This window comes from Furipterus horrens, unplaced genomic scaffold (assembly GCF_987537825.1).
Source record: "Furipterus horrens unplaced genomic scaffold, mFurHor1.1.pri manual_scaffold_5, whole genome shotgun sequence".
Lineage (NCBI taxonomy): Eukaryota > Metazoa > Chordata > Mammalia > Chiroptera > Furipteridae > Furipterus > Furipterus horrens.
Window position 1 is genome coordinate 15,768,323 of NW_028327175.1, and position 72,089 is coordinate 15,840,411.

Here is a 72,089-nt window from a genome sequence, read left to right on the forward strand (position 1 = left end):
GGTGATTTGGGTTTTGTTTTGTAAAACTTAAAAGAACTGCTTTCTCCAATCCCTAGGAAGGATTAAAAGATTTTTGTGGCCCATGCTTGTATTGACACTGAAAATGAAAATGTCTTTTTAAATATCAGAATTTAAAAAAGGCTGTCTGTTCTCTGACAACCCCATTACAAGTTTTTTTGTAAAATATAATGGTTGTGGTGGTGAGGGTAATAACTGCTGTCTGAATGATAGGAACTTTCTATCTTTCATTGGACAACTGTGATATGTTGCTATCTTCTGTATATCAAAATGGTCATTATTTACATTTGCTGAATTCTTCAACCATTTGATACTTGCAGGTATCTTGTGAAGTAGACAATATGTTTTATAGTCTAGAAACCCATTGAAATGACTTTTCTATGGTCTTAAAACTGGCAAGAGGAAGAATTTGAATATTGACTGTATGACCTTCCTCCGTCTCTTTTTATTATGAAGTAAAAGAATATATGTATAAGTACTTTGAGACCTGTAAGTATACAAATATAAGAATTACTATTCACCCAGTTGGATTCCCATTTCCAATCCAGTAGCAAATTCTGTAGGCGCTACTTGCAAAATATGTCCTGAATCAGACCAATTTCCCCATCTCTGAAAACGTTGTTCAGTTCCGTCATTTGTTGCCTTGGCCTACTATATTTAAAAATAAGGATCATGTCACACACACACACACACCCCCAGCCCAGAACTTTACAAAGGTTCTCCATCATATTTAGAATAAAATCTTCACCCCCTGCCCCCAAGGTCCTGCCTCTGAGATTATATCCTGCATTTCTCTCCTTGTGTTGCTCCACTTCAACCACACTGTTGCTTTACTGTATGCTGTACAATGGAACCTCGTTTGTTGTAGTCACAGGGCTTTCCTTCTGTTCACTGTATTGCATTGCTTTGTCATATTATTTAGTTCTTGACTCACATGTCATGTTCTCTTGAAAGGTTTATCTTAAGGTTCCTAAAACAGTTTCTCTCTCCCCCCACCCTAGTGTATCTTCATCTTCATATTCCCCTCTCTTTTGTCTAGTACTTATCACTACTCCAAGTTATATTATTTACTTGTTATCTTTACTTCTACTAAAGCTCCATGAAGGCCAGGACTCTAATGATTTGGGCATTGCTCCAATGGCCAGAACACATAGTAGGCACTGATAATATTGATCGAATGAATGGATGTGCTTCAGTTTCTTCGGAAGAAAGTTTTAGGGAAGTTATTTTACATCATAATTTGACGTTGTTCCTGCTTAGTAGATTTTGTCTAAACTGATCACTGAGCTAAAAGTTAGTCTCTTAATTCTACCCCTAAATTCATTAATAAACAAAACAAAACAAATCAATCTTTTGTTTTGTTGCTTAGGGAGTGCATAGAGCACAACATTTGAAAGGTTCTAAAGGGTACGTAGAGGAAAATCTCTTATCTATACTTTAGCATTCCAGTTCTCCTACCCAGACAACCACTGTTCTTACTGTGTATACTTTCAGAAAGACCAGAGAGACTTAGTGGAACCTTGTGACTAGACCTTAATGTAATTAATTGCTTATTGATAACTTGCAGATTGTTCCCAAAATTTTGCTATACAAACAGTGCTGCAATGAATAGTCTTATATATAGTGGTCTTTTGCACATGTGCGAATTAATACTGAGTCTTGGCATCTGTGATCATCTAGAAGTTGTAGAATTTTCTATTTTCTTTTCTCCAGGGCCAAAGTCTGTTTAGTCCCTAAAAGTAACTGAGCAATTAAAGCTTAAAGTCTTATAATTAAAGGGTACTTTTGTCTTCTCAAAATTAATCATGAAAACAGAATATAACCTTAGGAAACTAGTTCAGTTACTCAAGGAGTTGACTGACTTGATTAAAACCTAGCAAACTAATCTGAGATTAGAATTTCATCAGTTTTTCCTAAAATTTTTCTGTTGTGAGGTTTAGTTTCAAGTTCTTAAATACCTGATATGATCCAACTTTGCATTGCGACTTGAGTTCTGTTTATTTTTACTTTGATAATTTTGATTTTAAAAATAGCATTTTTTTTTTTTTTCCTATCATTATTTAAAAGCTACTCATTTAATACCCTGGCTGGTTTGGCTCAGTGGATTGAGCGTCAGCCTGCAAGCTAAGTGTCGCTGGTTCGATCTTCCAGTCAGGGCACATGAGAGAAGGAAAACTCTGACTCCAAAAAACCTCCGCTGCCTTGCGGCATACCTCTTCAGGGGAAAGGCTAAGGGAGTAAACCCCGACAGAAAATCCGGAGCCGGAGTCCCTAAGGCGGTTTGATGTTGTAGTCAATACCGGCAACTCCTGCGGCGCACCTGAAGCCAAGCTGTATTGGCTCCGTCTGTCCCTTGGACCCTTCAGCTGCGAAGAGAGGGGGGGTCTGCTGCATGGGCAACAGCAGACCCTCCATATCACCCTGCCCAGGCTCTGTAGCTTCAGCTTCACTGGAGAGGACACTCCAGCGTCATCGCAAGATGTCGATTCAACACGGGAGGAGACAGATACCGTGTCACTCCCGAGTTGGACTGCACAGCCATTCTCGGCGGTGCAGATAGACTCTTGGGAAGCTACACCATCGTCTCTCGAGACGGACGGCTGCCGACGACGACGATATATATGTTTTGCTTGACTTACAGTTAAGTATTATTTCATTTGATACCTATGTTTTAATTATATTCCTATCTTTACATATCAATATCAACATCTATTTTATTTTCAAATTATGTAGAATCATGATTGTTTTTTGTGTATTGTTTTTATTTCAAGTGCCCTTGTTAAGTGAACTCCTTAGGTCTAGAAGTTTGTCTTAAAGAATTTTTAACAATTTCCATATGACTAGCTATATGCTATCTTATAACCAGCGGGTATCAGGGAAATGTTTTACAAAGTTTATTTAGGTTGAACATTTCCATAACCTAAGTGCACTACTTCAGCTTCTGTGTATATATTTTAGAGAAAATGTTTAGAATACCCAGGAGATTCAGACTAGATTATTTATCACACTAATGTTTATAATAGCAGAGATTAGGACAACCTGAATTTCAGAATTGAACTATATTCATACAATCAATTATTATGTACCATTAAATAAGAAGCTATACAGAACATACCAGTGAAGCTCATGATCACCTATTTGGGCAAACAAGCACGTTTTAGGAATTTTACTTGCAGGATGAGAACATATAAAACATAAAACATGTGATACTGTAGCATACATTATTTAAAGACATATTTATGTAAAGTAAAAAAAAAAAAAGATGCTTGGAAGTAAACCCTAAATTAAACATGATCACTTATGTACAATAGAGAGAAGATGGAAGCAAACTGAGAGTGTGTTATAAAGCAAAAAGTGGCTTATAATTTGCATAATGAATTATTTTTAAGCTATGTAATAAGTAATAGTTGTTCCTCACATTAAAAAATAATTCTAAAAAGTTATAACTATCATGCCTGTAATTCTGAATTCTATAAGACATCTATTAAAACCAAGCAAAGCTATTCAACTTCACCCATGTCAGATGACTTACTCAGATATTTTCCACTTTTGCTCCTTCAGCATTATTAGCACTTCATCAATGAATAACAGCCAATGGGAAAAAAATCCTCATCGATAAAGAAGCACAAAGAACAGCTATTTCTCTAACATAGAAAGCCCAAATACCACTATTTAGCTCTTTCAGATGAGCCATATTTCAGAGCAGATAGCAGCAATATTTATGAATTGTGGCTAAAAAGATGGTTGAAGCAGTTCTCCTGAACAGGAAAGAAGAAGAAATGGTTTCAGAATTGATTAATGTATCACATAAAACACCATCAGTGACAGCCTGTATAACTGCCAATTGTCAGTGATCAACAGATTTATTGAGAGAAAGTATCTCGATAACAGGGGAAAAAAAAAAAACAATAACCCACCAACATCGAGTCATGGGCACTTATGAGGAAACAAAGATCTGTTTGGAAGGGCACCGGGTCGTAGAGTTTCTTCTCAAAAAGTTAGACTGTTTGATCTAAGTGTTTGCTGTATACCTGAAAACTATTAAGGCTAAGTGAATTGGTATTTTGCGATCTTATTCATACAATATAAATAATATAATCTAGATCTTTAAGAAAGATAAAGTGCTTATATGAATCATTTCTAAAATTTATGCTCATTATGCCATGGAACTCAGAGAATTTAGGGAGACTTTATAGCAGTGGTGATATTTAACTTTAAGAGTATAGTGGCAAAAAAAAAAAAAAAAGTGTAGTGGCAAGACTCCTGTCATTGGGCATAAAGGATACCACCTCAGGATATTTGCATGCTTATGAGGATAGTGATATTAGAAAAAACTATTGGAGAATAAAGCATAAAATAAGCAAGGACTTTAAAGACAAACCAACTATTTGAAATTTTCCTAGATCGTGATTAGCATCTGTTATCTTCAATACTGTCTTTGTGCATACACCTTTTGGTCTGCTTAATGTCATTATCTATACAGAAGAAATGCAATATCTTATGGTATAGTTACCTGAGTGCATAATCCCACTTGCTGCCATTTAAGCAAGTAGCTGAATCAGTGATGAACTAAAATCTATATTACAATAGCTATAGACTTATCAATATGTAAAGACTGTATCTATTTACCTATCTATCTTTCCATCTAGCCATCTATCTATATATGCATAGCAGCAGATAATACACTCTTTGTTAAGTGGGAGTCAGAAATACTCTTACCTTACTATTTTTATCTATTGTTTCCTGTGTTTATACTTATGGTTCAATTAAAGATACACTAGCAAAAGAAATTAAGTAACTTTTCCTAGATAAAAGTCTCTGGGAAAATGGGTAGAATACAAGTTTATATCTAAGATCCATATTTATATTATATTTAGAATCCATATATATAACCCCAATATCTACAGTATATGAAGAAGAAACATTTTCTAGGGAGTGAAATAGTCTGCACTTTATTACAAGGACATTTTTAAAGTCTTTTTGCATGGTGACGGGAATCCTTTCAACTTTTTCCAAGAATTCTCTTTAAAAACCAAGTAGGTAAATAATAGTGTCATTATAAAATTAGAATAACATATTAAGGGGTGGATTTTTCCCTGAGACAACTCACATGCAGATAGTAACACGTTGCAGGAGGAAAAGTAAAATAAATTCTAAGTTGTCTCTTCTTTAGTCTTTAGTGGGGAGGGGATTAAGGGATTGAGGGGTTGGCATGAAAGGAAAGGGACCTTCCCTTTCAAAGGTGATTTCAGTTTTGGGACAAGCCAGAAGTTACAGGGTGCCGAAACTGGACTGTAGGGGCTCTGAGTGATCTGGGTGATCTGATGTTTCACCAAAAAACTGCATGAGATATGATGCATGAGTGACTGCGCTGTCGTAATGAAGCTGCCAATCACCAGATGCCCATAGCTTCAGCTTCTGAATCATCCATATGGTTTCTGTGGAGGAATGTTCAAGCTTAACTCAAACTGTGACGCAGATTCATTGCTCTACTTGCTCAGTCATTTTGAATGCAATGGTCACACAGTACACATGCTCACTCAACAGCATCTACTGCCCTCACTGACTAGTACAGTGAAGTCATCATTGTTCACACACATGCATCCCAGTCCACTCTCCTTGGCTGCCAGGTTACGTCAATGTAGCGCTAACCATTCTCGTTATATTAACAATGGCTGGACTTTTGTTTCCAACAAACCTTAGATTCAATGTCTTTTTCTTCACACTCACTTGCTTCAACCATCTTGCATTTGCCTCTCAGTTTATCTTGATTACTGTGATAGCCTCCTAAGAGGCTTTATCAAAAACTGGTGCCTCCCTACCTTCAATCCATGGTTTTCTACCTCTGCACTATTGACATTTGTACTTGTGGGTGTCTGTTCTGTGCATTGTAAAGTGTTTAGTAGCATCTCTGGCTTCTAGACATGAGATACTTTTGACACCTCCGCCATCACAATCATAATATAGATAATTTCTATTACACTCAAACACCCTCTTATCTTTTTCTAATCAATAATCCACTCTGTTCCCCAGTATAAAGTAACTCTTTTTTCTTAGCAATTCAAATTTGGAAACATAAAGTAATATAAACTTTATATGTATATAATGACACATATATAGAGTTTATAAACATACATATATAAATATATGGATGTGTGTGTGTGTGTATGCACAATCAGGTATTTAAATTTAAAAAAATTAAATTTGACTCTCATACTTTAAGAGAATTCAAACTGAAAAAGCATAAATTATCCAACTGTGCTTCTAAAACAATGGAAGAATATTCTTAGTTTTTGTTCTGTGGTTGGAAGGAAACTGAAGAGAAAGAGAATTTTTCATTCTGTTTTCTTCATAATTAATGATATATAAGGCAGAATTGAAAATTTTTATCTGATACTTGAACTTTGTGTTTTACATTGGCATATTATGGATTTTCTAGTCTGTATTGTATAATGTCTATGGCACATCTATGCATGTTATTATACATGGGAACGAACTTTAAGGGCAACTGCAATAAAATATTGATAGCAATGGAAAAAAGTTCCCTAGTAATGCCCAAAGCTGGAAACTAATAAATCAACAAGTAACTGACACAATTTTTCTATCTTGAGGGTCTTAATTCCAATACTTGCTCTACGAAATTGCTGTGTTTTTGTAATATCTGTTATACTTTTGTTTAAAAAGATGCTAATTTTTAGATGTTCTCAAAATTAAGTAATTATATCTGATGCCATTAAGATTTTAGGAAGTGTACACTGTAATAAAATTATTTGACAGATTGATATAAACACATTATATTTTAACACAAAATGCAGTCATCTATGTATTTATTTTTTAAATATGACATGAACTTATTTGTGGTCTATGTATGTACACATATATATCTGTGTTGTGTATGTATACATGTATGTGCATGTGTATAAATACATGCATATAACCCAAATGCATGTATATACATATAATTAGGAAAGATGCATATATATGTACATAAAACGCGCGTGTGTGTGTGTGTGTGTGTGTGTGTGTGTATTGCTGGTGGAAAGAGGGGTTCTTGTGGTGCCATGAGATAAAGCATTTTCAGGGACCCACAAAAATGTATAAGGTCAGGTAGCAAGATTTATTTGGGAAGCAAAATGAAAAGAATGCCCCTCCAATGTCCTACCTCTGTGCATCTTGCCATGGAAAATCAGAGCCAGATATAGAGTCAATGTCCAGAAATCCTGGCCACACTGAAGCTTAGTCCAATCCAGCATCCAGCTAGCTTAGCTTTTGTTCCCAGCTTCAATCCATTGCTGGCCTGTGGTATTCAGTCTCCCTCCCGGAGCCTGTGTGTAGAGTCTGCGTAGCCATCAGCCAGGCAGCTGCTAAGACCACATGGCTATGGAGAGAGGACACATGAGTGCAGGGGGTGAATGTGTGTCACAAGCGAGAGAAAGAGACAGACAGACAGACAGACAGATTCTCTGTTCCCCTGGGATTGTATTCGCTTGGGTTTAGGATAGATCAGATGCTTTTTCAAAGTAATCAATAAACTTCCCAAGCCTCTGTAGGCTTTTGATAGGTCCACACTCTGATTAGACTGACAGGTATCTATTGTCAAGCAAGTCCCCGTGCCACCCCCAACAATCTGGTACCAGATGGAGGAAGGGAGGAGTGTTAATTCCCTTCGTGGAGAAATGCTGTAATCCCCTGGGATGTGACTCTGTATCTTCCTGGCTAAGGAAATAAGCTTATGAACCCAGCTTATTAAAATCAATGTTTAATTATCTTTGTTCTCTCTTTTATTAATAACTAGTTAACTACCTATGGTTTTGTATATGTATTTATGTTAAAGAATGTTAAAATAGCTACCTGGACATCTACATTTATTAACTACAAACAAAAAAAAAATGTGTTTGAAAATCTTCTTCATACATTACCATCAATCAAATAAAACTTAATTAAAAAATTTAAAAAATTTATTAACACTAATAAATTTTTGTTTCCTCTGGTTCTTGTTTTCTCTCAAATACATTATTGACCATTTTTATAAAGTACATTTCTTTGTTTTTCAAGTTCTTTAGTAAAGTATCAGATCATATTTTAAACATTTTATAAAGATTTTCAATAAATGTGTTACTGTTCTAATTTATACAAACAGTATACAAGGTCTATCCAGAAGGATCCAGATGTGTGCTATGAAAAAAAAGACATTTATTTAAGAAGATACAGTAAACATTGTATATAGGATAATGATACCTCAGTTCCTTTCAAAGCAGGCACCTTGGGACCTCGCACAGTTCTCCCAATTGCCAGCAGCCGCCCCTTCATATTTTTTTGCATCTCATGGATGGTCTAAAATCTCTCCTCTTTCAAAGGTGATTTCAGTTTTGAAAAAAGCCAGAAGTCACAGGGTGCCAAATCTGGGCTGTAGTGGGCTGAGCCACTTGGGTGATTTGATGTTTCACCAAAAACTCTGCATGAGATGACATGATGCATAAGTGGGCATGTTGTCATGATGAAGCTGCCAATCACCAGTTGCTCATAGCTGTGGCCTTCTAAGTCATCTGATAGTTTCTGTGGAGAAATGTTCAGGTTTAACACAAAATTTGATGCAAATCCATTGCTGTACTCACTCAGTCATTTTGAAAGTGACAGACACACAGCACACAGGCTCACTCAATGGCATCTACTGCCCCCACTGACTAGTACAGTGAAGTTGTTCTTACATGTGTATTCCAGTCCACTCTCCTTGGCTACCAGGCTACACTAATGTCACGCAAACCATTCTCATTATAGTAACAATAAGGCTGGACTTTTTCTGGAGAGACCTTGTGTATCTTTAACAAAGTGCACTTACTAAATCACTCAGGAAACTATTTTTCAGTGTACCTAGTTATCGAATGTACATATAAATCAAGTTTAGTAAAACATCATCATTTTGCCATCTCAGTCAGGGAAGTAAAAATTCTTCTTGATTAAACCTCCTAATTTCAGTATATTTGGAAACCCTTGCCTTTAGATCTATATAATTTCTAATAAGACCTTCATGACTCTTAAAATATTAGAAGGGTAGTATATTAATCTGTGATAATCTGTTCTTACAACAGTGATTAATTTGAGTAACATCCTTTAACCCATTCTTAAACAAATAAAATGATTAAAGAAGGGACTTTGATACGTTGAGAGGATGAGGACCTTTTCTGGGCATAGGCCTTATTAGAGCCTGAGAAATTATTTGGGGCAGTTAAAAAAGTAGAGCTGGTATTGAGAACAGTACAAAAAGAGGGGAAAAAGAAAAAAAGAAATTACTTATACAGCCATTTGCAACAGATTTAATACCTACTGCCTGAAGAATTAATTATGAAATGTGGGTTTCCTGACTCTAAAGTGTATATTTAGACTACAATGCAAAATAGGTATTATCAAATATCTGTTGGAAATTTATAAAATATATCATTGAATAAATATATCTAAAAATATATTCACTTGTACCTGTACCTATTTTTGCTGATGTTCTTTGTGCTTTCAATCTCAGGCCTCCTTATATTTCATAAACTGCATTGCATTTTATGATCAGTACATTTTACTAGATAATTCCACCAAACATACTTTAGTATCTCTCATTTTAACATATGTGCACACACATACATAAACACACCCCTACACAAACATCCACAAACACGCAAGCGAAGTTTATATTTTTTCTTGATTTCTATCATTCATAGCTATTAATCATATCTTGAGCTTCTTCACCGATAAATATCTGAGGAGTGTGCTGAACAGTCACAGATCAACCCATTTCAATGCAAATTTCACCCTTTCTGGGTCATTCACTTAATTTCTATGTCACAAAAGACCTCCAAAGGATAGTTTCTTTTCAATTTGCAATCAGATTGTCTCAATCTGCTATGTGAAACCTTTTTCTGACTGGCCTTCTCTGTCCTAAAGTGATATCTAAGCTCTTCATTAGAAGCAAGTAGGGGTCATGGTTTGGATATTACCCACTTCACATCATACTTTATCACTTCCTGTCACATGCTCACTGAGAGCCACCACAGGGACACCCATTGTTTGCCTCAGAATCCTAGAATCAGGAAATTGAAAAAAAAAAGTATTCACATTACCAAGGGTGGAATGGTTTTCATTTCATTTTCACTTTATTTTTTCATCTAATTATCTAAGCCTAGAACATCTTGGAATGATTATTCTATCTTCCAATTGCTGATTACAGTTTTAACCTTAGAGGGATGCCATAGGCATTTTATAGCAATTTGTTTCACATTTGCAAATGGGAAAGAGCCAAACTAATTTCATGAAAAATAATTGTGCTAGTGAGATTTTTAACTAGAACTGAACTGTTTCAAATTTGCCAAAATTTAGAGAACATGTATTGTTTAAAAAAAAGAAACATTATTTCCTATAAGTGACACTTAAAGATAGAAAACCTGATGGTAATAATGGTGATGATGATGTTATTTATATTCTGACTCTTCCAGTGTGGAGTAACAATTTATGAGTAATAGAATATTTCTATTACCTCTGTGAAAGACAGTGAGGTCTCTGATGTTTTGAGGTCTGAAGTTTCTATTAATGATTGGATTTTGATGTGAGGTGACCTAGCAATTAACAGCCTACAGTAAATATAACCCCCAGAGAAGAACATTCATAAAAAAATTTCTTTCCCTAATGAGGGGTCTAGCCACACAATCTTATACAACTATTTTATTCTTCTAGGTGGGAGGATTTAATGGAAAGATTGATGCTATTGGATCTTGTAAGTGTCTATTTTGGCCCTGACTCAGCCAACTTTTAGCTATGCTTTGTGATTTTGGTCAACACCTCTCTGATGCTTTCTCTACAAAAACTAGAAAATTAATTCAAACCTTAAGCCTCTCAGCTGATTAATCAAAAGATCATACAAACATCAGCAAACTTACCAGTAGTATAGCATTATATAAAAGTAAGTGTTCTTTGTTCTTACAGGTTCTACAATATTTCACATGGTAGGTACCATGTTTGGCTCAGTGAGGTGATGATGATATCAAATATTTCCAAGAATTTTGGTGTGGAGACTGAGAATGTAGGCACTGAGATACTTCTCCTTGGCTGTTGAGCTGGGAGAGCTGAAGCTGGTGCACTACATTAAGAATATATGGATTATGACCTGCTGGTTGAGGATACACAAGCCACCCCTGTCTCACAAAGTCAACAAGTAGCTCTCTCAGCACCCGAGCCCCAACTTTGAGGAAATAAAAAGGCCAGCGTCATTTTAATTAAAGGTATAATTTCAATACACTCATACGAAGGAGATTCTGTCACCAAGTTTATTAGTTGCAGATCCCAGAAACAGTGTGGGAGGGGAGCAATGAACCATAGTAAGGGCGACCCTCAGTCCCAGGTCATGAGCAAGCAGGTAATACCGCCGAGAATGGCTGTGCAGTCCGATTCGAGAGTGACAATCCCAAAGGACGGCATATAAAGTGTCTCTTACTTATAAGGTGGTCAAGGCAGAGACCACCAACTTGTCTCTGGCTCAACTCTAAGTGGTTATGTCAAAAGGTTCTTAGGGAAAAGCAAGGTGAGAACTTGTGATAGGATCCTGAACTCAGGCCAAACTGTGAAATGACTAAGCAGCAACTCAGAATAGCTATCACTCTCCTCATAACTTTGCTATCAAATCTAAGACAATCCTGGACATGCAAATGGCCCATAGACATATGAAAAATCATTAGAGAGATGAAAAATCAAATCATTAGAGAGATTCAAATAAAAACAACAATGAGATATCACCCCACACATGTCAGAATGGCTACCATCAATAAATCAACGAACAAATGATGGTGAGGATGTGGAGAAAAGGAACCTTAATGCACTCTTGGTAAAAATGTAGTCTGGTGCAGACACTGTGGAGAAAAACATGTAGTATCCTCAAAACCATTAAAAATGGAATTTCCTTTTTTGATTCCACTTCTGGAAATGTATCATAAGAATCATAAAACACCATTACAAAAAAAATATAGTCACCCCTATATTCATAGCAAGGCTATTTACAGTAGCCAAGATCTGGAAACAGCCTAAGTGCTCATAAGTACGTGAGTGGATAAAAAAAGCTGTGATACATTTACACAATGGAATACTTACAGAACAGCAAAAAAAGAAAAAGAAAAAAGAAAAGAAAAGAAAAGAGAGAGAAAGATTCTTACTCTTTACATGAGCATGGATTGGCCTGGAGGATACCATGTTAAGTGAAATAAACCAGTCAGGAAAAGACAAAGACCATGTGACCTCACTTATATGTGGAATCTAAGGAACATGATGCACTAACAAACAAAATAGAAACAGAAGCATAGATACATGGAACGGACAGCTGACAGAGGGAAAAGGTGTACTGAGTAAAAGATGGTGAAGGGACGAACCAAAGGACATTTATGCATGACCCATGGTCACTGACAATGATATAGGGATTGACTGAGGGAGGGGAGAGGGTGAGGCTTGGTGAAGGTGAGCAAAGGGAAAAAAAGGTGGAACAACTATAATAGCATAAACAATTTTTAGAAAGAAAGAAAGAAAAGGTGTACTTAAGATCAAGATCTCCTTTATTATTTGGGAAGATATATGGTTTCCAGATAGCTCTCATTTTCTATCTATGTATCATTGGTACACAAAGTTATATTGTTATAATGCTTTCAGGTGCACAATATAGTGATTCAACAGCTCTATATCCTACAATGTGATCACTTCACTTATTCTAGTAAACATCCTTCGCCATGAAAGCTTATCACAATATTATTGACTATATTGCTTTTACCTTTTCACATAGCCCCATATCCTTACCCACCCTGGTCTTTATTTAAGTTTATATATTTATATTTGTTTTGTTTGTTCATTTGTTATTGTTTTTTAAGTATATTTTATCAATTATGCTGTTACAGTTGTCCCCCAGTTTTTCCATTTGCTCACCTCTGCTCAGTACCCTCCTTCTCTCCTGCAGTCCCACCCCCTTTAGTTCATGTCCACGGCTCATGAATGTATGTTCTTTGGCTTCCCCCTTTCTTATACTATACTTAACATACCCCTGTCTATTTTGTTCCTACCAGTTATGCTTCTTGATCCCTGCACCATTTCCCCATTTCCCGCCATTTCCATTCTTAGCTGATAACCCTACAAATGTTCCTCATACTTATGACTCTGTTCCTGTTCCAGTTGTTTACTTAGTTTTTTTTTTTTTTTTTTTTTTTTAACATTCTGCTGTTGATAGTTGTGGGTTTGTTGTCATTTTAGTGTTCATGATTTTGATCCTCTTTTTCATAAATAAGTCCCTTTAACATTTCATATAATAAGAGCTTGGTGATAATGAATTCCTTTAGCTTTATCTTGTCTGGGAACCACTTTATCTGCCTTTCCATTCTAAGTGATAGCTTTGCTGGATAGAGCAGTCTTAGTTTTTAGTCCTTGCTATTCATCACTTTGAATACTTCTTGCCAGTTCCTTCTTGCTTACAAAGTTTCTTTTGAGAAACCAGCTGATAGTCTTATAAGAACCCCTTTGTACACAACTCTCTTCTTTTCTCTTGCTGCTTTTAAGATAATCTCTTTATCTTTCATCTTTGGCATTTTAATTATGATGTGTCTTGGTGTGGTCCTCTTTAGGTCTAGTTTGTTTGAGACTTTCTGTGCTTCCTGGAGTTGTATGTCTATTTCCTTCACCAAATCAGGAAAATTTTTCTTCATCATTTTTTTCATATAAGTTTTCAATTTCATGCTCCTCTTCTTCTCCTTCTGGCACCACTATGACTTGGATATTGGCAGGTTAAAATGTTCCCAGAGGTTCCTAAAATTTTCCTCATATTTTCCAGTTATTGTTTCTTCATTCTGTACTGGTTTACTGTTTATTTCTTACTTATGTTCCAAATAATTGATTTGAACCCTGGCTTACTTCCCTTCACCATTGGTTTTTGTGTAGATTTTCCTTTGTTTCACTTAGAATAGGCTTCACTTCTTCCCTTATGTGTTTGCCATACTTAATCTTGTCTGTCAAGTCTGTGAACATCATTATCACCAATGTTTTGAACTCTGTATCTTTTAGGTTGACTATCTCCTCATTGCTTGGTTCTCCCTCTGGAGCCTTGACCTGCTCCCTCTTTTCAGCCATTTTCAGCCATACTTCTCTTATTTCTCAACTTGATGTTTCCTGTGTTTGCCTGTGTCTTAGGTAAAGCTGTCACACCCGTTACATTATAAGGGACAGAGCCTTAGGTATTCATCAGTATGGGGTGACCTGTTTCACCATGTTGTGGTGCTATATGTGGGGGAGGGGTCTGAGAAGAAACAATGCCACTTACTCAGCACTCAACCCATTTCCACGCACTTCTTCCTCTTCTTGTATGGGACTGGCACCTCTCTAGCCCTTGCCCTGGTTGTGGTTCCCAAAGTGGGTGAGTCTGTGGATGTTCTAGGACCATGGGGGCTCTCTAAAAAAGTAGACTTTGCTGAGAGACCAGCATTTTCTTTCTCCACTCCAACCCCCACTGGTTTTCACAGTCAGAAGCAATGATGTTTTATTTTACCCAGCTCTGGCACCATGAGCTGTGTGGTCTGGTTTGGGGCTGGGATGACTCCCCAGATGTCCCTCCCAACTTTTATAATGTGTGGCTGCTCTTGTCACTGGCCAGCCACAGCCACTGCCTTGCTGCTACCGCTACCACTACTACCATCACATTGCATCCCCTCCTCACTGTCTCCACCCTTCCTATAAGTCTGAATGAGTATTGCTTCTTTATATTTTTGTTTCTTTGGACTGCTATGAAGTTCAGTTTTTTGGTAGTTCTGGTTGATTTAGTTTTCAGATAGTAGTAATTTCTTCTTATTGTTGTGGAAGGTGGCAAAACGTGTCTCCCTGTGCCTCCATCTTTTGTTTTGTTCTTTTATATCTCACATATAAGTGAAACCACATAGTATTTGTCTGACTTGTTTAACTTAGCATAATACCCTCTAAACACATTCATGTTGTCACATATCCATTTATCTATCAATGGGTACTTGGATTCTTTCTATTTCTTGGCTATTATTAATAATGCAGCGATGAATATAGGAATACATAAATCTTTTTGAATTAGTGACTTTTGTTTTTGTTTTTGTTTGGATAAATACACAGAAGTGGAATTCCTGAGTCATATGGTAGATCTCTTTTTAGCTTTTTTGAGAAATTTCCCTACTGTTCTCCATTGTGATTGCACCAATTCACACTCACACCAGCATGCACAAGGGTTCCCTTTTCTACACACCCTCATCAACACTTTATCAAATAACTCTCTTGAAGGTTGGGAGAGTCCTGAATTTTAGACCTTTATGCCATTTTAAGTTGGTAAGAAGTCCAAATGTGCATTCAGATTTTACCTTATGACTATAAATAAATTACTTTCCTGTGTCATAGTTACATAACTGACTTTCCTATGAACTTCATTTTGATTCAACCAGCCAAGACATAACCTAACATGTAGTAAATAAAACAGAAAAGCACAAAATTGCACTCTTTCTAAATAAAATAATAAATATTATGATCTTAGTTTCCTGTCCCAGATATATCAATCTGAGTAAAAAACATTGCACCGTCATATAATTTGATTATTTTGTTTTATTTTTCTATGCAATTCGTTGTGAAGTGCTATTGTATATATCACTAACATGTATGGATAAACTACATTGTCTCCATCTCTGTTGTCTTGATTTCTTCCCAAACTACCATCATCTCTCATCTAGTCTATTACAGGAGTGGATGAGACTAATATTAGCCCAACCAGTCTAACTATATGTTTTCTTGTCTCTGTATAATCTATTATCCATTAATAGCCAGAATTAAATGTTATTTATTCTCCTTATACCCCCATTATCCCCATAATTGCCACCCTGTTGTCCATGTCCATGAGTCTTTCTTTCCTTTTTTCTCAATTTTCCCACCTCTAATCCCCCAATAGCTGTCATCCTGCTTTCTCTCTCTATCTATAATTCTGTCTCTATTTTGCTTTTAGTTCAGTTTGTTCATTATATTCCACATATGAGTGAAATCATATGGCATTTACCTTTCTCTTACTAGATTATTTCACTTAGCATAATTTTTTCCAGGTCCATCCAAGCTGTCAAAAAGCATAAAATTTGCTTATTTTTTGCAGCTGAGTAGTATTACATTGTGTAAGTGTCCCTTAGTTGTTTTATCCACTCATCTACTGATGAAAAATTGGCCTGTTTCCATATCTTGGTGACTGTAAATGATGCTGCAGTAAATATAGGTGTGTTTATATTCATTCAAATTAGTGTTTTGGGTTTATTTGAATATACTCCAGAAGTAGGATCCCTGGGTCAAAAGGAAGATCCATTCTTAATTTTTTGAGGTAACTTTATACTGCTTTCCGGAGTGACTGCACCAATCTGCATTCCCATCAACAGTGCAAAATGGTTTCCCCTTTCCTACATCTTTGCCAGCACTTGTTTGTTGACTTTTTTGGTAATAGCCATTCTCACCAGTGGTAGGTGATCTCTTATTGTGGTTTCAATTTCTATTTCTCTGATGATTAGTGACATTCAGCATCTTTTCATGTCTATTGGTCATCTGTATGTCCTCTTTGGAGTGTTTATTCAGGTCCTTAGACCATTTTTATAATTAGATTTTTTTTTTTTTTTGGTATTGAGTTTTATAACCTTTTTATACATTTTGGATAGTAACCCCTTATCAGATGTGTATACGTAATCACTTTAAAAATGAATGAATGTTGAAAATTTAGCCGTTATTCCATGGTATTTCTGTCTTGGCATACATCTTGTTTGGATAAGCAACATATGTGGCCCTTGATCCAACATTAGCTTCTTCGTGTCCCAGATAACAGCCCTCAGAGTCACAGCAAATGTGAGTTTCTGGTAGGCTTTCCTCAACCCCCCTGTGATAAGCATTCCCCTTGCCTCCCACAGCCTTCCCTTTGGTACCCCTTGGGTAACACATCCAGTAGCTTACCAAAACCCTGCTTGTTTGGTTTGAATTGACCAATCGAGCATATGACAAAAGAGAATGCATTTGTACTTAATTTATGATTGTTAGTTTTTTTTTTTTTAATTAAGAACTTTGTTCTTTAAGATTGTGGTTAAATTATAGAATAGAATAAAACTTAGGAAACCTGCAGTTGTGTCTTTCTTAAAATTACTATTAGTATTTTTGTCAGTTAATCTTGAGAACTATCAATGTATAAGAGCCCCTCTTGTGAAGTGTCAGACCCAGCTAAATGTTTCTTGGATACAGGGTTTCATTACTACAATTGGGGGCAAAAGGGAAAAAAATAATGAATCCTACATATATGCATCTTGATGTTTCCTAAGAGATAAAGAATTTAATTATTCTGATCTAATTATTCCCAAATCTAGTTTGTCTGATTTGATTACAACAGGATTTAGCTTTTGTGTAAGGTTACTGCTGAATTGGGACTACTCTGATTCCTGCCAAATCTAGTTTCCTTGTCTTTTCATGACCAAAGTTATCTAGCTTATAGCTACAACAAAATTAACATTTTGTTACACAGGGTATTTATCTGCATAATTTCTCTACTGCAAAAGCAAGAAAATATAATTAAACACTTAAAGGGATGATTGGAATGAGCAGGAATTGTTCTGGATTTATAGAGAAAAAAATAAGAATTTGCATCTTTTACATGTGTGGATAAAGTATTCACTATTTCAAATATAACTAATGTCTTAATAACATTGTGTGCATTTATACTTTCATAGATAGACCCAAAAAACCTTTACATTTGGAGAAAAGTTAAACTGTTAGTACAAACAAGTGATGGCATACTGGGGAAGATAAACACAGTGATTTGCAAAGTAGGCGTAATTTTTCCAGATCCTTAGAATTTAGGATTAGCCTGGGAATATAGAGGCACAACTAGAGAATCTAAACTCACAGTTTCTTGAGTTGCTGTCTACTTTCTCTTGGGAGAAGGTAAAAGCAAGGAAAAACATCTCCGGATTGTAAATGTTCAGAAGGAAACAATTACTGGGGTTTATTTGAGAAGGCCCTGGGAAATCCTTGGCATATATTTGTGTCACTTAAGCTGTCAGGAAGTGGCAAGAAAGATGGGTTGAGCAGGTTCAGTTTCTGGTTCCAGACAATCACTGATGTAGAATGAGATATGGTGGCCACCTGCTATTACAGGGGACAAATTGTTGGTTAAAAAGGGCAGAAAGCAAGGAACAAAGATAGGAAAGAACAAACAAAAGAAAAGAAAAGGAAAGAAATGAAAGACAGAAAGAAAGAAAGAAAGAAAGAAAGAAAGAAAGAAAGAAAGAAATAGAAAATTATTTTAATATAGAACAAAAGTCACATATTGTTTATTTTATCATAAATATAAATTGATGTTATAAGGAAAATTCCCCAAATTCCAAGTAACTCTGCTTATTAAACAGCTCAATTATGCTCAAGAATATAAGTATAATTTTGGTATAATTAGTCATTTTATTTGACAAGCAAACTGCAAATAACACGTTGGAAAAGCAGTTGAGAACAGAAGAAAAATACTACATGGAATTTTCTCTCAACTAGGTGAGGACTTACCTCTCATCCTCAGGAAAAGAAGGAGCAAACAACTGTGAACAAATAATTCAGTCTACCATAGCACCCGTCTGATGGTGACAGAAGTTGACAAAGCCACTTGACATTTCTCTGGACATTTTAATATAACTTCTGCCCTTGAAACATTGGATCATAAGTTTTTCTAAAAAAGCAGTAATTTAATGACCTCAGGAGAACATGACATTCATGCAGCTTAGCAAGTTTGGAGCCAGGCAAACTAAAATAGTTTAAAGATATTTTTTAAAGTCATCCAAAATAAAAACTTATTAAAGAGCATTCAGAATAAATGTAGTATGTTGCATCTATTAAAATATATATGTGTGTGTGTGTGTGTGTGTGTATTCTTTGACTTTAAATGTGTCTAGAGTTGAGCTTCATTGTTCAGGTGTTATTTTTAGGTCTTTAATAAATAGAAAGCCAAAGGTATTTTTGGAGCCATTTCTTTTACATAACATTTTTAAGGTATTGCTATTTATAGAAAAAGATAAGAATAGTTTATTTTAACTTTTTTTTTACATGAAAGCATACTGCTAAATCCTTTACTTTCACTATGAAATTTAATCCTCACAGTAATTCTGTGAGGCAGAACTATCTCCTGTGCAGGCATGTGAAACAGGAAATTTGCTGCAGAGAGGCTGCATGGCTGACCCACAGTGAATCTGTTTGAATCTAAATTTCCTGTTTTTAAACACTGCATTATTTTGTATTGTTAGTATATATAAAAGTCTTAGAAAATGTGAAGTGCATTGCTTAAAATAGTAAAGCTGGTTTTAATAAAAAGCTAAGAGATAAAATAAAATTTATAAAGGGAAATCTTGAGGAACCGGAAAACCCTTGGAAGTTCCCTAAGGTGATTTTATGATATAATTTGTAAAATGGTGACACACAAATGGTAAAAGCAAAATTAAGGCCAATATAAACAGAACCCACTTTTAAATCAAATCTGCTGATATCAAAGTGCCTCTCATGGTGAAAGCAAGAGACCATACAATTTTGAGACTATCTCCCTGTTTGAGTGATTCTGGACAAACAGGTGCTGCAAAGGTACAAAGGCAGCGGTCAACATGCAGGTTTTAATGGAGAGCGTTGTGTCCACACCAAAGGCCAGTTAGGACTGACATTGGTTATATTCTCTCTGGGCCATCAGAACCTTGCTTTGGAAGACTATGGGTGAAGTTGGGATGCACAGTGACAGTGCTTTGTTCATGCTCTAAGAAATCATTGTTATGTGAATTTTCAATTAAATTGTGACACAAAATTTTCCACTTCTTAATATAATCCATGAATTTTTGTAAAAATAGTTGTGGAGCAGACAGACTTTTCAATGTAAATATTGGTTTGCATGCTTTGTTTGCCAATATAGATTTCAAGGATACATGTAAATGTGACATTCAAAGCTTTTTTTTTTTCCAGACTGAGAACAGTATTTCTCTATAAAACTGCATTGAAAACTATTAAAATGCTTATACCAGCAGTCTTGCATTTTATGAAATTATGTAATCTTTTTTGCAAAACACTTTTAAATATTCAAGGCAATATCAGTTGCAGCCACAAATGGGATAAACTGTTAATTTTTCAATAATAAAATTGCTATACATCATTACTAATAGCTATATTGTTTGTATATATAATTAATATAATTAATAATGTATTAAGACCAGGGGTTTATAAATTTATAAATTTGGAAGGCTTGTGGGAATCTTTATATTGAGCATACTTCTGGGAATATGTCCACTACATTTTCATTTACAGAACTGTTCTTTTATGTAAAGAATAATTTTCTTGATGGGGTCCTTAGTCTGCAGATTGTGTACATACACAGCTATTTCCTATTTTACTGTCTTCAGATTTAGTACTTGTAAATACACACATTAAGGCAAGATTAAACTTATTATTATTATTATTTTTTGCTAAAGCTCACAAAAAAAAAGAAAGCAATTTCCTTGAAAACATTTAATGAACAAAAGAAAAAGTGATGTTTTGAAATTCACAAATCAGGTGAAAATGCTTTTCTCTTAGGTAATACTTTCCTTTGCTATTTTCTATTGTTTGGTTATATTCTGTTAGTAAGGATTCGAGTTATAATTATTTGATAAATCCTCAAGATGAGAGGATTATGTCACCACTCAAACAAGAAAAGAATCTGTTAACACAGTAGGTGTCTGGAGTACTCTCATTGAAGTAATTTTTGCTTTACATGCTTCTAGTTTACTTTCATATACAAGATCTGGTTGTATTAGACAGAATTTGATATCTTTTCAATGGCAAAAGGAGTTTCCGTTCTTACAGGTTTTACATAAACATTTCAAGTGATTTCTTCCTGAGAAAGCCTGGGAATTAAAGAGAATGTTTGGTGCAAAAGAATAAGAAGATCATAAAGAATTACGTTACAACTTGTAGCATTATTATATTTCTATTTTTGGTATTTCTCCCCAAAAGGACCAATTCTTTCTAAATCAATGTTCTATAAAATTATAAGGAAAATCATATATAATCATATGTATATAATCCTCATTCTTCTCTAATTCTTCTTTGGTTACTTTTAAGAAACTTATTTTTAAAAATCAAAAGGAGTAGAAGCAAAAAGAAAGAAAAATTCTAACTTATCAAACTTGTTGAGAATACTTTAACCAGCTTCTAAAAACAAAATTTCCATGCTCAATACATGGCCAACATTGTCTAGACTTTTGAATTCTAAAGAACATTGTATTTAGGAGCCTCAAAATGAATTTTGTCAATTTGTTAGGTAGGTTTAATAACCTACCTAAAACTGTAAGTAGGTTATTGAATTGAATAAAAAACACTTAGACATGAATATGTTTAAATAATACAGGAACTTCTATATGACAGAAAAGTAATAGTAAATCATTTAAACATGTCATAGCATTTTCTTCAATCCTAAATTCATACATTTAAAAAAATCTGAGAATATTTTTAAAACCCAACAAAAAAGCAATTTTAGATGTAAACATAAACATTAAATTTGAGATGCACTTGTGAGATTTTTTCCCTTAATTACATTTCTGATGGTTCATCAAACTAAGTTTGTTAAGAAATGAAACACTAGGAATATAATTTATATTTGAGTAAGATTCTACTTTTGAAATAACAATTCTATCTCATACTCAATTTCATATTCAACAGCTAGAGCTTCTTTCATTTATTTCTTAGGAAAGGTCTAATGCAACAGGACCTGAAAGAAACAGCTGCTTGTTCTAGTCAGGGTTTGTATGTTGCAATCTTGAGAATTTGATCTTTTTCAGAAAACTTCAGTCTTTGCTTTCAAGCTTTTCAGCTTAGCGCACAAGGGCCATCCACAGTAACGGGGGGCAATCTGCCTTATTCAATGTCTACTGATTTAAATGTTGATCACATCTAGGAAATATCTTCACAGCAGCATTTTTGCTAGTGTTCGATCAAACAGTTGGGTGCCATATCTCAACTAAGTTGATGCAGGAAAGTAACCATTACACTGACTAATGGGTAGTAGAGGGTAACATGAATAGTTATACTCAGCAAGACCCCAAAACTTAGATTTGTCATGAACTATTGAAAGTGCTGCCCATTAATTGAGTTCCTATTAACAGATGATGTCCATAGCATTTCTCCATCCCAATATTACAATAACATTTTGTGTTTTTTACACTAACTTTTCACATCTCTTTATGTGATATTTTTAAAATGTATTTTGTTGTCTACTCATGACCTGATCTTTCTAAATTCATAAAGTGGGACAGATAGCTCTAATGTTATAAAGTTTTAAGACACTAAAATACTGAGGCAATGTTTTTTCAAAATGTACAAACAATTTTCATTATTTATTCATTCAATGGTATAAATATATCTGGAATGTGTCTAGTGTCAAGTTCCATGCTCAAAGCTACTATTCAAAAGTAATGATGCAGAATTGATAGGTAAACTACAATATCAAAGAACAATATTTTGAGGCCCTGAGATGGGAACAATATTGAAAGCAATTATGTAATGTAAAAAAAAATTTTAAATTTATACACAAATACGACTATCACCATTGCATCTCTAAACACACAAATTGATTCATATGAGCCACTATGGTCCAAAGAAAGTTCGTAGACTGAAATATAATTAAAACCATGTCAGTATGTATTTTGGCCAACAAAAATTACATAAAACTTATCTCAGTAAGCCTAGTGATAGCTTGATAGATTATACTTCTTTAACTTCATTAGGTATAGATTTTGACAATAAAATCTATTTAAGAAATAATTTTAAATATTGGCATGTGAATGAGTGTTTTCACACAAAAAAAGGGTTATTGTATTTCTAACATCCAATTTTGATATGAGAAAGTCACTGACAAGTGATGTTTGTTAGAAATAGTGATTTTCTACAGCTATGGAAGAGTCTTTGATTGATCCATATGTGATAGATGCAGCTTGGGTGTGAGTAATTTAGGGGAGTTAGGCCATTTGTATCTCAACATGCCATTTTTTTACATCCCTGGGTGCCTAGTTTTGCACTTCTCAAAATTGCTCTATCATCTTGGCTTCCAATGTGGAGAGCCAGCCACAGAGAAGCAACATCCCCCCGTTTACAAAGATAGTCTCTTGGACCCTTTTCTCAGTAAAGCACACTTTGCTTCTTGCCTATAATTTTCTCTATTTTATGCAGTAATCTTGGCTCTGGCAGTGAAGAGTATAAGCTAATATGTAATATGATTTAAAATATTTTTATCATTTAAAGTCTTTCATCATTTAATATTTTTAAAATTTTAAACTTTTCATCATTTAATAATATTTAAATATAACCCGTATTTTATTATTAAGGCAAAGATTGTTAATAATTGAAATTAAAGGTGTCTTCCAAGAGTTGGTTTTATTTTTTATTTTTTTTAATTAAAAATCAACTGGCATTGGCATTTCTAGTTCAGGTAAATCCTTAAATTGTTGTCAACACAAAGTATAGCAGAATTGCTGACTTGGGTATTATAACAGGGATTCTATATCAGTTAAATTAAAAATTAAAAAAAACAAAAAGAACAAATAAAAACGATATGACGTTATGCCTTAATATGTACTAACAGAAATATACAAGTCACAATAGTACTTCTAGAAGTCTCTGTGGCATTATAAATAAATTCATAAAGACAACCCACATTTACTTAGGAGAATAGATGTTGAAGCACTTCATAGAAGCAATGACAAGTATTCACTGCTACTACTCAAAATGAAATTCCTGATATGACACTTCCAGGTTACCTACCTGAAGACTGCCTAAAAAAATAAATAAACTCCATACATAATAACGCCCATGTTAAGCAGTGTAAATATCACTCCTAACAAATTCAGCTCCTATAAGTCAAAGTCTTAAAACTGATCTTTAAAAGCTCAGAGATCCAAAGGGATAAAATAGTTAATCAATAGTTTTATTTACAAAGTGTTATAATGCGTATAACTGTATACCTCTTTTAAATATGCACCTTGGATTAGAATATTCATCTCTATGTGCAAAATAAAAATAAATTAATGTTGAAATGAATAAAACTACAATAGAAATATAGTTGGTATGTATCCAATGACAGAACATAAATAAACATTATTACTCTTTGGAAACAGAAGAATCTCTTAGTGTAAACACATGTGTTACATAATTTTGAAAAAGTACTCCAATGTCCTGGCCAGTACTAGGTAATTCTGCTTATTCCTCACTTTTGATCCTCATCACATCTCTTTAAGGCCACTTTTTTATTTGGGAAGAATTCACCAATGTTCAAGGAGAAACTCCCAGAATTGTGGTTCTTCTTGCCCATGCAGTGAAGAATTACAGATCAGCAAGTCTATTAGTGGGCAAGCAGGGCTTATTGGTGATCCGCTCTCATGGAAGAGAACAGGCCTAGCTAAGGTGGGGGTGAGAGGCACAGGCGAAGCAGGGTAAGGGCGGCCAAAGGCCGGAGGCTGGGCAGCCAGAGAGAGAGAGAGTCCTTTGTTCTGAGGACTTACATAGTTGGTGGATTGGGGGTGAAGAAGTTACATAGTGATTGATGGTTAAAGGTGGTGCCAGCTTTCCCAGGAGAATGTGACTACCCAAGCATAGGTATGGGTAGGGGTTTGTGAGCCTGAATCCTTATCTTGATCCAGACTCCATTTGTTCATCCTGTAAAACAGATACGTGACAATAGGCAGTTAATTAAAGTTGGGGCAGTTGCTCAAAGTTATTTATAGATCATTTCTATAAGCATTAGGGATTCCCTCCTAAAACAGATAGTGAGCAGAGGTAGGCAATTAACCAAAGTTGCTTTACGGGCTTCCTTTGGGCACTGTGGACCCTTTCCCATATTTTAGGACTTGGTACGAAAGCACAGTTTCAAAGGGTTTCTTTCCCAGATAGTTGAGATGATACATAGAATCTCAAGGCCCGCCCTCCCGTGTTAGCATGGTGTTTCCTCTGATGTTGGAACACCTGGCAATACTATCAGATCAGGCTCAGGGCTGCTGAGTTAGTGGGTGAGACTTGTCTCCCACCTCCTCCCTGCCTTGATTTGCTATCTATCCTTCCAAACTAAGATTCTTTCTCCCCATTTGCTCTAAAAAGCAAGTCTCAGATACTAGAATAGGCTCCAGAAAGACTTCGCTAGCTGCAGTTGAGAAACACGTGAAAGCACTACAAAGATGAAGGGGCTTTTCAAAGTCAACTGTGACAGCAATTTATGCAGTTGTGGATTGCATTCTGGAGTTTTTGCAATGTTGTCTGGCCCAACTGTTAATTCTAAAAGATTATTTGTTTTTGTGTGTTTTATTTTTACTTTTCCTTTATTTTCTGGCCATTTTCCTATCTTTTATTTCTTTTATATTGACTTTATTGGGATGTTACATTAATAAAGCTATACAGGTTTCAGATGCACAAATCCACAACACATTATCTGGGCACGGTATTGTACGGTCACCAGCCTGAGTCAAGTCTCTTTCTGTTACCATTGATCCCACTTTAACCTCCTCCGCCTCCCCTCCCCCAGCCCAGCAATCACCACACTCTTGTCTGTGTCCATTAAATTGTTCTTTTTTTTCTTGTATGCTCCATGCTTCCACTCCCACCACCCAGTACCCCAATACCCCCTCTGACAGCTCTCAGCCTGCTCTGTAACTATAAGTCTATTTCATTTTTTAGTTCATTTTGTTCACTAGATCCCACCTGTGAGCGAACTCAGGTGGCACTTGTCTTTTTCTGACTAGCTTATTTCACTTAGTCTAATGCTCTCCAGTTTTTCTATCTTAATTCTTGAGTTTCTTTCTAATTTTTTGATCCCTAATGTCATTCATTAAATTATTCATTTATCCAATACATATTTCTTTAATGACTTACTTATGTGACAAACATTGAAGTGTGTAGGTACAACAATTAGTTTACACTATTTTGGATAAGACATAATAAAAAAACAAAATATATAGTCTATCATACTATGAAAACAATACAAAAAATAAATCAGGGAAAAATGAAACAGAAAGATTTGGAGGTTCTGTTTTCAATGAAGTGATAATAAAATATATTTTTGATATGCCAATAGTTAAACAAAACCCTGAAGGAGGAAGAGGAGGAGAAAGAGGAATTGAGTATATAGATATGTGGGGGCAAACATTATAGGCAGGAAAAAATAAAAACAAGAACAAAATCCATGATATTATGTTTGTTGTATTTAAGGAAGAGAAAGATTCCAGTGGGGTATGTTGTATTAAATGTGGCGAGGGCGCGGAAGTAATTCCAGCAAGGAGAATGAGTCAGTTGGAGGGCTGCCACACGCTCTGGCAGGTCAGCAATGAGCAGCACAAGGACCTCTCCTTTTATGGAGTTTTGCAAGTATAGAAATCAATAGGGAGGGTAGGAATGAGCTCACTGGCACATTCCAATAATGATTACAATATACAATTACTTACTTGGGATTAAAACAATGGGAGGTTAATATATAAACTATGAAGAATGGTTTCTATCAAAAACAAAAAATAGGAATTCAATCATCTATTCTTTTAAGATTATGGGAACGGCCACACTGTTCCTTAAACTTTAACAGAAAGCACAGAGGGTTAAATACCACCTGTTCTTGGCTTGGTTTGGTTTCCTTGGCAACATCAGGGAGGATGGAGTACTCAGCAAGATTCCTTTTAAGTCACAGAATGTTTGAAACCCTGACACCTGATCAGTCAAAGACTGTCGGCGCCAGCGAGTCCAGCTCGCCAGCTCGGGTCATAGAACACCTGGACCGAGAGGCATGAGAACATGCCTCAGTTTAGGAACCTTGATTTCCAGCATCATCTCCCCCTTTTTGTTTTATGGAAATCTTAATAGCCATAACTGAAAAGATGGCATTTTTAACCTGTTGCTTTCTTCTATACTTATATTCTACTATAACTATGATTAAAAAGATTACAAGAAACAAAAAAAGCAGACCTGCATGAGATGCAACAAACCCATTAACATAAGGAATAGAATTCATATTATTAATACTTTTAACAATATTTTCAAAGAGTTCCTGACCTGACAATTGTTTTAGATGTTTCTCAAAAGTACTATGGATTTTTGTCTGTAATGAAATAATATGCTCTGTTAGATTATCATGATTCAACAAATGTTTCCTAACCCTATTCCAAGGGAACTCAGTTGCGTTATAAGGCACAGGAGTAATACAATAAGTAGACTGATTCCAATCACATTTTAACTTAATCTGCTTTTCTAAACTTTGTATTTGATCTCCTACAAGAATAACTGCTTGATTCAAATCTGCTAATTCAGATCGCATTTCAGAGTCAATTTGATGTTGAGCAGTCTATAATTGTTCAGAGTTCTTATGCCAGTCCCGAACAAAGTCTGCCGTCTGCACAGAGTGGTGAAGTGCTACACCAGCAGTTGCTGCAGTGGCTGTGACAGCAATAAGTCCCATTATTATGGCAATAAGAAGTCCAATAAAATGCTTGCTTCTTTTTTAAAAGTTGTTCTGTAATCTCTCTGATGAATTCTAGGGCGGGGCTGTCCTGCCAAAGGCTATTCATCTGGAAGGGGATTCAAACTTCAGTCCTGGCTTTCAGGAAATAAAAGCTTTCCTTGGGAGACAAACTCATAGTATGATTAATACAAGTATATAAAGAACAATTATAACAATAAATTTTTCCTATTTTATAATTCTAAGATATTTTGCCTTTTAAGATTAGATATAAAATGCATACACAAGCTTGGGCATAATGAGTAGAATTTTTAACTAGCATAAGGTTATAAAAGGAATTTAAATATTCTGGGTACCTGTAGAAATATAAGTATAACCTTGGCCCCATTGAATAACAGTTGCTGGGAGCTAATTGGAGGTTAAAACATTATAATAAAAAACAGGTTGATTTATTGGTGAAACAGTTTTTATTGTCCAATGCCTCTGAGCTGGAACGAGAGAGTTATCACCAGTTTGCAAAAAAATTTAGAGTAAATACTGCATTCATTAATATTTTCTTCGGGGAGTCTATACTATATCCCCTTTTTTTGTTTTAAAAGTAGCTTTTTTAAAGTTCTATTATGACGTTCAGTGAGGGCTTGTTCAGTACTGTTATATGGAATGCCAGTACCATGCTGAGAAAAAAAATTCCTGATATTTCTTAGAGAGGTAAGCTGGAGCATTATTTGTCTTAATAGTTTTTGGCTTTTTAAGAACAGCAAAAGCTTCTAGGAAGTGTGTAATAATATATCCTGCGCATTCAGAGGACATTGCTGTAGCCTAGGAAAATTTAGATTAAGTATTAATAGAACAATGAATAAATTTAAGCTTTCTAAAACTAGGTACAATAGTAATATTTATTTGCTAGATTTGATTAGGTAATAGACCTTTAGGATTAACACCTGTTGGTAAAGAAGGCTGATTAATAGGTTGACATATAGGACAATTTTTAACAATTTGATCTGCTTGACGTCAGCTAAGAATATGTCTGCGTCTAAGCGACCGAGCATTATTGTGATGAAGCTGAGGTTCAGCTTGTGCTTTGACAACAGACCTAACTAGGGTATTTATATAATTGTTGCCTTTAGATAAAGGTCCTGGTAAACCTGTATGGGGACAAATATGTGTTATGTAGATAGAATGATGGCGAGCTCGGAGAATAAACTGTAGCTGTAAAAAAAAAAAAAAGAGTATTAAGTTCAGAACCATTCTGAGGTATGGTCACAGTTTCTGAAGTTTGAACTGTATGAGCAGCATACTGTGAGTCCGTAATGATGTTTAAAGGAACTGAAAGTACATTAGTTAGAAGCATGACAATAGCGAATAACTCAGCCTTTTGTACAGAACTATAAGGGCTTTGAATTGTCTTACTATTTTTTAAGTTACTATAACCAGCAACACTAAATTTATTAGCATTGGTAAAATATGTCTTTGCCTCAAATAAAGGTTGTGAAACAACATATTTGGGAAGTATTCACTGAGTTCACTTTAAAAACTGAAACCTTTTGAAGGAAGGATATGAATTATGAACTTTACCTAGAAAGTCAGAGAAGGCATTTTACTATTTTTCATATAACATTTAATGATTAGTAATTTCTTTATTGATAAAAGGAATAATAATTTCATCAGGATTTTGACAACAAAATTGTCTAAAATGTAATTTGCTACGAATTATAATTTGAACAATTTTACTGAGATAAGTTTTTAACTTTTGGTTGATTTGTGTGGTAAGAATAGCTATTCAATTATATTTTGTTTCTGATACAGTACTTTAGTATTTAATAGTTCTTGAAATGTTTTATTTTTAATTTTTATTTCTAAAAGAGGTTTTTGTAATTTAATAGAGGCAGCCTAAAAAACAGGTTGATTATTAGTGCTGCTAAAGTCTTTGTTTCCTTTTTTAACATTTTAACTTGCAGGCACAGTATAAGGAAATATAAGCTGTGCTATGCGAGTGTTAGCAAGTATGATATGATAGCCCATGGCTTGTATTGTAACTTTGATTTCTTTATTAAAATTAGAGTTAATAACTTCTGGTTGAGTAATAATACCCCTAACAATAAGGTTAGATTGGCTAATTATTAAACTTATATATTCTTTAGGCAAAGGTTCCTATACTCTAGTAGGAACAATATAAATGCGATTTTGTTCTTTAAGAGTTAATTGCTGGGTGGTGACCAAGTCCAGCCCTGCGCTCCCGCTTGCAGCTGCGTAAAGATTTGTTACTTGGCACTGCCCTGACTTCAAAACATTTGATTGCTGGGGCCTTGGGGACTCCTGTTTTGGTTGGGGCACCAGAGTTCATGCCCCGCTGCCAGTTTCCCTGATTATCAGAGGGTACTATACATTTACTATTCTTATTAAATTTAGATTTATAGTCCTTGGCTTAATGTTTCCCCTTGCCACAACAAGGACAGTTTTCTTGGAGATTTAAAGTTTTCTTTTTGATTATTGTAGCACTCCTTCCTAAGGTGGCCTGTTTTTCCACAAAGGAAGCATTTAATTTCTTTTTGATTTTTGGCGGCAGCCATAGAGATGGCTACAGCGAGCAGAGACACTTTATAATTTTTTGTGCCAATATTTTGACAAGCCTGAATAAACTGACTAATATTTTGAAAGTTTTGTTTAAGAGGACGAAGAACTGTTTTACAGTCTTTATTAGCGTTTTTAAAAGCCAATTGTTTTTGAGCTCTTTTGTAAGATTTTCTTATTTGACAAAGCTTTCCAAGTATTTTAGAATGTATTAAGCCTGATTGTTTAGAGTTTTCTTCTTTTTGGTAAGAATAAAATAATAAATTCCTGAGATATTTCAAGGGCCCTTTGAAATATCTCAAGGTTGTAAGGAACTTTTTAAATTTTTAAATCTTGGAAATTTTGTCAACTAAGGGATATATATTATAAAATAATATTTGACTATTTATTTAAAGTGATAATAAAAGATATATAATATTAGTATGGACTGACAAAAATTCAGTTCTTAGCACTAAAAGACATGAATTTTTGAATATTAGTTGAATATTTGAGTAATATACCACAAGATATTATTTTACTAAATAGAACCTTAGTTTTAAGGCAATTGTAGGAGAAACATTTTTACAGTGTTTCTGTCAAGGTTGGATCAGCCGGTGGGCCTGTGTCAGCCGGCAGAGGCTGCGAGAGACATTGTGGCTTTTCAGCATTCCAGAGGGAAGGGGTCTGCAGAGCCGATTGTTTGGCAGCGCTCCACATATTCCCCTTTTCCTCCCCTTTTCCTACTCTTATCATGACTGTGGCACTTTTTAATCTTGAGTTATTTTTCTTAATTTCCCTTTGTTTTTCTGAGACCACAGTGCTTTGAGTCACAACAGTATGTAGTAAATTAATCAAATGCCTTTCCTTAATCTGGCATCCAGTTCTTTTTATTACTTGTTGTAACAACCTAAAGTAAAGCTCCTGTTCCTTAGATAACCCTGACCCCATTCTTTCATGGTAAGTGGGTCCTTTTTTGTTGTTTTTGGTTCTTCCCTTTTCTGGAATATACCAATAACAATGTTTCTTAGATTGAGAAAGGAGATCAATAATAGTATTTTCCTTAACCTTAATTTGTGAACTTTTCAATAAAGATTGAATAAGAATAGTATATTCTTCCTTTACAGACGGGGGATTCCCATGACTTCAACTCATATGCCGAGAGGCTTGCAGACTCCACGCAACCTAATACCCTTCTCGGTTCTCTGTGTTCCCAGTTCTTACCTTCTGTCCCTCGTTCGGCGTCAGATGTATTAAATGTGGCGAGGGCGCAGAAGTAATTCCAGCAAGGAGAATGGGTCGGATGGAGGGCTGCCGCATGCTCTGGCAGGGCAGCGAAGAGCTGTGCAGAGACCTCAACTTTTATTGAGTTTTGCAAGTATAGAAATCAACAGGGAGGGTAAGGAATGAGCTCACAGGCACATTCCAATATTGATTACAATATACAATTACTTGGGATTAAAACAATGTGAGGTTAATATGTAAGCTATGAAGAATGGTTTCTCGTCGTCATCGTCGTCGGCGGCGGCAGCCGTCCGTCTCGAGAGACGATGGTGTAGCTTCCCAAGAGTCTATCTGCACCGCCGAGAATGGCTGTGCAGTCCGACTCGGGAGTGACACGGTATCTGTCTCCTCCCGTGTTGAATCGACATCTTGCGATGACACTGGAGTGTCCTCTCCAGTGAAGCTGAAGCTACAGAGCCTGGGCAGGGTGATATGGAGGGTCTGCTGTTGCCCATGCAGCAGACCCCCCCTCTCTTCGCAGCTGAAGGGTCCAAGGGAAAGACGGAGTCAATACAGCTTGGCTTCAGGTGCGCCGCAGGAGTTGCCGGTGTTGACTACAACGTCAAACCGCCTTAGGGACTCTGGCTCCGGATTTTCTGTCGGGGTTTACTCCCTTAGCCTTTCCCCTGAAGAGGTATGCCGCAAGGCAGCGGAGGTTTTTTGGAGTCAGAGTTTTCCTTCTCTGATGTGCCCTGACTGGAAGATCGAACCAGCGACACTTAGCTCGCAGGCCGACGCTCAATCCACTGAGCCAAACCAGCCAGGGATAGAATGGTTTCTATCAAAAGCAAAAAATAAGAATTCAATCATCTATTCTTTTAAGATTATGGGAACGGCCACACTGTTCCTTAAACTTTAACAGAAAGCACACAGGGTTAAATACCACCTGTTCTTGGCTTGGTTTGGTTTCCTTGGCAACATCAGGGAGGATGGAGTACTCTGCAAGATTTCTTTTAAGTCACAGGATGTCTTGAAACCCTGAGACCTGATCAGTCAAAGACTGTCGGCGCCAGCGAGTCCAGCTCGCCAGCTCGGGTCATAGAACACCTGGACCGAGAGGCATGAGAACGTGCCTCAGTTTAGGAACCTTGATTTCCAGCATCAGGGGTATAACATTTTTCATCTTTTGATAAACTCATATTGTTCTCTGAAAGTCAGGGTTACTTTTTGTTACATATGTCAGAAAGCCTAAGAAATTAAATTTATTCTAATAGTGTATAGTTTACTTTCTGGAGCCACTTATTTTTCACATGTGATTATATATGTAACGATTCATCTATCTATCATCTATCTATTTATGTGTCTATCTATTTATCTATTATCTATCTATCATCTTCTAATATCTTCAAATATGGTCTACTTAAGTCCTTTTATATTTTGTGTTATAAGATGGCACCTACTGGTGACATTTAAAATTGCTGTCAAAGTAAATAATCAGAAGAAATAGAAAAGATAATGCAAATCAGTGTGGAAACAAGAAATTCATCAAAAGAACTCAAGGATATTACGTCATGTAGTATATATTGGTAAACTCAGGATGAATTCAATTTAAAACTATATCTTCTTTGTTGGGATGGGACATTACAAATTTCACAACATCTTGCTCCCTAGAAATACTGAAAAGGTTTACTTCAGCCCATAGTTCTTTTTACCTCTCTGTGTCTCTCAGATCTGATTATGATGTGGATAACTTTTATAAGAATAACATAGAAAGGCTCAAAGAAAATTATGGAATATTTTACTTATTTTTATATAGTTTCTCATCTTTGCTTGAATCTGAATCAAATAGTTGAGATTTATGAATAAAAACACACACAAAAAAAACAATAACACAACAATACAACTGGCAGAATCAATGGAACAATGAAATAATTAAGAAAGAAAATATAAATTAGATTTTCTTGTGAATTTTGGGGAAAACTAAACAAAGAATGTTACATTTATAGAAGACACTGAGCATGAACTAAATTGTAATAAAATTTAATCAAAATAAAATTTAATGAAAAAAGGTAGACTTTCCAGAGTCCCCCAAAATAAAAGGAGCCCAGAAACAGATGATCAAATTCAGCAAGATTGTGTGAGGTTGGTTGTGGCTGGACTAGGCTTTCTTAAGGACTGAGTGTGGATTAAAATAAAGAGAGAGCCTTATTTTATCAATGGAGAAGAACTTGCAGTCAGAGATATCAATGTTTACATATAAGCCTGTATGGAAAGAAGAGGTGGGTATTAGTCGTATTTGGAATGTCATATAAGTTGCACTATTGGTCCCAGTAAAATATTGATCAAGATATGAGGTATTGACAATGTTCATTTAAGAACAATATGAAAAAAATTCATTAAGAATTTCGATAGGCCTTTGCAATACTATGTTGATAGTGATAAGTTCAATGTGATTTTTTTAGACTTCTAATCTGGTGATAGTGATTCAAATCATTGAAAGGACTAACAGACAACTTGTAAATTATGATCAGAAGAAAACCAGAATAAGGTTTGGAGATGACCTTATAAGTCCCATTAAAAAAAGGTGAAATCATCTACCAAATAATTATAAACATACATCTAAAATCTAGAAGAATAATCAAAGAAAATAAATACTGAGAAGTTAGAATATATGCAATGAATATGTTCCATTATGAAAAGAAAGAAAAAAGTATTGATGCAGAAAAGTGAAAGACCAAGGACTGAGTTCTGGTTGTAATTGCCATTATTTTTCTTAATAATAAAAGTAAGACAATTAATAAAATAAAGATGTTGAAAGAAGCAGATATGAAAGATAAGTGTAACAAATCAATAGAAAGTTTCTTCTACATGGAGAATTGTTCTTAGTGTTAGTAATCATTAAATTGATCACAAAGCAGGTTATTTTATTTTGTACTATATTTTAATTATAAAGTACACATAACAGAAAACATTTTATTTAACCATTTTTATGTACACAATTCACTGTCATTGATTATATTCACAATATTGTGCAACCATCGCCACTATCCAGTTGCAAACTATTTATCACCCCAAGTAGAAACTTTATGCCATTAGGGAATAACTTCTTTCTCCTGGCCAGTGAAAACCTCTAATCTATATTCTTTCTATAATTCTTCCTATTTTATGTATCTGTTATAAGTACAGTCAAACAATATTTTTTTTATGTCTGCCTTGTTTAACTTAGCATATTGCTTTCAAGTTGTATTCATCTTGTAACATGCATCCAAACTTGATTTCTTGTTATGGCTGAATAGTATTCCATTGTATGTGAAGGATATTTGTGTTATTGACATCTTTTGGATATAGTAAATAATGCTGCTAAAATATCATGATGCTTATTTTTTTTTAGTTCCCAAACTCCAGTTCTGTTGGGTATATAGCTAAGAGCAGTACTGTGGCTCATACAGTAATTCTGTTTAACTTTTGAGGACTCACCAAACTGTTTTCCATAGCAGCTGCACAATTTCACATTTTTACCCACAATATACAAGAGTTTTAATTTATCCACATCCTTGCCAACAGTTCCAATATTTATTGTATTTTTAAAAAATAGTTTCCATCCTAAGAGAAGTGGTACCAGTAGTACCTCACTGTAGTTTTGATTTGCAATTCCTTAATAACTAATTGTCTCAGCATTTTTCTTCTGTGCTTATTGGCCATTCTTCAATCTTCTTTAAAGAAGTATCTACTCAAACCCCTTGTATATCTTTAAATTGTATTGTTTGTCTTTTATTTTGTTGAGCTGAAGGATTTCTTTGTATATTCTGGATATTAGGCCCTTATCACATATACAATTTGCAGGTATTTTCTCCCATTCCATCATTTCATGGGTTATTGTTCAATATCTTTATAGTATCCTTTAATGCATAATTATTTTTTTAATTTTAATTAAAACAATTTAACTGTTTGTTAGTGTTTGTGCTTGAAGTTTATTAAGCATTTTGCATACATAAATTCATGTTTTTCATCATATTCAGAAAACTTTTAGCCCTTATTTGCTCAAATATTCTTTCTGTTCTTTTTTCTCTCATTTCTTTTTCTAGAATTTCAATAATTTATATGGTGGCTTGATTTATTATATTTCATAAGTTCCTTATTCTTTATTGACTTTTTAAATTCTTTTTATTTCTTTCTGTTTCCCAGACTAATTACAATTTTTAGGTTCACATGCATCAATTCTTTCTTCGATTTACTCAAATCACTTGTTCAACCCCTCTGTGAACTTTTTATTTTAAATATTGTACTTATCAACTACAGAATTTCTATTTGATTTCTTTAATTTCTGTCTAGTGATATTTTTATTTAGTTCATAAATTGTTTTTCTAGTTTTCTTTAGTTCTCTCCCCTGGTTACCTTTAGCTCATTGAGCATATTTAGGACACTTGTTTTAAAGTCTTCCATCTGAATATATATATATATATATATATATATTTATTTATACACACATTTAGTAGTTCTTATTGGGTTATGGTGTAAGCACATTTCCATAATTGGACTCTAACATTTATGCATACAATTATTTTTTTAATATCTTTGTTCACTAATCTCCTATAACTTTTTTTGTTCTTCTTAGTTTGTCTCATTATTCATTCAGAAATAAACAACATATTAGGAAAAACTACTTTCTTTTAACTTCTCTTCAAAGCACAAACATCCCTTTCCTTCCTTCTGTACTAATATTCTGCTTACATTTCAAAAAAGAAACCATAAAGTGTTTTATTGATAATACAAAAGTTACCTTATATACCTTTATCAATTATTGACAGTTGGGCTATATACATAAAGTTTGAGAAAAGTCCGAAGAACAACTATAGTTATCATAACTAATAGTAGCAGACAGGTAAAGATAAACAAGTAAAGTTCAACATTAATTTGTAGGCATATAGGCCTCGTCAGTGTCTTGGGAAAGCTGTCTGTCTCTGATGTCGACAGCTTCTCATTCTTAGGGTTTGAGCTCCACTGTAGGTGGAGAGAGATGTTGGAGACATGGGCAGATGTCCATTCATAGTTAGGCACCTGATAAGGTCCTTTTCCAACAAATCTGGAGAGAGTCTTTAGTGAACAATGTTGAAGAAAGTCTTTAATTAAAGGGCAGATGTTCATTCATGGTTAGGCATCTGAAAAGGTCCCTTCCAACCATGTTGGAGAGAGTCTTTTTCAATGGACAAAATCTTCTCTTTGTAAGCTGTGGTCTTTGTCTTCCAGGAGCATAATGTGAAATGAATCAGTTACTAGTTTATCAATCTCTTTAACCTGGTTAATAAGTTCTTGAAAATAATGTAGGATATCTCCTTTTAGAAAAATTGGTTCATATGCCCCTTAATCCAGATTCATAGGGCAACCAGTGACTATTTCATAAAAAGAAAGTCTATAATTACCAAAAGGGGTAGATCTCAGTTTGAGGAGCATTATAGGAAGAGCTTTTGGCCAAGGGAAATTAAAACCTTCTCAAAATTTACCTATCTGACTTTTAATTTTACCACTTGTATGTTCCACCAATCCATAAAATGGGGGGGGGGTGCTAATAGGCACAATAAAAACACTCTAGATTAGGTCAAATATTACAAATAGTTTGCATTATCTACCCAGTGTTTAGTCCCTCAGTCACTGTAACTCAAAGGGAATTTCTTCACTGGGAATTTTTGTCAACAATAATTGACTTACTGTTAAGGCTGGTGCTCTCCTGCAAGGGAATGTCTCAACCCAGTGAGAAAATATACAAACCATAACTAACAACATATTTGTATTTTTTGAGATGGTGGCATTTGGATAACATCCAATTTCCATACCTCAAATGAATCTAAAGGAAGCAGGAAATATCCTTGGGACCCATGGAATTATTTTCCAGGATTATATTTAGATAGATAGAACAACTGCTATATACTCTAGGATCTATACTACAAGGTTTTCAGTAATATTGTTTACTCAATGAAATCATCTTTTTCAGAACCCAATGTGTTAGCTCATGTTGATGTAGAAGTGTAGGGCATTGGGCATTTATAGGTTAGAGTTATTTGTGATTGGGTCCAAGTCATATGTGTTTAGCTTGGTCAAAACTCTCCCCTGTTTGGTGTCATGTCCTCTTTCCTTATGCAGCTGTCCATTGGAACTAAAACTAGGAAGCAAGGAGCATTCTCAGGTCTAGATAATTTAACTGTTCAATGCTGCCTGTCTAGCTGCAGCATCAGCTAAATGACTTCCTATAGTTTTCATGGTGGCAGGTTTAGAATCTACTGGAATTCTGATAATTGTCAATTATTTCAATTTCTGGATGACATCCAATATTCTGCAATCTATTTTATATTCTTTATGGCAGCTCTGAGAAAATTAAGATTTTCTACTTCCACAACATTCCAGAGTTTTGAGCTACACTAAGCTCATAGCTCCTATCAGTGTAAATATTGGCTATTTGATTGCTAGCCAATTGACAAGCCTGACTTAGAACAATTAACTCAGCTTGCTGGGCAGATCTTATTTCAGGTAGATAAGAACCTTCACTTATATCCACCACTGAAACTAATGTATACCCAGCTTGGTCATGTCTCTGTTTATCTTGCATCTTTTAAAGATCCATCTGTAAACCAAATTTAGTGAGCATTATCTATAGGAGTTTTCTGTAAAACATTTGTAAGAAGGAGGTGATCAGTAAGTAAAACACAATTGTGAATGTCTTCATCCTGCAAAGAAGGTAGCAAAGTTGCTGGGTTAAGACTATTATATCAAGTTGAAATAATATTAGGTGAAAAAGGCAAGAGCCAGTCAACTGACAGAAGTATTGAGCGTGACGAGAACTGAGTGGCGATTGAACAGGATGAGGAATATAAACAAAGGACAGTCGTAACTATCTTTTCTGTTTGTTCACCCAACATGACGGTAGCTGAGATGACTGTCATGCAAGAAGGAAGCCCTTTCCTTAGCTACCACTGAGTCCAATTGCTGACTATAACACCCTATAGATCTATGATAATCTCTGTTGTTTTTTTTTTTTTGAGTTAAAACTTCTAAGTATTTCCTTTATTTTCATGTAAAAAAAGTTAGAAAATGTATCATTAAGGTGTCTCAGAGTGGGAGTTTTAGATAATTCTTTAGAGTTTTACAGCAAGTTTTCTTTCTGGGTTCTACTGAATTGGATCGTGTCAATTTTAATGAGACGTACAGAGACTGGGCCATTCATAAAAAGTTTTTGGAATCTAATTCTGACAGTACCTGGTTGTGCCCAGAAACCATCTAAGCTGTGTTTGTTTGATCATTTTGTTACTGGCAGCTTGGTTAGTCTCACCCACGCAGTAAAGAATTACATATCAGTGAGATGAAAGTGGTTGAGTAGGAGTTTGATTAATATATTTTCAAAGGAGAAGACAGGCCTGCAAAGGATGGCGAGAAAGGCTTAGCAAAGAAGAAGCAACAGGAGAGCCTAGGCTGGGCTGCCTTAGCTTACTGGGAAGTCAGAGAAAAAGGGTGGGTTCAGGGGATAAGCTTAAGAGGAGATACTAGCTGCCCATTTTCTTAGAGTTTGGGAGAACCATGGCTGTGAAGAAAGGAGCTGGAGGGGAGAAGAAAGAAAAAGAATGGCACTGGATGCTCCCCAGAGTGTGAGCACAAGTGCTTTGGGTCCTTTGCCTTAAGGCTTTTATCTCTTTCTTGCCAGTGGGAAATCTTAGAAGTCGAAGGGAAGGGTTTCAGGAGAATATTCATCAGTTCTCCAAGTGTGCCCTTTCAAGGTCATGGCATCCTCTGATTGGTCAGTGGCAGGGCAAGGGGTCTTCAGTCATTGAAGTTGGTTCTGGCATTGCCCACCGGGTTTTGCTACTTTTCTGGGCCTGGAGCTAAAACACAGCTGATGCCTAGATGTTATCTCTAGAGAAGTGACATTTTGTATTTGGCTGTAAATTGCTTGGCCATTGTGTTCGGCTATCTCAGTTTCCCTAATATGCTTGCTGAGGATTTTTCCTAGCTTCTTACGATCCTATCTTAGTTTGCCTATTTTTTCAAAAGAAGAAATGATATTATTTCTCCAAGTCTTTCAGGGTTGATTAATACCCCATCACGAAAATACATTGACAGTCCACAGGAAGAGCTGATAATAAGTTACATGGATTTGGATACACAGGGTGTTTGGCATAACTATTTCTGTAAGTTCTTGCAAGTGAAGGCTGTCTATTTGCTGTGTACCTGCAGAAGTATTAGTAGGGGCTGGGATTTTGGAGTTTTTAGCCTTGGAGGCATACTTTCCCATGTTAATTTAAGTTTTATTTTGAGGACTGCAGAGTCTGAACAAATTTTTAAGGATATGGCACTGTGAATTGAATTGTACTGCTTATGGGTTGAGCTCCAAGGGACTGTCACTTTCAGGGTTACATTCAACTCTTAGGTCTCTCGCTTTCTCTCCCTGGCTGTCTAACATTGCCCTGAGGACTCACAGTGCTTGGTAACCAACCTCTTCTTGTGCGTTCCAAGACAAGTCAATTATTTAAGTACAGTTGAGTTCGAATTCCCTATGAAGCTCCTGAATATCAAGAGAAATACCTTCTGACACCTGCACAAAGATTTTTAGTCACCTTAGAATACCCTAGATTCAAGCTGGAGGGAGAAAGTGCCCCTTATTTTTGTAGCTGAATGAGTTCAGACTCTCATCTATGTGGTAAAATATTTGTTCAGACTCCTATAAAACAATTCTACTTAAGAAGCCAAAACCAAGGAACCAGCCACTTATTTTTTTTGTTTGTTTGTTTTTTTTTTTTTCTCCTGTTCTTAGTAATTTCCACTCTTATCTTTAGGCTGGGTTCTTTCAACCCTTAACATTTAGCTCCACCTTGAGGATTAAAAATAAAAATCTCAAATAAAGTTGGCCTCTTACCTTAAAACAGGGAGGTCTGGAATTCTAAGGAAAACTCACCCAAGTTCACCTGATGCAAAACTAGCAGCCAGTGAGGCACGTGGGCTTCTGGTGGTACCTAGCATGAATCTGGGTCTGCAAGGAGGCTTCTTTGACTCCTACCACACTACACCAAGTAAGTGTTGATGTAAGAAAAGTCCAAACCTTTAAGAATTTTTGTTAGTTTATTTGAGCCACACTGTTGGCAACTGCTGGGGCACAAAATCTCAATGGATAGAGAAAATGCTCCAGAGAATGGTCATTTTGTACTTTATTTTATACATTACTATGAAAGAAGGAAGCATTAGAGGGTTATGTAACATCCACTGGTAATATGTTAGGGAGGCAGAAAAAAGCAAATGAAGAAATCTCTGGGACTGGATAAAACCATAATTAAGAGTTAACAATTAACACAATAACAACAATTGAGTGGTTTTGTGACCTCTGTTTTGGTGTCATGGGAGGTCCAAAGAAAATGCACTCACATTCCAAATGTATGTTATCTTAGATGCAAAAAGACAACAGACAGGCTCAGTTAAGGTAAAGATTAACCTTTGTCAGGGGAGATATTGGCCTAGGACATAACTACATGCCCTAACTCATGTTTAGTTAGGAAGTGTTAATTTCAAACCATTATATGCAGTTACATTGGGCCTCTTGAGTCTGTAAGGCTCACCAGTCCGGCCTCCTCTGAGCTTGTGAGGTTTAGTATGTGGTTTCTTTTTTTCACATCCCTGCCCTACCCCTTCAAAGAGCATCTTATGTTTCTCCTGCCCTGCGCCTTCTCAAGGTTCCCTGCCCCTCTTGCCCATCCTTCTCCATATAAAGCCCCCGTTCCCTGTTCACTGCTGTCTCCATTGAGGGTCCCCTACACACTTCCCTGTTCTCTCCATTGAGGATCCCCTTTCTCCCTTGCCCAGCCCCCTCCCAGTGTGCCCTGTCCCCTCTGCCCTGTCCCTTCCATAGAGGGTCTTTTTTCCCTCTGCCCTGTCCTCTCACTCACAGGCCTCTGAGGGGCATGCACCTCAGTGCCCCGTCTTCATCTCTCCTTCCTGTAGGCCACGTGCTCACTCTGTACCTGAAGTGTGTCTTACCCTTTTCATCTGTCTAACGCCCACCCTGTGCTCTCAGGAGACATCTCAAGGCACACATTGTGCAAAGCTGTCTGTGTCTTACAGTAACTTTGTTTAGCTTTATCTGAAGATGACACCAAAAGTCTAAATTTAACACTTTCAGATTACAATGAAAGAACTCCTTTCCCAGAGCATGTGCGCTCATGTGCGCACATGCACACATACACACACACACACATATCATATACATCAATTCACAATCATTCATAAACGTTGATATTCACACAGTCACACAGATACAGACTCTCCTTCATACACACTTCCACACGTACACTTCCACATAGTCACAGTCAGTCACACACATGCCGCGTGTGGGGAGTCGTCATTGTGGGTGCAGGTGCAGAGGTGCCCAGCCAGGCCACCTGTTGTCTTCTGATAGTTTGAGGACAGCATCTGTTGTGAGGGGCTCGGGTGGAAGCTCACCCCCACCGCACCTGGTGTACCTCCACTCGGGGTGGGTCCCCGGGCATTTGTTTGTTCTGCTCACTCCTCAGTACTGGGCCAATGTCAAGATCGTCTCCTTGTGAAATGTCATCAATAGATTCCTTGGATTTCCTTTAACTCCCTCCTGGTGCAGGCTTTCCAGCTCGAGCACAGTGCACCCGTGTGCCTTTCCCCAAGACCTCCAGGTCACTCTGTCGGATGACATGCAGCATGACAGTTGCAGGGGCAAAAAAAAAAAGAGAGAGACGAAAACAGAAAGCTAGTCATGAAGCCCACATTTAGTAGGCTCATGAAGAGCTCCTAAGAAAATGCTGAGCTTTGCAGAATCTTCAGGTCCGAACCTCTGTCTTTTTCTTGGATAATTTTCTTCCTTTCCTTTCTAGCAGTCGTGTGTAATGCATCTCTTATGAAAGAAGGGGAAAAAAAGAGCTCAAATCCTGTCACTTGCTGATGGGAGGGGAACGATGCAATCTGGCTCCCTCTTTGGAGACCTGGCCATGAGAGCAGAGGCCACACCCGCAAACTCCCTCCCTGGCTCCTTTCGCATGCATTCCCTTGGACAGGTCAATTGTTTAAGACTCGGATGTAGGACCACGTTGCTGACACAGAGCACACTACGGGCAGCGTCACTATAGCAAACGCCGATGGTTGCATCAGTGAAAGTAGCAGGAAAAACGGAACAGGTACTGACATTTGCTATGTGTCCAGTGTAGTAGTAAGGGCTTTCTGTGAATTGACTTAATTTCATTTAAATCTCAAAACAGCCTGTGTTGTAGTTATCACGAACCCATTTTGTGAATGCAGAAATTGAGGGTTAAATATCCTTCTCAAGGTGGTAAAGCTGTACTATATTCAAGGTCAAAGGCAGAGGCTGGAGCCTGAGCTCTTCCGCTGAGGTTCCGCCCCTGAGAGTGCTCAGGAAGGGCCAAGTGGAGGCTGGGATGTGGGGTGCATGGGATTGACCCCCCAAGGGGACAGCTGGGTTCCTGGGAGGGAGACCGTAAACAGAGTGGCGGTGACCCTAAATGCAGCCAGACTGCCTGGGTGCATGCCACTGTGTGGGTCCCCGGGAAATACAGGAAGCGCCCAGTGCCCAAGCTCACACATGCCATCACCAGTAACTTGGGCTCCAGTCCCTCACCAGCGTGTGAGTGAGGGACTTTCTTCCTGTCTCCCTGCCACACAGACCCCAGAGCTGCTGCGGACCTGTGTCCCTGGCACAGAGTGTGAGGTCCGGCCCTCAGTACCTCTATCACTGGCTGCACGGACGGACACAAAGGTGGACAGACAGATAGAGGATGGGTGATTTAAGGTAGAGGAAAGAGTATGCATGCATATTTTCCATTTTCTTTAAGTCAGGACCCTTCTCGGAGGACTGTGATTGCAGAGTTTCAAGGTCAGACAGTGACTCCCAATGACTAACGTTAAGGATGTCCCAAGGTCAGGAGCATGGCCTGCTTTAATAAACAGATAAGAATGGTGTGTAAGTTGCATATCAATAATTCAAAGCCCCTCAAGTATTCAAGAAACATCTTTTTCTCCTCAGTAACCTAATTTCTAATGTTTACTTACTTTGCAAACCTTTAAATACTTTAAATTTTAATGAAAATAATAAATGCACGTGTTTAAAATGTAAAGTAGTGCAGGAGGTTGATTAGACAGGAAGAGATACAGAGGAAGGGAGAGAGGCGGAGGGAGCAAGGGGTGGAGGAGGAGACGAGGGGGTGTGCCCCTAGCCAACCTCCCCACCTCCAGACCTGCTCCGCTGAAGGAACCACTTCAACTGGCTCTGAGGTCAGGCCTCCAATAAACCTAGCGCACCTTTCTGATCAGCTTCCGTGCTTTTCCTGCTGACGCATAAGGACAGGGCTCCTTTACCACCGCCCCCGGCTCCCAGTACAGTCACATCAGAGTCTGTAGCGTACTTGCAGCTGTATCTGCAGCAGTCATGATTCAGAGCGTTTCCCCTAACGAGGAAGCGCCCTTGGAGCCCAGGCAGGCTCGTGATGGCGGCCACATGGGTGTCCTCCTCTCCTGACCCTCTCCTCTGCTGTTGACAAACACTTTTCTTGTTAAGTTTCACAACACTTTCAGCCTATTTTTACTCATAATGAAGTCTCTTGTGCTTTGCCTGTAGAGTCTAGAACGCTGAAAACCAATTAACCTGAATTAGTTAGCACAGCTAATCACTGTAACAGATAAACCCCGCATAAAGAGCAGCGCAAACCCAATCGGTGTTCTTTGTGTACCTGCTCGTGAAGGTAAACGGGTGCAGGAGCAGCGACTCGGGACCCCAGGTGCGAGGCTCTGCCACCCTGACCCTGTGACTTCCACGGCCATCCTCCGTCATCTCATTCCCCAACCCGGAGGACTAGCGCAGGACTCACTCGTGGGTCAGCAGCACCTGGTCACGGACCCCCACCCTAGGTGGGAAGTGCCCTGGGCTGGCCTGCTCCTTGCAGCTCGTGACACCCTCAGTCCTGTGTCAGTGAGCCCCACACCTGCCCGGCCTCAGGGTCAGACTTCTTCCACTCACAGGAGGGCTTTCTAGTACCAAAATGCCAGAGAGCTTTTCTTTCTTACACTTTACCAGGTATTCAAACCAACCCTTGTTGTCACCGAACATAGTGGGGTCGTGCACCTATTATGGGGTGTATTCCTACAATTTCAAATGGCCTTTTCTTGGAGAGTCAGGAAGCACCAATCTCGTCACCACGATGCTGCGAGGGGCAGACAGTTCTCAGACTCACCGTTTCCTCTGCTGCGTCTGGCTGGACCAGCGGACCCACACGTGCACAGCAACTTCTTCCCTCCTTTTGGAGAGGCTGGTGTTTTGTTTTTTTTCCTTCATTCTCCACCTTTGTGGCCCCCATTCCCTCTCCTCTCAAGATAAAAGGCATTGACTTAGGTACCCAGTCCCCGTGTGTGCTTCCATTCAGCGCCTCCGCCCTCGAATCCCTGCACAGGGCGGAGCAGGGGGAGACTGCCGGGAATGGAGTTACTATGCCCACAGCAGGAACATGACAATGTGGAAACCGAATGCGGCCTTTGATGGTGTTCAGACTGTTACGGGATGATGTATTTTGGGAAATAACTCTCGCTTCCTGCCTAACAATGCAGAGGGTGTGTGTGCGTGTGTAAAGGGCACCATGGGTAGGTTTTTAAAGTATTTAAATGGTGTTTCCTGGATAATCAAAGGAATACTGCTTCCCAACATGTGGATGCAAGGTCTGTACTAAAAACGATAATGTAGCTCCTGGTTGAGATAAATCATTAACTGATACAAAGATGATAGATGGATAGATAGATAATAGATGACAAATGGATGGGTAGAAAGATAAATGATAAATAGATCATGATAATGGATGGATGGATAGATAGATGATAGGCAAGTAGACAGATAATAGATAGACGATAGGCAGATGAATAGATGCTAGATATAAATTGACAGATAATAAATGGATGATAGGTGATAGAAGAGATGATAGAGGGTAGATAGATAGACTTGAGGAGCTTTAGAAATATTAGGGTCACCTTACAATAAGGAAGTTGGTGATTTAGGGTGTTGCAGATAAGCAGCAATGCAAGTGTTGAGAAATGTGAATTCTGAGTTCTTTTCCCTTTGACTGCCAGTGTGTCTTCTCTCAGGGCCTCAGCTTTCTAGCTGTAAGTAACACTGGTGAATTATATAACCGCTACACTCCCTGCCTTAAAAATCAGAGGCAATATCTGGGATTTTGAGGGGAGGAAGATGGAGAAATGGGGAAGAGAAGAAGAAGGTTGAAAAATTTTGTTCATGTACAAGAGATTTTCAAAAGGAGGGAAAATGAAAGGTCTTATTAGGACAGCAAAAGTCGATTAATATGAGAAAGAAAGGAAAAACAAAAAACAGTTCTCTATGCTGCAGGAAAATGTAAATAAAAATCAAGTCCCAAAAGCAATGTATGGCTTGTGTCTGAACGTGAGCAGAGCCAAACGCCTAGGGGGCATTGCCTTGAACTTCAGACATGGGGTAGGTGCATTTGCCTGAAAGGAACAAGAGAGTGGTTCTAGTCTCATGTGTTTCAGAACCTGGAGGTGCCCTCCAAGGGCTGGAGTTTGTTTCCGGTCCCACAGGAAGGCCTCTGTGATGGCTCCAATCAATGCAATCTGTGGCAGCCATGCCTCCTGCTGGCTGGGACCGGGTTCTAGAAATGAATACAACTCCAGGGGACTCCCTGCCAGCACATTTGCCCTGGGCTTCTCTGGCCACGCTGCGAGGAAGCTCAGACCATGCAGCGAAGCCACAGGATAGTGTTCCGTTGTCAGCCAAAGTCAGTGTCTACCCTGGGCGGTGAGTGAGCCCGTGAATATCCCCAGCTGAGGCCACGATGTCCAGATGTCCCTGTAGAGCCCTACCCCTGCTGTAGATTCATGAGGGAAGTGAAACTGAAGTACTTGGGGGTTTGTCCCATAACCATAGCAACTGGATCTAAACACTGTTACCTGTAACTTGGAGAAGGGAAGAAGTTTCAGCTCTTGGGGTGAAACAGCTGTATCTGTGCATGTTTAATTATTATGTCAAAACTAATGGGGCCATTGGATAACTTAGATCTTTGCCACTTCCTGCAGGCAAGGGGCAGATCCATCAAGGGGTTCTCACCCAGCAAAAGAAGTTCTTAGAATAGTGCCCACCTAGCAGATAGGAAGTATTATCTGGTATTTATTAAATAAGATGAAAATCAATGCATTTTTTTTTCTGCACAGTTACAGTGAAAGGAAATAAGAACACCTCTCAAAGCCGTGAGTTCTGCTAAGATATTCATAACAGTCACCTTCTGGTTGTCTGTCTGCTCCCAGGCCCCAGATAGCAACAGCCAGGGTCTTTACCCTGAGAGAACCATTTAAAAATAAGTTCCAAATCTTGAGGTATGTGCCGATTGTATTGCTGAATTATACCTTAAGATTTAATAGGATGGTTAAGCAGACAGACACCCTGGGTGAACTCCAGACCTAACCGCTCCTCTCTCTGGAAATGAATGCCAACCAGTCAGCATCCAGAATGAAAAGTGTTATAAATCATCGTTTGCACCCAGGCCAAAAATATCATCTGATTCCCCATTTTACCTCCTGAGCCTAGTGCCTCCAAGGACAGAGGATCTGTTAGATGTGTGTGAGCCAGCCTGGGGCCCCAAATGAGGGAGCAAATATTTAAGGGGTCTGAAGACTTAGAAAAAAATATTTCATTTTAGTAAAATATGTTTGCAGGTGGGCACGGCCTTGGGGGAACCTTGCGAGGAAGTGTCTTTCAATTTTTTTAAAATTTCTTTTTAAGAGCATCAGCATCCATGCTTGTATTCGGCACCATAAAATGGGCCTTTCCAGTACACGCTGGGAACTGAGGCAAGTGTTGATACAGAAAACTGAGGAGGAATAATGTTTCTCCTTGAAGGATGACAGACAGCCCAGGAGAGAGAAGGACGAGTCCATGGGGAAGGATGATAAGGAATTAGAAAAAGCGCTCCGGATACCACGTTCATGTGCAGGGACTTTTAAACAAATACTAATTTGTTATTTTCTGCCTGGTGCTAAATAAGAATGAAACGCTATATATCTCAGTTTTCCTCTACTTAAAATAATTCATGCAGAAAATTGATCTAAATTTCTAAATTGAAAAAAAAAAATATATATATATATATATATATATATATATATAAGTTGTTTTGTTTTAGAGTTGTTCCAGGTGTAATGCGTTAAGATTATATCATACTGGTATAGGGAGGGTTAGGGTAGTTCATAATCCAGTATGAGTGCTGTTCTTACAGAAAGTTGGCCCTGTGAAGTCAGAGACATGGGGCTGGAGGGAAGGCCACGTGAAGACCAGGGCAGCGATCAGAGATCCCAAGGAAGCGCAGGATGGCCGCTGACCACCAGAATCTAGGAAGAGGTGAGGAGGGATCCTCACCTGCAAGCTTCAGAGGGAACGTGGCCCTGGTGACACCCTAATTCTGGACTTCTGGCCTTTGGCATTGTAAGAGAATATATTTCTGTTGTTGGAAGCCACCTAGTTTTTGACACTTGGCGATGGCCGCCCCAGGAAATGAGGCCCTTGTGAGGGAACATGGTTCAGTGGTGGCATATATAGTATCTGGAATCTGAAGTCCATGTTCAAGCCTCTCTAGACCAACCACCCGGGAGCTCTCCCCCAGCGGGCAAGTGCCTCAGCCTCTCTGCACCTCCATCTCCTCTGTGTAGCCGCCGCCGGCAGTAACAATATCAGGTAGCGCCTAGTGGTCTTTGGAGGGTGCACATGTTTTGTATGAATAGCCTTTGGCCTGGAGCCCAGCACACAGGAGGTCAGGAGCCACCCCTGGACCAGCGCTGCCTCTGTGTGGGGCCGTCACACCTTCTGGCAGTTCACAGCTTTGTCAGCTTTGCCAGAAAGTAGTGGGGTGAGGCCCCCTGCTTTAGATAAATGTTTATGAGGAGGTGGTTCTTGAATTTGTCATGTCCTGCCTGGGCACTGTGACAGGTCTCTGATTTACTCTCCTTTCCTTCAGAGGTTGAGGATCACACATGTAAATGTTTCTGGCATTAACATGCACCACGCCTGTGTTTCTATCCAGCGAACCACAGCAAGTCAGCCTGTAGGGACTGCAGCGCAGATGGCTAGGTCCTAAGAAGCCTTCACATGCGAAGGGCCCAGGTACCGGAAAGGCCTGGCCCAGAGTCCTATTTTAAGTCTCTTTTCTCCATTTTTTTTTCCCATCCAACAGGAATAAGACGTAACTTAGAGTCATACTGAGGTCCCATGAAGGTGGCCTGGCCCAGGGTCTCCTACAGGAGGGATCTCTGAAGTGTGATCGGTGATTCTGATAGAAGCAGATAGGAGACATCTGCCCACTGGGTGGCGCAGCTGATCGTGGGGACCACACTTGCCTCAATGCTGAGTCTCAACACAGTCTCTGTGGACTGAGAGCAGTGGAGTTCACTTGAGTTCCAGAGGGCATCGACTTGATTATTTCTTGATAAGAAACCACGTGACATCTCCAGAGACTTTGCTCAGTAGCCCTTCCCTCCTGCCAGGACATGACTCCTGTAGGCTCTGGTTTGTTTGTGATTTCAGTGTTCTGCTCCTGACTCTGTCCAGCCACGTCGCCCTGCGGCCGGTGGGTGCTCCTGCACCCCCCACTGCCAGGACACAAGGACCTATGTTTTATTCTGGTGGCACTGCCAGAACAACCCCCTCACAGTGAGTTGGAATCTGTCTCTAAGAAAACAGGCAACTCCTATGAGTCCAACATGCCCAGAGTTTTCAAGGCCATCGGCTCCTTTATGATGATGTGGTAACTCTGGCAATTGGATTCTCTCTTTCTCCAGGGCTTGCTGTTGTTCGAGGCTGTTGAAAGGTTAGCTGGTATTCAACCCATGTTTCGGCTGAAAGTTTCTTGTATTACAAGAACATCTTTTAAGTTGCCTTTTATTGATTCAGCATTCACTTTGTTGCTGTAAGACTTCGACTGTTTTCCAGAATTCTGATGAATGTTCAGATAGTTCCTTTTTTAAATGTTTCTGTGAATAAAGTGTAGTTTAGAGTTGCCTAGTATATGATTTTGTTGATATCACTCTCCAAAGCAACCATGCTAAACACAGTCCATCAATTTCTCTTCCCAGAAATGGGATGTGGACTTTTATTTGCTTGTAGGTACATATCATTGCTAAAGTATCCTCAGAGTAGCTTCAAAATTATAGGAGAGCTACATTTATGTGCAGATTGTAATAGTATAATTAGGTTTGATTAATAATAATAAATTCACAACTTAGGGTAAATTAAATGAGCAAGTTTAGTTCTATACAGCAATTACTTAAAGGCTCAACTTGGTGACCCCAATGAAATATTGTCTTATCTTATAATTGTATATTTTGTATTATTGAGGTTATGACTTGAAGCCAAAATACATTTATTTCTACATAAAGTGTAAAATTCTGTTTTTTTTTGGCATGGGCTTATAGAATGTAAATTAGTGTGTCCTAGTGACAAAATTGTCTTATCAAAGAAAAGATTCAAAAATGTATCTTAACACCTGGCTTTGTGATATGAACTATTTATTTCCTGTGTGATTTTAGTGTAATTTGACAATCTAAAACATTAGTTTTTATTCATTTTCCCATTTGACTCTAAATACTCATAAACAAAGATGAACAGAACTAGCAATATTTTAATCACTGTTGTCAAGACAAAGAAATCTATATAACAATGAATTTAAAAATTTATGTCCAAAAATTTCTGCTTGAAAAAGAATCAAAATTACAAAAGTAAAGTCAGCACTACTACTTATTCTGTAAATCTAAGAAAATAGTGTAAAATACCTGATGAATGAATGTGAAAATGTGTGATGATGCTGTCATACCACAAGGTGGCAGAGTCAGGCCACTAAACCAATATACTTTGCAGGACCAAGACTTATTTTGTATGCATGTTGACTTTTTACACAGTTTTTAATAAAATAATATGAACTATAAAAAATTTGAATGTAAATTAATAATTGAAGCTCTGGTATAAATCAAACATTATTTTTCAATAAAGAATCATGTTTCTTTTTTTGCATATTTACATATTACGTATTTTTCTTAAATAGAGAGAATTATTTTCTATAATTTAAATGTTTATGTAAAGATTTCCCTGAGATCCTCAAAACTTTTATGTATTCAATAAATATCAAGGTGCACACAACAAACTGGTGGCTTTATTTTTAAATAAAATTAATTTTTTTTGGCCATGTTTGGAACCATGAGACATTTAAAATTGCTAAAAACCAAACAAATAAACCGGAAAGAAAAAAAAACACTGAATTGAAACATTATTACTTTGGAATCAGCTTCCTTCAAAATTTTGCTGTGATTATTTAAATTCCCTGAATCTCTGCCTGAATAATATTTTTCATCTTGAATATTCAGTTCTCTGATATATTTTTATAATCTCAGGCTTTGCTTATATTTTAAAAGATATGATACTGATGATAACACAAGTGTAAACATGTGTCTAAATTAACCAAATTGTAGACATTATTAATTAATCATCCACATCGTGTGCCGTGTTTTTGTGTACCAATTACACTTTAAAAAAGTTGGAGAAAAAGGTTTATTATTTAAATAAATAAATAAATATACGATACAACTGGTGAAAAGGATCCTAACCATAAGAAATGGTGGAGAAAATGTGTTTTCTTAAGGCCCTACCAAGATGTTCAATGACTCTGTGTTGTAGAAAGTGCACGTTGCTGCTACAGCTGCAGAGCGAGGCTGAGAATATGCTTTAAGGACAACTCACACCCAAAGGAAGTGCCTGGGTGATCCAATCAGTATTAGAAAATTTGTTAGATTTTAAAATAAAGGCTTACCATTATTTAACACTTATGAAGATCAAAATTCCAGCCTTTTTAAAGATAACATGGACTTTTCAATATCCATGATAAAACAGTAGTGAAGGTTCAGACATGGATAGTGAAGAAGGCAAGCACAGGTGGGTATGGGAAATTCATAATCAACCAGTAAATTCAAAGATAATTCATTTATTCATTCAAGAAATTAATTGAACTCCTACACTACGTTAGGCTTGTTTTTAACATTAGATTACGATTTCAAAAAATACAAAATCACAAGAATCATAGTTTATCTTCTAGTGAGAATACACACATACACTGTGATGAAGGAGAGGTAATGAAAATTCCAAAACTGTTAAAACTACTGTATTTTAAATAAAATAAAGAGACCAAAGTTACTGTAGAGAAATTAAAAAGTGAAGGCATAATAGGAGATGCCTTTATAAATCACCTACTAATTTATGAACCAACATTATATGGGCATTGGATATATGGAAGTGAAAAAATATAACTCCCTTTGACAGATTTTATAGTCTGATGATGAACTTGCTATATTGGGAAAGAGGTAGGAACCTATTATGTAGTTAAAAGAAACACATGTGGGTGTGAAGAAGTCAAGATGATTATATGCAGTGGTTTCTTGGTAAAGCCAGGGTGTTCTATAACAATGCCATTAACTTAGATAAAAATATCACAAAAGAAGCAGTTATTGGTAAAATGGGATGGAAGAATCAAAGTATTAAACCCCACTTTTAAGATATAGAATGTGTCATACTATGGGATTATTAGGAGAAGATGTCGTTGCAAATTAAAAATCTTAAGAGATAATGATTCATATTTCATCAATATTTTAAAGCTCAAATATAATTAGAATAAGTGAGAAGCACAGTCCTATTGGACATTAAAGGAAAGATCATATTTGGTTAAGAAACCAGAGAAAGATTTCTGGAGTATATTCCAACTGGTATATAACATTAAGAATGGGTAGGATTTGGGGAGAAGTAAAGTATGTTAGGGAGAGGAAGTTACTCAAACCAGAAAAAAAAGCATAGATACAATTAAGGAAATATAACAAGTATATAAGAGAGGAGCTGTTTTAGGAACAAACAGTATACTTTTGTTTGTGCACAGGATATAGATAAGTAAAATTACCATTATTTTACAAATGTATTCATTCAACTTGGGGAGTATATTTTTAATTACCCAATCAATACTCATATTTTCATCTGATCTGTGTTGTGTCAGTGATAACGCAAAGGTAGATTAAGGCAGGAGAGAAGCAAAACAGAAATTAAAGTCCCATTTCTCAGGTTAAAGCATGGCGATTTTGTGTTCCTGAGTAAGATGAAAAAAGTCAGGCTGAAACATCACTAGTCCGTCTGCGTAACCATGCATGAGGATCAACAGTTCTCTAACACAATGTACCCCATGGTCCTTCACCATGGCTTTGGGCCCAGCAGTTTTATGGTAGCTTGAAAACAATAAGCTGGTCAGTATAAGGCAGGTCTTGAATAAAAAGATGCAATGTTATATGACGCTCTGTCTAGACTACAGTGCTGGTACAGAAATATATAGACTTCATCATTTACTATTGCACACCAAAGTATTTGGTTGAGGTTGAAGGAGTAACCTTTTAAACTAGCCATGATTTGCTGTGGTTAGTATGGTGGATATCTCCATATACTGAAAGCCTGCAGAAGGGCTCAACCATCACAGGAAAAGAAATATGGTCGCAATATGAAGAAGACAATGAGTCAATTACTATGCCTGTAACATTTTCTTGTTGGGTACAAGCAGGTACATAGTAATGTCATTATTCTTATTCCAGATTTTGGAATGCAGGCTTTGGTGGGGCAGGGTGAACAAAAGGGAGAGCAGTAATAAGTAATCTTGAATTCTATATAGAATTTAGCATGACTAGGAGACTTGTAATGGAACATGTAAGTACGAAGTTATAATTCAGAGGAATGGTCATATGGTAAACATCGACACTGATGTATGTGGAAGGTGTTAATTTCATTCCTGTCCTCTGTGGCAAAAGGCAGAAATTGCTTTTGAATTTGCATTTCCCTGTGGCTGAACACTGTATCACAGTCAGCCTTCATACAGCTCCACCTTCACTTGATTCTTCTCTCTATTTATATGTCACTTCACAAAGAGGTCTTCACTCACAGATTTATCTTCAGTAACTGCCAGTCATGACTTTTGACCTACTCTAATTTTCTTCATAATGCACGTATCACTTCCAGGTGTAATATCTTGTATGCTATTTGCCTGAGGCTATTAATCTGAAACAGTTTGATAATAACTTTGAAGGCAGGGCAGATGGACTAGATAGCAGTTATTATCTCAATCTAGCCAGTGTTACAATTATAAAAACTGATTGCTAATAAATTATTGTTAAGGATCAAAATATTTTTGCTTGTTTTGACGATAAGAATAACAAAATTTCCTTAGTTCAATTATAAATCAAAAAATGATAATGTGAAACTGTACCCTAATTTTGAGCTATCTGTATCTGCAATTTTGAACTTATTTTGGTGACTATGATTGCAGAAACTGACTTCATTATTCCCTTTACTTTCTGATTTCAAATTCTTGGATTTCATAAAGTATCTGAAAACTGTAGCTTATGTAGGTATTGATCAAAGAGGCACAGATATTTAGAGCACATGGCACATTGTGTAGTACATTTGATATCACATCTTTGGTTAGATATATCCAATATTTTGACATTTAGCAGTAACTGGGACAAAGGAGATTGTCATTCTGTTCTGAACTTCTGCTAGTCACAAAAAATGTTTATTACCTGCTGTTTTCATTTATAAACTCATATTCGCCCCTGAATGTTACTTACATTTAGTAATTAGAGATACTTACAAGACTGCACATTTTATTTTTCAGTTTATTATTGTCCTACTCAGAGTTTTCAATGAAGCCTGACATTAGGTTAACAAGCTTTTACAGTGAGAAGCTTTATAGGAGAAATTTAACTAGAATCTTAGGTTTCCAGGGAAAATATCCAGCAGCTAAACCATTAAGGTAATTACAGGGAAAGAGAAGTGAACTGAAGCAGTTTGTCAGAGCACGAAATCGTAGATCTAACTTAATTGAATTCTCTGAATAATAATAAAAAAAATGCATCAGCTAAAAAACAGAGAGGAATTTTAAGCCAAATCCTGAGCCACTGGCAATAGCTCATTATACTAGAAGTCACTAAGTAGAATGATTTAAATGTGCTGAATGTTAAACAATCACTAATATATAAATACTATGAGTTTTTTTAAGAAGTCTTTATTATAATCTTGGCATATTTAAATATGAATAAGATATTAAGCTTTGCTCTAATATTTCTATTTTTTGCCAATGTTTAAAAGCATAATTAAGCAGATTTATTTTTCCACTAATAAATGAGGTGTTGCCCATAGGTTATTTATTTAAGTATATTGATTACTCAGGGAAGTGCTCCATAAATAAAGGAAGATTTACTTTAACATTTGGTACAGTCAAGAAAGTAAGAACAGATAGTTGTTGTGTTTATTTTATATAAATTTAAATCTTTTAAGTAATTGTTTCATATTTAACTTACTATAGTTTAAGTGCATTCTAAAGAAAATACTTCTAAAATTAGTTTAATTATATTTTAGATAAATAATAGCTTAACATATTATCTACAAAAATTGCATATCTTAATTTTAAAGTGACCACGAATTTTTTTTAACACATCATGTAGAAAATTTACTATTAGTTCATGAACTTTTTTTTAACAAATCGTACCTCTTAGTTTCTGACAATTTGGAAAATCAAAATAATTAAAAACATAATTATTTGTGTCTCCTTGATTATGTATATGTTTAGTGATTATAGGAATGTGGAAATAAAATTTTAGTATTTGCATAGTGTGACATATATTGTAGATTATTTGTCTTTACAGACAAGTAATCAGAGAAGGCAACATGTGAGCCTCTTATTGTAACATTAATTCATTCCATTAGGTCTGCATCTAGTATTTCTGACCCTCATGGCATTGATTGTCTTGTTTATTGCGATGTTGAAGAAGCTGTCAGCCAAAATTAAGAGTCTCTTGGACCCTTAACTACAGAAAGGAGTTACTGCTGAAAATGCAATATCTAATGTTTCAAAGTGTATTAATTTGAATTTACTTTAATTTTTTTTTCCAAAAACTGACCTATGAGCTTAGTAAATTGCATAATATTCATGAAACTTTGAAGGCTTACTACCAATGCCAGGCAATGTGTTCAGCTGGAAGCATTGCCATCCATCCAGTTTACTTCCTGGTAAAACTACCTAACTAACTCTTTAAATCTCAAAACAGGAAAAGCCCTAGGGTATGAATAAAGATTCCTCAGTCTATAGAAAGATCTTACTTTAAATTACCTTCTATGTAATGGATGATTAAAAATAAAAATTACATTAAGCTCCCCCATAAATAGCTTTTCTCTTTTTTTTAACTCCCCAATTCATAATTAGTTGCAGACTCTTTTGGTAGAGTTAAATGCACATTTATTTTATCTCATAGCACTTACAATGAAATATATAGGAACACTATGTCACATGTTACATCACAGATTAGAATTCTAGGACATTTTAGTTTTTACCTTCTTGGGATTACACATATGAAATCACTCTCTATGTATGTCTAGAGCCAAAAAAAAAAAATGGGCTTTTATGGCATACATAAAATTCCAGAGCTCAGTTGAGCCTAAAAAAATTTGACCTAGTTTCATTGATGAAAAATATAATACACTGTTAAGTATATAAACCAGACATAGACATAAAATGGCAAATATAATATGCAATTCCATCTTACACAATAGCCAATCAATTTATATGGCCTTAGGAACCAAAATAATTAATTTACTTTTATTCTTTAAGTAAAAGCAAACAAACAAAATATAGTCTTATAGTTTATTTTATAGGCATTGCTGAAGTGAGAAGCGAAAATGAATAGCTTAAAAAGTTATGACTTTCCCAGTTCAAGATGTTAAACTGGGCACACTGATCTTCACTGGATTTCTAAACATAAGTCAACATGCACAAAATATCAAAGACAGATAGAGTCATGGAGTAGAACCAGGGTTTTGTCAATGTAAAAAGAAAACGGTGACCACTGTGGGAAGTAGAGGAGGAATTACAGAAGTGTGCAACTGTTTTTAACAGTAGAAAATCAAGAGATGATATCAAAATTAATGAACCAAAAATGAATTTTAAATTATTTAAATATACAAAGATAAACAGCAGTGGGAAAAAATAGAGAAAGGAGAAATGATTTAGCTGAGCTAAATTTTTTGGGGGGGTTGTAAGGTTAAGAAATTAAACAATTAGGTATAAAAATGTTATCTAGAAATACAGTAAAAACCATAATAACCACCAAAGGACTAATCAAAATAAAAAGAACTAATTGAAAGAAGTTGATTATGGAAGTGGTGGACATAAGGGATAAGTGGGAGAAAACTGTTCTTTCTTGTAATAATCCCTACTGTGTTACTCCATTTTTATTTTAAAGAATTCATGTATCATTAGTGACTATGGCTTAAATCTTCCACACTCTCATATTACCAATTACTATGTATGAATGAGAAAGTTGGACAGTAAAAAAGGCTGAAGGAGAATACATGATTCATTTATACTATGCTGTTGGACCACCAGAAAGATGAACAAATAGGTCTGAGAGCAAACATTGCTGGGGGCAAAAATGACAAAACTAAAGGTGTCCCACTTCAGGCGCTTCATGAAAAGTCTGAGTTCTCTGGAAAAGACAATATTGCTGGGATAAAAGGCAACAGGAAAAGAGGAGGACCAAATATGAGATGGGTTGACTCCATAAATGAAGCCGTGGGCATGAGTCTACAGGAGGAGCTGAGCAAGGCTGGGAAGGACAGAACACTGAGGACATCACTCATTCATAGGATTCCCAGAAGTAGGAGTCAACTCAACAAGACATAGCACACACCACAGACACACATGCTGCCTTCATAAAATTAACTATTATGCAAATCCTGTTCACATGTATAGCTACCCTGTATTAACCCAGTCACTATAAGCATGATGAACATGAATAAATCCAATGGAAAATGATGAATGCTATTGAAAACTGGATAAAAGTTAAAGGGAATATTAAATATAAATATATATATATATATATATATATATATATACTTAAGATTTTGTGACTAAATATCTTAATTGCTCATGTTGGGAGATAATAAACCATGTTTGTATAGAAGAGTGTCCAGAAAGATAATTTCTCCATTTCAGATGAGAGTCTTAAAGTATTATGTAACTGACCATGGGAAATAGAATTACTGTGAAAAGAAGGGGAAGGGACTAGCCAAAGAACATGCATAAATGACCCACGGACATGGGCAATAGTGTGGGAATTGACTGTGGGAGTGGGACTGGGGGTGGGATGGACAGAAGAGGACAATGGGAGAAAAATTGAGACAACTGTAATAGAATAACAATAAAAGTGACTTAATAATAAAAAAGAGGAAACTGGCACACCAAATCTCTGGCTGAATCGAAGCTGTTAAATAAATAAATAAATGCATACATAAAAAGTCTTTTTCAACACAACTTAAAAGCAAAGTCTTTTGTGAGTAGCTATTCATATGGTTTATATATTTTTCAGAAGATGTTATCACACTTGTAAAATAATACAATGCATATAGAAACTATTCAGTGTACAGTTAGAGTTTCTGAGTGTTAATAAAAACTAAACACATACAAAAATGCTTCATAAAAATTTTATTGACAATGACTGCTGGGCGATTATAGATCTGCTTTTCCATCCTGACAAAATAAGTTTCAACAAAGATTCAGTCCTTGAGATAATCATTGCAGAAAAGATATGAAGAAAGCACTGATTTTTTTCATGCACATCACTTTGGAGTGAAACCTTCAAAGCTGTCATCTGTGAATATAAATGACAATCATATTCATGAATATGAAACAAAGATTAATGTTATTTCTGATTGAAATGACATGCATAATATTTGCATTAGAAAGTGCAGGGTGTAAGAATAGAAGGGGATGATAGTGTGTCTTTAGATAGAGTTATAAAGAATGTCTATTGCTCTAATATTATAGAATATGGCAAACTTTCTCTGTCCTAGGCTGAATATGCCCCACCAGACAGACTTGCGTGAATCACTGCTGCTTGTTCAGCACTTCCCTTGAACAGTGCAATCAATACATCTGGTCTAATTCCTGTAAGCCTGTTTCCACAGATTCTAAGAAACTATACTACCTTTAGAATTATGTGCCAATCATATAACTTTAGTGACTCAGAAAAAGTAGAAATTTAAATCTAATGTGGTTTACTTTTATTTTATATGCATGCATATGATAAGTTTTCTCAAGAAGCTACAAACTCAAACTTAATCAACAATTGGTTTGAGTTACATGCATTAACAAAATATATTATAAAATGAAATAGGGCAAAAATAGTTATTCTTGAAGCTTATACCTTGCAGTTTGAAAAAGTCATGAACAATTATATATGTTCTATATGTATTTCACTTTTGATTAGAAAAAAATAGTTTAGCTATTTATTTAATTAAAAATTGTTGTAAACAGTCATCTCTTGAGTCTATTTAAGCTTAAGCATTCACTGGGAACGTTCGACAGCTTGCATTCTCAAACATCTGGAAAGAGCAGATAGCCTATGGGTCCTATAACTCAAATAAGAGAAAGAAAAGTGATAAAACATAATCAGAATTTTAAATATCTCCTGCCTTAAAATTAGTTAATTTAACTAAAATTATTATTTTTATAATGGGAAACAACCATCTCATATTTTCTTATAGATGTTAGGGCTATTTTTATTTCTTTGTTTTAGTCTTAGAAATATTTAAAAATTTAAATATTTTTTACCTGGAGAAATATCAGTGTGAATATTAACATTAACATGTACTATTCACTCAATGACCATTGTCTTTTGCAGGACTGCATTGTTCAAATTTTGCACATTCTGAGGGTCTTAAATTTGATCTTTTATTGACTCCGGGGAATAATCTCTAATAATATTGTGGAGTACTCACTATATTTTAGGATCTTTAAACCTTTGTCAAAAATATATACAGGGAAAATTTTTGAAATTTAAATGTTATATTAAATATATTTAAAATGTCTTTTGCATAGACAATGTATCTTAGGAAATTTACATCTATAGTATGTAAATGTTAAATAAAATAATAACCAAAAGTCATCTTTTTAAATAAAAAATTGTAATTTTAGTCAAATGAATTAATTTAAAGATAGATGATACCAAACCAAGAAATGTGTTAAGCTAACATTATAATGTGCATAAAATTTTTATGAATATAAATTGAAATATTTATAAGAGAATCTTCGCTTACCTTTTGTCAAATATGCACATCAACATGAGATTAGTACTTATGCAGAAAGCCTTTCAGAACACTCTGGGCAAATAGTCACAAAATTAATGCTCTAGGACTACATTTGAAGTATAAAACCTGTGGTCATATCCCATTGCTGGAGAACCAACTTAAAACTGAAATGGTACTGCCAGTTATATTACTTCCTATTTAGGAAGTGATACACTGTGTTAAAGTAACTTATGCATGGTCAGTCACAATGGCAATAACTTCTGTATACAGACCATATTTTTACTAAGTTATCCATTTATCTATTTTTCTTTTTTCTCTCCTTTATTGTCTGTTTCAAAATACAATTTAAGTCAGTTTCCCCAATAAAATGTTTTTTATTGCCCATCTAGAAGTTACACTGGATATTCTTAAATTTTTACTTTTTTCTTAACATTCATCACAAGATATTACATGATAAATATTTTAGCATCTTAAAATAAAATCTTATCTTTTATTAGTCTAAATCTCTCAAGGACAAAATTGTTAGTGCCTGTTACAGTCTATAGCAAAGAGAAAGTTGGTAATAAGCATTATAGATAGGATAAATATGACTTGGCATTATGTACATAAATGCTAGAATGTAAGTATATACACTCATAAGAACTGTTTTCATATCTACTTACATATGCTTTAATGAACAAATTAGGACAAGAGAGAATTTCAACCATATAAAATTACAAAGTACAAAGACAAGGTAGGAACAAAAAGGGCAAGAAAACAAAGGCTAAAGTATGTAATTTTAGCTTTAATATATTCTTTAATTTTTGACCAAAATGTCTTAAATGGAATAAAAGTTTTCTTCTAAAACAACTACTACTTAAAACAATTATAACTACTGGGAAGAAAAAGAAAACTAAGATCTTTTAAAAATCTTAAAGCATATAACACTACAATCCAGAGAAAAGGTGCTAATCACTGGCAATAAAAACAGACACCGTTTCTAAAGAAGTTAACATATTTTATATATTCCTTTAAATGTGATAAAATTAATGAGTCATAAATTTATACCATGATAATTATCAGGCAACTAAATTGCGGTCTTCTTCTTTCTCTAGAAAGGATGTGTGTTATTCATTGGAATATACATAAAGACTGCATGTCATATAATGCTTTCATCCAGTTCTATGCCCTAGAAACAACACCTATGGTCCAATAAATCCTAAGTTTACAAGAATCAATGTAGCTCTTCTGCTCCTATTGAGTGGGCACCAGGAGAATTACATGTCTCAAACAGGAGGTGAAGTACTAGTTTATGTTATTAATAAATAACTCTCTTAAACATGCATAAATATTTTACTTCTATTTTCACTTACCTTCAAATCTTTAGGGGAAAAAACAAGAGAAATAGTTTATATAGAATATTGACGCTAGTGTACAAAGTAATATGTACATATATGAACTGAATCACTTTTCTAACTTTCAAAGCTCAGTTCTAGATTTAAATCAGCCTTACTTTTACATTGTATGTGATCTTTAGCAAGTTTCAAACACATATTCCTCATCTGTAAATGGGGGCACCAAAAGCATAAAAGTACCTATAAAGTAATTGTATGGATTAGATTAACTCATACCACATCCTTGGGACAGTTTTTGGTAGATAGTATCTATTATTGTTGATGTTGCTGCTGCTATTGTCATTTACTCATTGCTTTACTGTGAGAAAGTGTCATTATGCCCACTTCACTAAAAGATTGTATAGCCTATTTGATTATCCCACACTTCATCTACTGAGTAGAATGTGCTGAAGTTCTTCACGTAAGATACCAGTGTTAAGATTTGTACCCAGACTGTCAGTTAAACCACCTTAGAGAAATATTTAGTATTGGAGATTCACTACTATCACACATCAGAAAATAGAGTTGTCGCCTCTACACAAATTTCTTTCTTTACCTAGTATACTGAATTACTACACTTAAAGTCTATGATTCTCAGGTTTCTTAATTATTACAACTGGAATAATGATAGCTGCTACTTGAAATCGTTGTAAAGACAGTAAAATATTGAAAAATGTTTAACATCTGTTAAATATTTATCATTTCTCCTGTCTTTCTGTTTTAATATATTATTGGCCAATGGTCTATTTTACTATCCATATTTTCTTATCTTCATTCCTCTAATTTTTACCAATTTTATTGTATTTTGGTACAAAACTATTATGTGGCAATGAAAGGGCAAATAGGACATCACAGCAAGTCTACTAAAGCCATGTATGGCCTTCATCAAGAGAATGGCATGATTTCATATTTTTAAAAATTCCTCTAGCTGTAAGATAATAACTATATCAAGAAAGGTAAGATTGGGTATAGTACCAGACTGAATTGGGCATCTGTTGTGTGGTAAAGGGTTAAATCTACAAGACTGAGTTGTTTAAACTCTGCAATTCCAAAGGCCTTAGGACTGGCCCTCGAGCAACTCCTGGGAGATAAAATATAAGACTTGCTTGATAAGAGTGAATTTTGTACCTGGGGTCTTGGAACATATCGGATAGTTTATGCTAACAATGTGATATATGATAAAGAACGGTTTTTGTTAATTTGGAGTCTTGGACCATCCTGCATTAATCTGATATCTGGAGGGGTTGGAGACTGAGTAGCTAAAGTACATAGGCACTCTGTTCCTATGTGACTGATCCCCAATAAAAATCTTGGAAACCAAGGTTTAAGAGCACTTCTCTGGTTGTCAACACTTTGTACATGTTATGACAAAGTATTTCTGAGAAGTAAGATTTGTCCATAGGGTTCTAATGACGAAGACAACTGGAATCTTTTGCCTGATTTTTCCTGGAATCTGTCCCCATGCTCATTTGTCCTTTGCTGATTTTAATCTGGATCCTTTCACTATAATGTTCTTGGTCCTGTAAGTCCTTGCAAGTCACAAAACCAGACAAAAATGGGGGGTGGGGGTTCATGAAAATCTCAAAATCACATTCTTTGGAAAAATGGTGTCCCCAATTCCATGTCATCTAACTGGTTTTTAATTTTGATAGAATCAAGTTAATCTGTTTCTTTAGTCACTTGTAATTTTGATATCATCTCTAGAAATGATTTTCCAAAATCAGGGGCATAGAGATTTAATCATCTATTTTTCTAGGATTTTAATAGTATTAGCTTTTTCATTGAGATCTATGATTCATTTTGAGTTAATTTTTGAATATAATTTGTGGTAGAGGTCCAACTTACTTTTTTTTTTTTTTTTTTAACATCTGGTTATCCAATTGTCTCGAACCTCTATCAAAGACTACTTTCCAAAAGTGTGAGTTTTCCAAATTTGTTATTTTTACAGAGTAGTTTGGCTACTCTTGGTCCTTTCTATTCCCACATTAATTTTAAGATAAGCTTACCAATATCCGTAAGCAAAGCACTAGCACTTTGACAAGAATTGTACAGAATCTGTATTAATTTGAGGAACATTTGATATTGATCACATTGAAGAATATATCATAATCTTCACTAGACATCAGCACACATTCCCAGTAAGAAATAGGGACTCTTTCTAAAATGTCATGTGAACATGGATAAGAATGTGAGAATTGACTGTGGGAATGGACGATGGAATGGGCAGAGGAGGCCAAGCAGGGGAAAACGAGACAGCTGTAATAGAACAACGATAAAAAAATGATTAAAAATAAAATTTTTACTAGTGTTAAAAAAAAGGTCACATTAATAAAATGAGCAAATAAATTGGCCTTCCTGTTGTAAAGGTGTGGCGTCACTTCAGTCCCTAACCAGCAGATACACAGGCAGGCACTCCCTACACAGCAACAATTTCTTTTTTTAACTTAGGTCAGAAATTTGTGTCTGTCTACCTTCTGGCATTTGGATGGCAGTTAATTTTATGTCTGTAAATAAGAAAGATCAGAAAACACTTTGGCTACTTTCACTGGGATCCATATGTTTCCCAGAAAAGTCTGGCTTCCTGGACTCTTTCTTAAGAAATGCTAGTCTTTCAAAAGTACATTTTTAAACCCACTTTATATGTTTTATGCTGTCACTTTAGTATAACTCTTGGAAACTCTCCCACAGCTTTTCCCATTATATTGTTACATAATGTTTAGTGCCACCAAACTCCATATTTTTTATTATTATAACATTTTTCCCTTGAAATAGTGTCTTGGCTTTTGGACACTCTTTGCTCTCCTCCTTGTGAAGATGGGACTTTTTTTCTCTGACTCATTGTTCAGCTTTGACTTCTCAAGCATCAAGTTGACAACGGATCCCTGCTGAGAAAATTTTCAGTCTGAGGTTGAAGTTAAAATGTTTTTCATCCTGTGTTAAAGTTATGAGTCATTAGAGTTTTAAACACTATTATTTACATATCCATCATTAGAACTGTCATTTTTATACATATTAAGCAAGTTGTAATAAACCAAATATATCATTATATATTGAATAATAACTTTAAAACAGAGGTATCTTTTATTTAGTCTATTCTGTAATTATATTCTATGGATTTACTATTATACATGCACATGAGCAGATGATGTCCTCATGTGCACATGCATATATGTACACACACATATTCATTTTTTCTTCTATGACTATTAGCCAGGACATATAGAATAGGAGAATTAAACTTTCCCCATAGATAGATTTCTAACAAGAGAAACATGATATAATATATTTTTCCTCCTGTACTTGGAAAAATGAGTGTCTTTTTTTCCTTTGCAGGATGGTAATGGTATACCAGGTTAAAGGGTACTACTTATGTGTTTTCTATTTAATAGAATGGATAAAATAGATTCACTATGTCAATAGCTGCTTGCAAGGGCCAGGGATGTATTGATTTCACCATTAAGGAGACCACAGCTGCAAATAGAATCTTAACTTCATTAAGCTTAAGTAAGCGCATTGTCATTACCCCAGATTCAATCTGTCTTTGTCTGTTGGTTGACCAAGAGTATCAAATGAGATGTAATAGAAATCACAGCACTTGTAGTACAATACAGGAGCAAGGATATCGGAGTCCAAGTGCTCAGGTACAAATTTAGTTTATTATGGACTAGCAGTGGAACTTAGGTATATCACATAATGTCTCTGGTATTCAGCTTCTTCTTCTATAAAATGAGAATAGTATTAATAATACTTTCAATTGAGAAAATAACAAAAATATGCATATCTAAGAAATACTTATATGTTGATTCACGCTCAATAAATTAAGGCACAAATTTCAGTTCAAACCCTAAAAAATTATTGATTCAATTGGTGATAGACATACCTCTTAAATATAAATTTATGTTTTAAACATAATTTAGAATATATGGTTACTTATTCATTTTATTTTTTAAAAGACAGCTGCATGTTATTTTAAAAGAAGTAATGTATAATAATTTTACTTAAGTTATCTGCCAAAAGAGTTGTTAAACTGATAGCTTAAATTCCTTATATACCATTCCCTTTTGCATAAATGAGCTGTGAAAAAGCAGACTTTATATATATATATATATATCATATTTGATAAAATTTTTCAATATTAAAATTGTATCCTATCTTTATTAGTTTTTTAATTTTAAATGGACTTTGGTCCACATATTTCTTATTCTTCATATTATTGCAACAGAATTCATACAACTTTATATAGCACAGTACTAGTGAAGACCTATAAGCTCCTCATGAAGTGCTTATGGCTGTCACAATGGAGTTGTAAATTCAGCAGAACTGAAATGAGGGTTCTATTCTGTTAAACATATATCTTGGGTTCATATTATGCAAGTTATAGATTATTACGTATAATTTTATCTTTGAAATATCTTTACAATAAATTTAAAATAATATTAAATGCACAGGAAATAGTCATTGTTACATGATGAAAAAGTTCTCATACTAATGCAAAAAAAAAGTGTAAGAGCAAAGCTTCTTTATTAATAAAAAATTGAACAAGGAAGCTTTATATCTTTATATGTAAGAATTGGAAAACATCCCAGATTCAATTCACGTATATAAAGAACATTGAACCCTGTCAAAGCAGGACAGTTTGTCTTTTCTAAGTGGTCTACATTAAGTATGGATTTTATTCCTACTCTTTCTAATGACTCATTGAAAAAGGTTATAAAAGGTTATTGAAGAAGTTATATAAAGAAGTTTTATGGATCATCCATTTTAATCAGAAAAAGAAAAATAAAAACAGAACACAGGTCATGTCATTATTTAATAGGCTCAATTAAAAGTATAAAATGATATTCCATAATATCTTTCTAATATTAAGTATGCACATAAATTGCATCATTATCTTTTGAATAACTAAAATATTATGCCTCCTTTTGTTACCATATATGAAATAGAAATAGACAATAAATCTCACTTCACTGGGACAAAGAGTATGTGTTTTACTAATTCCTTCATCCAGCCTTGTGTGTGTGTGTGTGTGTGTGTGTTCTACATAAAGATAAAAAATGTAGTTTTTTTTATTAGTATTGAATTTATTGGGGTGACATTGGTTAACAGGGTTCAAGCATACATTTCTGTGATACTACATCTGTATATTGCACTGTGTGCCCACCGCCTAAAGTCAAACCATCTTCCTCACCATATCTTAGGCTCCCCTTCACCCCCTCCCCTACCTCTTCTTTTTGGCAACCACCACATTGCTCTTTGCATCTGTGAGTTTCAGTTTTCGATCCCACATATGATTATGATTCTTAGCTTTTTATGACTGACTTATTTTCCTTAGCATAATATTCTCAAGGTCTATCCATGTTACTGCAAATGGAAGTATTTCATCTTTTCTTATGTCTGAGTCATATTTCATAATACATATGTGCCATGCCTTCTTTATCCAATCCTCTGTCAAAGGACACTTTGGTTGTCTCCACATCTTAGCCAAAGTGAATAATGCTGCAATGAACATAAGGGTGCACATATCTTTGTGACTACAGGTTTTGAGTTTTTTTCAGGTAGATACCCAGGAGAGGGATTGCTGGGTCATACAGAAACTCTGTTCTGAATTTTTTAAGAACCTCCAGACTGTTTTTCATAGTGGCTGGACCTGTCTACATTCCCACCAGCAATGAAAGAAAGTGCCCTTTTCTCCACAACCTCTCCAACACTTATTATTACTTGTTTTGGTGATAACAGCCCTTCTAACAGGTGTGAGGTGGTATCTCATGGTAGTTTTGATTTACCTCTCCCTGATAGCTAGTGAGATTGAACATCTTTTCATATATCTGTTCATCATTGGTATGTCTTCTTGGGAAAGGTGTCTGTTCACTTCCCCTGCCCATTTTTCAATCAGATTGTTCATTTGGTGTTGAGTTTTAGGAGTTCTTTAAATATTTTGGATATTAAAATTGTTGGAGATATTGTTTGAAAATATCATCTCCCATTCAGTGGCTGCCTCTTTATTTTATTATTGGTATTTTTTGCTGTGCAGAAGCATTTTAGTTTAATATAGTCCTATTCATTTATTTTTGCCTTTACTTCCATTCTTTTTAGGGACAAAATCAAGAAATGCTCTCCACAACCCTTAGTTTAGTACTTATGTTTCCTTCTGTGTAATTTATGGTTTCAAATCTTATATTTAAGTCTTTGATCCACTTTGAATTAATTTTTCTACATGGGGAAAAAAACTGCAATTTATTTATTTATTTTTTTGCATGTGGCCTTCCAATTTTCCCAGCAACATTTATTAAAAAAAGGTTTATTTTCATCATTATGTATCCCTGGATCCGTTGTTGAAAATTATTTGCTGATAAACATGTGGTTTTATATCTGGTATTTTAATCCTGTTCCATTGATCTCTGTTTTTTTGTCAATACCATGTTGTTTTGATAATCACAGCTCTGTAGTATAATTTGAAGTCAGGTATGTGATACCTCTAGCTTTGTTCTTTATTTTTTTTTCGTAATTACTTCAACTATTCAAGGATTTTTGTGGTTCCATATAAATCTGATTATATTTTGTTCTATGTCTTAAAAAAAAAGACATTAAAATGTTGATGGGGATTGCACTAAATCTGTATATTGCTTTGGATAGATAACATGGCCATTTCAACTATCTTTACTCTTCCAATCCATGAACACAGAATATCTTTCCATTTCATTGTATCTTTTTCTATCTGTTTTAATAATACTTTGTAGTTTTCATTATATAGGTCTTTTACATCCTTTGTTAAGTATAGTCCTAGGTATTTTGATTACAATTACAAAAGGATTTTTTTTTTTTTTTTTAGGTTTTGTTGTTAGTATACAGGGAAACAATGGATTTTTGAACATTGATTTTGTTTCCTGCAACCTTATTGTATTTTTTTTTATTGGTTCTAATACTATTTTAGTGGAATCTTTATGGTTTTCTATGTAGAGAATCATGTCATCTGAAAAAAAGTGACATCTTTACTTCTTCCTTCCCAATTTGGATGCATTTTATTTCTTCCTCTTGCTTTATTGATCTGGCCAGGACTTCCAGAACTATGTTGAATAAGAGTGATGAGAATGGGCAACCTTGTCTTTTTCCTGATTTTAGAGGAAAAGCTTTCCGTTTTTCACCATTGAGTATGATATTGGCTGAGGGTTTGTCATACATGGCCTTTATTATGTTGACGTAGTTTTCTTCTATTCCTATTTTGTTGAGTGTTTTAATTATAAATGGGCATTGTATCTTATCAAATGCTTTTTATACATCCATTGATAAGTTCATATGTTTTTTATCCTTTTTTTTGTTAATGCGGTATATTACATTGATAGACTTGTGTATGTTGAACCATCCTTGTACCCTTGGGATAAACCTTACTGGATTGTGATGTGTTACTGTTTTATGTATTGTTGTCTTTCACTCACTAATATTTTGTTTAGGATGCTTTCATTTGTATTAATCAGAACTGGTGGTCTGTAGTTTTCTTTTTTGTGTGTTATCCTTGCCAGGTTTTGATATGAGGGTTATGTTGGCTTCATAAAATGTGTTAGTCAGTATTGTTTCTTCTTTAATTTTTTTTGAAAATTTTGAGGATACATTTTATTTTATTTTTTTACAAAGATTTAACTTATTTAGTTTTAAAGAGAAGGGAAGGAGAAAGAGAGGGAGAGAAACATCAATGTGTGGTTGCCTGCTGCACGCCCTCAAAAACAGGGACCTGGCCTGCAACCCAGGCATGTACTCTGATTGGGAATCAAACCACTTACTCTTGGTTTGCAGGCAGTGCTCAATCCACTGAGCCACTCCAGCCAGGGTGAGAAAGGATACATTTTAAATCTTCTTTGAATGTTTGGGAGAATTCACTGGTGAAGTCATCTGGTCCTGGACTTTTATTTTTTGGAAGGGTTTTGATGGTTGCTTCAATTTCCTCTCTGCCAATAGATCTAATCAGATTTTTTCAATTCTTCATGAGTTAAGCTAGGAAGGTTATATATTTCTACAAACTTACCTATTTTTTTCCCTAGATCATTGATTTTGGTGGCATATAGTCTTTCATAGTATGATCCTTTCTGTCTCTGGGGTAACTTCTCCTCTTTCACTCCTGGTTTTGTTTATGTGGGTCATTTCTCCGTTTGCCTAGTTAGTCCAACAGGGGTTTGTCCATTTTAATAATCTTTTCAAAGAACCAGTTCTTCGTTGTATTAATTTTTATATAGTCTTTTCTTTTCTATTTTTTCAATTCATCTTAATTTTTATTATTTTCTTTTTTTCTGCTGACTTTAGGTTCTTTTTGTTCTTCCTTTTCTAGTTCTCTAGAATGTAATGTTAGGTTGTTCACTTGGGATTTCTCTTGTTTCTTGAGATAGGCCTATAATGATATAAAATTCCCTTTTATTACTGCTTTTGCTGCATCCCAGATGTTTTGACATATTGTATTGTCATTCTCATTTGTCTCTCTATATATCTTTTTTAAAAGATTTTATTTATTTATTACTAGAGGGAGGAGGAGGGAAGATGAAAGAAAGGGAGAGAAAGAAATATCATTTGGTTGAGTCTTGTGCACCCCTAGCTGGGGACGTGGCCCTGAACCCAGGCATGTGCCCTGCCTGGATATTAAACTGGTGACCTTTCAGTTTGCAGGCCAGTACCCAAACCACTGAGCCATGCCAGCCAGGGCTCTATATGTCTTTTGATCTCACTTTTTATTTCTTCTTTGACCCTGCCATTTTTTATTTTAGTAGTTATTAGTTTTTTTACTTCCTGTTTTCAGTTGATTTCTAATTTCTAAGCATTGTGGTAAAAAAATATTGTTATGGATGGGGAGAGAGAGACCTGGGTCAAGAGGCTCTCACCCCTGCCTTGGTGATTATCTCACCAGCAAGAGAATAATTTAAGCAAGAGACATGCATGTATAGTGGAAATGAGATAGCAAGCTTATTTATGAAACATATACAAACACAAAGCTACAAACAGGAACCCAGCTAGTCTAAATGGCCCACATGCAGAGGAAAGAAAGTTCTTAGTAAGCTTATTAGTAAGTTAGTGAGTTAGTTCTATACACTTGGTCCAAAGCTACAAGTGGGTACTTAGCTAATCTAATTACTCTGACTATTGGGGTTCAGGGGTTATATACCTCAGTCAGCATTTAGGTTCCTTCCCTTTCTCCCCCTTCTAAATCTTGGGAATAATGTACAGTTACTAAGGCTTTCTTGCTCGGTTAGTAAGGTCTCTATGTCTTAGTGAAATTGTTACAGAGGCCCCCTTTCCCAGCATAAGACCCTCCATCTTTCTCCTGTGTAATCTCCACTTGTGATGTTCAGAGCACACGGGAACTTTAGTAAGTTTGTTATAGGAGCCCCTTCTTTCAGCACAGTCTCCAAGACTCTCACCTCCTCCTGCGCTGTTTTGCTAGCAATGCTTGGGACACCTGGCAATCTTACCAAACCGTGATCAGGACTGCTGAGTGAATCAGTGAGACATGTCTTCCTTTTGCTTCCAGCCTCCTGTATTAAGTTCTTTGTTAGATTGTAATAGTCCCTGGACACTCATTCCTAGCTGCTGCCTAATAATATACTTGGTATAATTTCAATCTTCTTAAATTCATTAAGGCTAGTTTTGTTGCCCAACATATGGTCTATCCTTGAGAATGTTTCATATGCACTGCAGAAGAATTTATAATCTGATGCTCTGGGATGAAAGGCCATGTATATGTCAATTATGTCTTCTTGGTCTAATGTGTCATTTAAGGCTGATATTTCCTTATTGATTTTCTTTTGGATGATCTATCTAGAGCTTTCAATAGAGTATTAAGGTCCCTGACTATGACTGTGTGTTTTGATCTGTTTCTCCCTTTAGTTCTGTAAGTAATGCTTTATATATTTTGGTGCTCCCTGATTGGGTGCGTAGATGAGCATATTAAGAAGTATTATGTCTTTTTTATACATGAGGGTCTCCTATACCTCATTTTGTCCTTTGTTTTCTGCTAGCTCTGTACCTCCATTGGTTCTTTTCCTTTGGGTTTCTGTCTGTTGATTTTTTTTTTTTTTTTTTTTTTTCGTAGCATTCTATGTTTTATTCCTCTCTTTGCTCTTTTTCTAAGTTATGTGTCTTGGTTCAGAGTATTTTGTGTGTGGTTGCCATTACATTTATGAAAAAGTAAGTTGCATATACATAGCAGTTGCTTTTCTTTTGAGTGCATCTGATCTTCATCCTCCTTTGCCAGTTCGAATCTTTCCTCTTCCCCCTTTATGATTTTTTGGTGATCTTGCTCATAGGGTTGTGACCTTTTCCTCTTTGATTCAAGTGGAATAACCGCCTTGATTATTTCCTGCAGTTGAGGTCTCTGGTGATAAATTCCCTCAGTCTGTATGTGTGAAAAAGTCTTTATTTCTCCTTCAGATTTAAAGGATAACTTTGCTGGCTATATTATTCTTGGCTGGTAAATTCTGTTTCAGTATTTTGAATGTTTGGTTTCACTCTGTTCTGGCTTGTAGAGTTTCTGCTGAGCAGTCTGATGATAACGTGATGGTGTCTCTTTGGAGCTCACTATCCCCCCCCCCCCCCCCGGCTGCTTTGAGAATTATTTTTTGTCATTGGTTTCTTTGACAGTTTTAATACAATGTGCCTTGGAGAGGGCTTCTTTGCATTAAGATAACTAAGTTTTCTGTTTGTTTCTTGGATTCAAGGTTCTAGTTCTTTTCATAGGTTTGAGAAGATCTCATCCACTTCTGTATTTGTTTGAATAGATTCTCCATTCCCTATCCTTCTTCTTCTCTGGAATACCTGCAATTGTTATATTGCCTTTTCTGATGGAGTCAGATGGTTTTCACAGAGCTCTTTCCCCCCCCCCCCCCTGTTCAAGTCTCTCTCTTCTTCCCTCTGCATTATTTCTAGATTTCTGTCTTTGATATCACTAATTCTTTCCTCCATCTGGTTGGCTCTGCTTCCTATGCTCAGTAGTTCATTTCTGATCTCCTTTATTGAATATTTTATCTCCAGTATTCCTGTTTGATTCTTTTTTAGAGTTTCAATCTCTTAAAGCATGCATTCTGTTCATTAGTTTATTTTCTGAGTGCCTCAAATTCTGTCTGTATTTTCTCGCATGCCATTGAATACTTTCAGAACTGCAATCTTGAATTATCTGTCATTTAGATCACATATTTTCATGTGTTCCCGTTTCCTTCTGAAG